This window comes from Pseudorasbora parva, chromosome 25 (genome assembly GCF_024679245.1).
Source record: "Pseudorasbora parva isolate DD20220531a chromosome 25, ASM2467924v1, whole genome shotgun sequence".
In the NCBI taxonomy this organism is placed as follows: Eukaryota; Metazoa; Chordata; class Actinopteri; order Cypriniformes; family Gobionidae; genus Pseudorasbora; species Pseudorasbora parva.
This window is the reverse complement of record NC_090196.1, coordinates 25,137,008-25,209,096: the sequence shown is the minus strand read 5'-3', so window position 1 is coordinate 25,209,096 and position 72,089 is coordinate 25,137,008.

The following is a 72,089-nucleotide window of genomic DNA, read 5'->3' as shown; positions in this document are numbered from 1 at the left end:
CGCACGTCACACACCCATAATCAAATGTTCCAACACCCACACTTCCAATCTGGCTTCCTGTTATGTTTCATGATATGACTAACTACCTACGGATTCTTTATTTGTGCATGTATTTACTTATTTATACATGCATGTATTCATTTATTTGTTTTATAGTTGTTACTCACTTCCTGCTATTTCTTACATCCAGCAAAGCTTTCCTTTTAAAGAGTCAACATCAAATCAAAACTGACCTTATTTACTTTTCTGCTCACACTACTAATTTGATTGTGGATGATTCATGAGTCCATCATCTTTCTTCAAAGTGCAATAATTTGCCCTGCCTCTAAAAAGACTTTTCGCTTTGGGTGATGTCACAAAGTCCTCCTGACGACCTTTTTCTTTGGGTGATGTCACAAAGTCCTCCTGACGACCTTTTTCTTTGGGTGATGTCACAAAGTCCTCCTGACGACCTTTCTCTTTAGGTGATGTCACAAAAGTAACACCCCTCTTGTAGTGCATAGACCACGCCTACTTAGCTATACTGGGGTGCGTTTCCCAAAAGCATTGTTAGCCAATTATGGTCACAAGTTCCTTCGTTTTCAACATAGTTCAACCAGTTGGTGTTTTCCAAAACCACAGTTCCAACGAACGTTCGCAAACAACATCGCAAACTTGTGTGGTTGCAACGATTGTTCTTATCTTGACAAAATAAGCAAGCTGACATTTCGTACAATCTATATCTTTTATTTCAAATGCATACAAATGTCATTAATGTCTTTTAGTTTGTCAAGAGATTTAAACCCACTTTTTTGAAGAGCGCGCATGTGCGGATGTGCTCTAATAGGCTACGTAAGAACGAGCCTATGATTGAATCCGGAAATCAAGCAAAATATAAAATGTAGAATTAGTCCTCAGCTGTCATGTCCGTGATTTATAGCATAAAATCTAGCATGAATTCGATCTAAAACGAATTCATTAAAAGCAGTTATTACTACACCACCTGCGTGACATCATTAACCAGCATGGTTGAACGACAGATTTATAACAATACGGTTTTGGGAAAAGCAGTGAGTAACATTGTTGTCCGGGAATTGCAGAACTGATGGATACCCATCGATTTAAATAATCCAATTGATTCCAGGGGGAAAAAGGTCGCTATACACTCGACACAATGTGACGCCAAGTGCGACGCAAGTGTTTTTTTTAAAGAGTTTCAGTTTGACGCAGTTATCATTTTCACATCCAGCGCCATGTTGTTTAAACAGCAAATGCACTCGTGCCTATCTGTTCGATAGAAAACGAGGTGTGTTCAGGTGCATTGTTGGCGCGTTGCTCTTTTAAGGCAACTAAAATTTCTCCAGTTTTTGAGTATTTGTTGTGGTACTTAATGGGCGCATTAGTAATATGCATGTATAGACAGGTGCACAACAATGTGTACACAAGTATTACACACAAAGGGACGCACAGCAGCACACAACATTTTTAAATATTAAAAATAAAAGGATTCCTCTATGGAGAAGGGTTCAGTATTTCTGCTCGCAAATTCCGTCATGTACATAGTGAATCCATCATGGTGCAAGCTCAGCTGACTTTTAATGGCAATGGGAGATGAGACTGATTGGTTTATTGCATGTTAATATGCCCAAAATATGCCCATTACTCATTAAAGGGGGGGTGAAATGCTGTTTCATGCATACTGATCTTTTTACACTGTTAAAGACTTGGAATCCCATACTAAACATAGACAAAGTTTCAAAAGTTAAGGTGGACGTTTGATGGGAGTATTTCTTTGTCAAAAATACTACTTCCGGTTAGTCATAAGTTTCGGCAAGTTTTTTGAGATCATGCGTCCCCATTGACGTTAGTGGGGGCGGAATTTCCTTGTATGGGCCTTACGGACAATTCTACCGGAAGCGCGTGAGAGAGAGCGAGGGAGAGAGCGAAAGCAACAGCCTACGCCCATCAAAGCGGGGCTTGTAGGATGCTGGACAGGTGACAGTTACACATAGCACATAACAATGTCACCAAAAAAGTGGGTTTTTGGTTGCCAGACCAAGACAGTCCTGCACAGATTCGCCAAAAACCCCGTGTTAAGGCAACAGTGGATGTAATTTGCTTTTCCGGATCAGCAACTGAGTTGCGCGAATGTTTATATCTGTTCGCTGCATTTCGGTGCCGACTGTTTCATAAACAAGGCCCAGCTCGACGCCGAATTTTCCCAATCGCCTAATGCTGAAGGATGGAGCAGTCCCAACGTTAGAAGGGTGAGTGAGACTGCTTTTAGTCCGCTTACTGTCTACACAAACCACGCGTAAACACACAAACACACGTGCACAACTGCACTTCCCACATGTACACCTTCAAAGACAAAAATACGACGACATAATTCAAGTATAAATATGTAAATAACACAAGCCGCTAAGCATATTATATAGTTAGTGTATAACTTGTAACTTACCACATACAGACGTCCTGCTCTAGTCGTTTTTGCTGCTGCTCCTGTTCAACTGCAGCCTCTGGGTCTGATTCCGGATCATAGATGTATGGCTGTATCTGATTAAAAGCCATATTTTTATTTTGAATAAAGTTTTTTTCCGCTGTTAGGGATGACGCTCGACTCAACACACAGCGCGCTGCTGCACACGTCATTATTTAGCTCCGCTCACACGACACGCCCCCACCCGCTCGGCTTTTTTCGGAAAGACTCGGAACAGCGCATCTTTCTTATATAATTATTAAAAAAATAAAAACTTTTCGGAGATATGCAGGATGCAATGCTACTCTATAGGTACTCAAGATTGACATGACACTGACTGAAACTGAGTGTTTCACCCCCCCTTTAAGATACTAGGTACAACCCTTTTAGACCATGCGCCTGGTGCGCCGACCATTTTTTTTCCACCAGCAAAAGTGGATTCGGACACGGGGATTCTATGTGCACCTGCGCCATGCACTTCAGACCATGTGCTCAGATTGTTAAAATAGTGCACAAAGCGTCTTACCTGTTTGTTTCTTTCTTCACTACTGATACTACTTCACTTTATGTCACATAACATAAAGTAATGGGTTGTGCTTTCCATTTTATGTTGGATTTAAAGGCATTGTTTTTGAGAGAACTAGGAATGATACTGTGCAGTTGTGTTGAAGTGGGAATTTGTTACGACATTGAATTTAAGTTTGTATAATAATTTGATTCATCCATTATTGCGGTCTGGTGAGTTTGTGATAGGACAAAGCTGTTGTAAGACATCCAGCATAGCACCAGTGTGGTTGTGACAAAAAGTGTTAGCAGTTAATCTAATCACATTAGGAACAGTTCAATGTGTCGCCCATATCAGCATATTAAAGTCAACATTAAATCAAAATTGACCATAATTGCTTACATAATACATGTTCTTGCTGTTATTGTGCACAATTCAAATTATTCAAAAGGGGGGTGGGGGGATTAAAGGTTTGGCTAGTTAGCTTTGATTTTGCCATCTATAGAGAAAAAAACATCTTTCTCTATTGACAGCCATTCAAAATTAGCTGTGTATTCTAAAGAAAAAGAAAAGGTTTTACACCAGTTTTCTTTAGTGTGCAATTTATCAGTCATTGGCCAATGCAATTTTATTGGAAATGAGCTACACTCTAAAAAATGCTGGATTAAAAACAACCCAAGTTGGGTTGAAAATAGACAAACCCAGAAATTGGGTTGTTTGAACCCAGTGAATGGAGCCATTCAAACAACCCAATTTCTGGGTTTGTCCATTTCTAACCCAACTTGGGTTGTTTTTAACCCAGCAATTTTTAGAGTGTAGTATGAGGCCATCATTTTGATGTCATGCATCCCATGGGTTACATGTCAGATAACACAACTGTGTGTGCCGGCATGATGAGACTTCACCTGCTAGTGTGTCTCTCTCTGAAAGAGAGGATTATACACGCTGCAGGTTAAGCTACACGGTGCTGATCAGAGATCAGTATATTGAGACAGTTCAAGCATTACTTACCTCCTCCTTTCCCTTTCAAGTCTCCAGAATATAAGAAGAACTTGACAGAAGGGAGTTCGTTCATGTCCCAAATTCCCAATTCAATATGAAATGCAATTGCTTTGTTTCGCATAGGTGTCCCAGGTTACCCCTCCTCTCACATCTACAGGAAGAGTTTAGTTGGACCCCCTCCCCTACTGTCAAAGGTAGAGACAGGGGAATAGATATGGGAATGCAGGGGGCAAGGTGGGCCACTCTGGTATGGCGGCAAAGCTGGAATCCAGGTCAGGTGTCTGGAAAACACAATCTGTCTCATAGCAACAGGGTTTCCTCACAGGGACTGGCCATGCACCTCAGATAAAAAACCCTCCCTTTGCAACCTGAATGCTTCTCTCTGCCATTTTACACCCTTTGGAGAGCTTTGAAGGTTTGGGATAGAGGTCAGATTGAAAGTACAGCCATCACTGACAGGTAAACATTAAAGTTTGTTTATGGATAGGTCAAACATAATATGTTGGTAACAGAACTGCCATTCTTGTCTTGACGAATTTAAACTCCAACTGAAGAATTGATTACTGTAGGCCAGTAGTCTGCTGTTCAAAAGGTAATGTATTGAGAACTTCTTAACCAATGCAGCCATCCACTGAAGAGATCTACATACAATGACCTAGTTTTTAGGTCTGTTATGTTCCTTGGACAGTATTAGGGTAATAAAACAAAAGTACTCACCTGTCAGATTTATTCCAATCAAAACTTCTACCACAACTTTTCAGCACTTGCCATGAACAGTTCCCTGAAAACTAAACCAAAGGTCCAGAAACTAAGGCTACGTCTACACTAATCCAGATAAATTTAAAAATGGAGTTTTCGTCTAAAAACGCTCTGCGTCCACACTATCATTTTCAATCGTTTTCCAAAAAATGTTCATCTGCACTGAAAAGTCTGAAAACGCTTACATCCCTCATTACTGCGCATGAGCAAATCCAAGACGCTTCGACTTGCGTCATTTCCGCTACTCGTTTATTTACTCTTTGAAATTTTGCGGCAATGTCGAGAAAAGGCACTACGTTTTTTTAAATGGGTCGACAGTGAGGTGGAGTTGTTGCTGCGAGTAACACGTGAATATAAAGTGCTAAAAGCAAGTGAAAATGTAGACTGGGAGACGTGCCAAAACAAATACGGCGTGAATTGGTCATATGACTGCATCACATGGCTAAAAATGCGTCATCGTATTAAAAAGCATCCGTTTTCACAGTCTACACTACGACGCGAAGATGGTGTTTTCAAATGTATCCACTTTGGAGAAAGGTGAATGGAAAAGGATACGTTTTCATTGACTTAAAACGCTGTCTCAGTGTGGACGGAAGGCCAAAAAGGAGAGAAAAATATACGTTTTCAAATGAAAACGTATTAGTGTGGACATGGCCTAAACCAAAAGTTCCATTAAGAGATGCTTAAAAGTGGAAAACGCTGTTTAAAAACGTGGACCTTAGTGAGCACCACAACACATTTGTAGCCAATCAGCAGAAGTGGGCATGTCCTCTCACAATGGTGGAGGAGAGCGAGTGAGCACGAGGATGATTTGAATAAAGACTGTAGATAGAGAGATGGCTGAGAGACATTACAAAAGAGAAAAGCTCAGGGGAATATCATTGGAAAAAGAATGGCTTCAGGTCCCATGTCACTATTAGAAAAGCACTGGAGGGCCTAAGCAAGAAGGCCTGAAAATGTACGCAGAGGCTGCCTTGTTTCTACTTCATACGTTGATAACATTACTTTTGCTATGTTTCACAAAACCAAGAAATGCTGATTTTTTAATTGTTGAGCAATGTTGTCGGAGCAATGAACGGAGGGGTATGCTTGTTTGGGATCATTTTAAATATCAACAGTGTTTCTCAGAAATCCCTTGCTGCCCCTTAAAATACATATAGTATATTTAGCAATAACCTTAAATAAACAATAAATACATCAACAATATACAATGTTTTATGAAAAAAGAGAACAATAGGCCTAAATTATGGCCAGTAAGCATGAATAACAAGCCATACAAGTAAGATATGTGACTTTTTAAAGCAACCTTCTTCTGGATAAAACAGGCTTTGGCTTATAATTGTAATTTTTAATTACTGAATACATTAGTGATGGGACACTAATGCAAGAAAAGGACAAACTTGGATAGCAAATGTGGAAAGCGGCTTTCTTCCATATTTGACCTTGTTGGCAAAATCTATACATGTATCTCCCTATATGTATAGACCTGAATGAAGAAAACATCATAAGCACCATGTATTTTCAAGATTCACCTCAAACGCCTTCATGGATGGTCAGTATTTGTTGAAATGAATGTTAATTGAAGCTCTATGGAGGATGTGTACAATGACCGAAAAGAAAACTCGTATTTTTGTACGTTTGTTGAATGACCTAGCTGTTGTCTATTTGTATCTGGAAACATACAACAAGACAGGACTCTACAATACATCTATATTTGTACAGTTCAGATGAACAAAAACTGAATATTACACTTACAGTTACATTTGCTAATGGTCTGGTTGTGTCTAGGTCAAGAAACCATCCACTGTCACTTGTGTTTTCCATTCCATTAAAGCCTTTGTCTACAAAAATCTTTCCGTTTGAAAAATTGTAGACCTTGGAATGCGTCTGAAAAGAAAGCTCTCACTTAAATCACTGTAATCGGAGCGACTCCACTAGAACGGGCTTGGTTTAATATCGTTTGAGTATCACAGAGCGAATGTCTCTTGCAATAAGACGACAACATCTCAGAATGCATTAGCAAGCTAGAGAGAATATGAGGTGCTAATAAAATATTTATACGTGCATGCAAACAAACCGAGACGTACAGACAATAACCCCCTCCAGCTTCTTAACTTTTAGCTGTGCTCTCAAAGGGCACATCACTGATAAGACTTTGGAGAGCGCTAATTCCTCCTGACAGAATATGCCATCGAGCTATTTTTTTTTCTTCTTTTTGGCTCCTCTGACCCTGATTATTGTCATTACCGCCCGTGCAGCTGACAAGGAGACCTTAAGGGATATCATTTTATATTAAACCACGTATGGCAGGAGCCTAGATATTTTACACCTAAATCATCAGGAATGTGAATGAAGTTGAGAATTCAAGGGTGGAATTGTCTTAGATGTAAGGGTTAAAATATAAATGTATAAAATAAATGTATAATAAACTAGTAATAATAATATTAAATATATTTTTATTGAAAAAAATTATGTTAACGATATTACCAAAAACATAATTTTAGGGCCATCTGACAACATTGCATGCGAAAATAACGGATACTATTTATGACAACAATAACAACAAAAAAACATTTAGCAGTAATTATATCAATGATCAAATTTTAAAGGGGTCATTATATATAGAAAGTGATCAAATAACGTCTCCTTTACTCACTGGAGCTGACAATCAAAAAGCACGAGTTTATCAGTGACTGAGTTCTGAAATGTCACCAAAACTCCCATCATATTAAACAAGTCTCTTCTTTACATTGTGTTTGCACTGTTGGCTATGATGAAAGCATTCGTGAGTGTGCAGAAATTGAGTTGCAATGATGAGATCACGGCATCATCCGCTTAACATTTCTGCGATCGGCTACAATGCTTATCACTGCAACCTTTTCATGTCACAATTAAATATATAATGTCCTGGAGATATCAACACCTTTCATGATTATTTAACCTTGAGAGCTAGCAAAAATGTGTTAAAAGTTTTCTTTTGCAGTGTGGGTAGTAGCTAGCTACAAGTAGCGATGCTACTAGCTTAACTACATTTTCAGTAGCTTGTCAGTACCTCAGTTACTTTTTAAACAGTGTAGCTTTTCCAGTAGCTAACTACTTTATCCAGCAAGTAGCGGTGTAGCACGACCAAAAGCTACATTTCGTTTTGGTTCTGATGAATCATGAGCCTGTAATGAGTCATGTAATCAGACAATGGGCCCTATTTTAACGATCTGAAACGCATGTGTCAAAGCGCGAAGCGCAAGTAACTTTGTGGGCGGGTCTCGGCGCTGTTGCTATTTTCCCGGCGGGATAAATGGCTCTTGCGCCCGGCTCAAATCTAAAATGGGTTGGTCTGAAGTAGCTTCATTATTCATAAGTGTGGTTTGGGCGTAACATGAATAAACCAATCAGAGCGTCATCCAACATTCCCTTTAAAAGCAGGTGCACAAGTTCCATTATGGATTGCTATTATTATGGCGTATTTACCAGGCGCACGCCAGGAGCGGTTCACAGCCGAGGAGACTGATGTTCTTGTAAGAGCAGTGAAAGACAGAGAAGTTATGTTGTATGGGGATGGGAGAAACCCACCCAAAATAGCGTCGGTTAAACAGTTTTTTCAGTTTTTCAGTCAATTTTTTTTCCTGGTTCTTGGCGGACAAACCAATTTGTCAGATGTCCTTATATACATATATGTCTTGCCACTATTGGGCAAACAGGTCTGATCCTTTATTACAAACATTAGCCTGAATAATTTGTAAGCTAGATTTATGCCTATTTTTTCACATCTTCGTGGCACACCGCAATGATTTCCGTCATCTCATGTGTTAATATTTTTTTAGTGTAACAATTTATGATTTGCAAAAATAACTGTTGCATCTGTGTAGATTACATGAGCAAAGTGTATGCGCGTTGTGCACGCTATACATTATGGTCAAGCATGCGCCCTTAAAATAGCATAATGAACAACGCGCAACGCGCCACTTACTTTAGACTAGGTTTTTTCTGGTCAGTGGCGCAACTGTTTAATGGAACAGCAAAATAGCACCAGGGATTGTTTGCGCCGGAACACGCCTCCTTTTTTGCGCTGAACCGCCCAGGGAGCGCAAGCTCATTCAATAGTTTAGCGACGTGCTTCTGTGGAGGGAAAAGCGCGCTTTGCGCGGGTGCAAAATAGGAATGACACATGCGTCGCTGTACAAAGTCAATTGCGCTGGGTGCAAGATAGGGCCTAATATGTCAAAGACATGTAGTGCGTCAGAAATTATTTTGACCACTTCATTAAGTTTTGTTTTGTAGAAAGCCTTTCTTTAAAGTGAATTTTGTTGTGTATAAATTGTATCTTAATTTTATCATTATTCAATAGCCTCGGCAGGCTACTTATCTCACAGACATGAGAAATAGGTGTACAGAAAGCTTGAAATTTCTACTTTTAAATGAAACAATTAAAAAAAAAAATGAAATAGGCGTGCAAAGCGCACGGTTCACGTGGGCAGTTCATGATTAGTGTATCTGTTCAAAATACTGCACATAAAAAAAGTCGTTTCAATGCAGCTAGCTACCTTTTGATAATAAGTAGTGTATATTGAAAATACTTTTTCAAATTGGTAGCTTGAATTTACATTAACTACTTTAGCTTACAAGTTTGTAGCATGTAGCTATAGTTTAAGAGTAGCTTGCCCAACACTGTCCACTATTTAATTTGCAAAGATGTTAGCCAATCACAGCAGTGGTTGTTTACACTGAAGTCTGACAACAAACACGCTTAAAATAGAGTGGTCAAATCAGAGGGCTGTAAAATTCATACTAACATTTGTGCACCCCAGGAATCATTATAAACAATCAAACAGTGCAGTTGTATTATTCATGACCCCTTTAATATTTTAGGCAATTTATTTCTTCTATGGAGCACGAAAAGTCATTTTTTCTGCCGTATTTGATTTTAAAGTAAGAGCAGAGGAATTTGTTTTATGAAATAACGAGTTTGCCTGTCTAAATATCAAATTTTACAGAACGTTTTTTGTGATTTTTTGGAATTTGACAACCACAGTCCTCAAAAAAAAAAAAAAAATAGAGAGGTAAGGGTTAAAAAAAATGACACGAAGATATGTAAATGATGACAGAATGATTATTTTTGAGTAAGCAACTCCTTTAATGAAATGGTTTATTTATACAACCAATTTCCTCAGTTTGACCAACAGAAATGTAGCTTGATGTACTGAAGAACAGATATAATTGGATTACAATTCCCATTTTTTTGTTGAGTTTTCTAGTTATGTCCAATGATACTGTCTAGCTCCCGAAGGAAAAAGTTGAACTTTTAATGAACAAACTCATTAAAACAGCAATGGCTATTTTCAGAAATATCCCATTTGGACTCGTCTGCACCAGATTGAAGCGCTTTTCAATTACACACAGAAGTCCTCTGACGTGCCTGAGAGTTTTCACGGCCTGCTCTAAAACCACATCATTAAAGAAAGAGCCGCTTCCCACCGCGAGGGAAGGAAACCCCTCTGGACGGTGGCATGGGTCCAGCTCACCAGGGGTGACCGGATTATATCCAGAGCTCCCACATGTCCAGATGTGTCCAGCTGAGAAGGGGCAAGCTCAGATGTGAGCACTTTCGAAATCTGCCGGCGCTGCCAAGAATTTTCGAGTGAAGCACAAGTGTGCTATCTCCTCAGCTGCGAGGCTTATTTGTGGCACGCAGATTGTCATTTCCTCCTTTCAGCTGTCACTTAAAACAAGGAAATGTAATTCGAAAGGGAAAATATATTTGTCCACCCACCACAGTAAAAATTAGATGTAATTAAACACACTTTAATAACATGTAATTATGCCATTATGGCAACAATATACCTGTCATGCTCGGAGCAGGGAAAATTTAGCTTCTTTAGCGCTTCTGATGCATAGTCAGCCTTCTGGATGAAAGTCAGTCTTTCACAATAATTTATGAAAAGCCCCAGTAATTTCTGGAAATATCTTTCAAAATGAATGCAGTGTTTATACTGTGCTGTGAAAAAAATAAGTGCACCATGTGGAAAGTTGGAAGGACTTGTTTCAACATCAATACTAGTACTTTATTCAGACAGCATTCATTTAACAAATAATGAAAATATGACTTATTTTACAAAAATATCTACAGAATCCTCTGTGGAAAAAGTAAGAACAACCCTACATAGTAACTGCCATTGCACCCTTTGGCAGAAATAAAAACATCTTGTAGGTGTTTATTTAAATTTTCTATTAAAGGTGCCCTAGAATAAAAAAATTAATGAACCTTGCCATAGTGAAATAATAAGAGTTCAATACATGGACATCACATACTGTGAGTCTCAAACACCATTGCCTCCTACTTCTTATGTAAATCTCATGCATGAAAAACACCACCGAAAAATAAGTGATTCTCAACATAACGGCAAATGTGACGCAATCGCTGGGGATCATTAATATGTACACCCCCAACATTTGAATATGTCTGAACATGTTCATTGTCTGGAACTGACGGAGCCAAATCATCAGGACTGCAGGTAAACAAGCGACACTGGAGGATAGCAAAAACGGCAACTCTCATGGACACAAATGTCATGTCCCAGGCTGTGCAGGGGATGTGAGGACTTTTCATACCCTTCCCAGAGACAAGAAATGTCAAAATGTCATAGGTTGATGTTTATTATAATCGGATACCACAAAAATTTCATTCAAAATCATTAATTTGCTCTGCCCATTTCAAGCTATCTTCCCTCAGCGTCTTAAACTGAAGAAGAGGCAATTCCAAGTATATTCCTGCAAGCAACAAGTAGTGGTTTATCCACTTATTGACTGTTCAAACAATTTCTGATTAAATTTAAAGTTTTTTTTTATAGAGACAGCATTGTCTAGACCAGGGGTTTTCAAATCATTCCTGGAGCCTCCCCAGCACTGCACATTTTGGATATCTCCCTTATTAGACACACCCAGCTCAGGTCATGGAGTACTAAACTAATCAGCTGATGAGTTAATACAGCTGTGTTAAATAAGACACCCATCCATCATATGCAGCGCCTTTTACTATACAGAAGCCTAACCCTTTAAGAATCTGAAATCGGATTGGAAAAGTAAACATATCTATTGAGATGCATTTCTTAGGGGGCTGCATATGTTGGCCGAGTGTCTTATTTAACACAGCTGTATTAACTCATCAGCTGATTAGTTTAGTACTCCATGACCTGAGCTGGGTGTGTCCAATAAGGGAGATATCCAAAATGTGCAGTGCTGGGGAGGCTCCAGGAATGATTTGAAAACCCCTGGTCTAGACAATGCAAGATAAACTCCAAGTACCATGTATAACCAAAACACTGGATAGTATACTGGTTTTGGCTTTGTCGGGGGGAAAGAAAAGCGTTCGTGCTTGTGGTTGCCAGATTTCAGTAATTCAAATCCCCCAATCTGAGCGTTTCTGTGAATATGATCTGAAAACACCAATAAACAAGTAAGCTGCATTTTAACAATCTCCATTTGAGATGTTCTGCTTAAAGTGTCATTCAGTCAGTCTGTGTTCTGTCAGGACTCACGAGCCGCTTGGCTGAACAACTGGACCGCTGTGAGCTGCTGAAATAAGCCAATCAGAGCAGAGCTCAACATTAATATCCATGACTCTTCCAAATAAGGCAAAAGAGCATAGGGACAATTTATAGGGCTGTAAATGGACCTGAAAAACTGTATCTGGGCAATTTTTGCCCTTAAATAAGTCACATATCCTCTATGTAGATATCAGAGAACAATTTAACATATTGTTTCAACTCATTCTAAGGCCCCTTTAAGATGCGTTTTGGTCGATCGAATCACAAGTAGACGAGGGAGACACATACCCGTTTACACCTGGTGTTTTATGTGTCCACTTTCAACCACTTCTGTCCTGATTTCTTTGAGGGGAGGGTCTATGGGAACGTGAATGTTTTCTTTTAGATCTGTCAATCTAATGGACAAAATATGCTAACGCAATTTACATAAGACAACGGAAAAACACAGAGAGTAGCAGCTTTCGTTTCAGCTCTGACAGCTGCAAGACCACGCCGAACGCTGTGAGTGAGTGTTAGAATCAGGAATGGTGAGAGAACATTGAGCTTGGTTTAAATCACATCTGGCTGGCACGCTTCCCCATAATGTTTACGTGTTAGGTCAGTTGACAGAGAGTAGACTTTTGTGGCTGTTCGAACGCCTTCAACCATATGAGTGTTTACACAAAAGCAATCCAGTGGAATGCGTTTTCGACTACCTATGGAAGTGGCCAATCTCAAAACGTTTTAGACCATGTTTACACCTGTATTTAGCATCGTCCGCTTGTGATCCGATCAACCAAAACACATTTTAATAGCAGATGTATGCAAGGCCGCATATTAAGTAAACGAAAATGTTAGCCTTTAAATGTTAGCAACTAAGAATGTTAGCCTTTAGCACAATTTTGACACTGAATTCTGGAATTTAACTTGGCCATTACAAATCCCTTCATTTCTTTCTTCAGAACTATTCCTTCAAGGATTCACTTGCATGGATTTTGGTTTATTATCATGACAAAGGCCCACTTTGTCTTTTTAGTTTTTTAGCTTCAAAAACTTTTGCAAATAGCCTCACGTCCTCAAGACCTTTTTGGTATAAGCAGCAAAACATCCCTAAACCATAACATTTGCACCACCTCACAGTTGGTGTTGTCAACTTCTAATTGCTGCATTTGATTCTAAATGTAGGGGTGAAGTTTTTTCAAAAACATTTTTGATCATTTAAGCAGTACAGTACGTTCACACTTTAGTTTAGGGTCCAATTAACTATTAACAAAGTATTAACTATGACATTTGCCTAAATAAACTCCTAATTACTACTTATTAATAGTTAATATGGTAGTTGTTAAGTTTAAGTATTGGTAGGTTTAATTGATTTAGAATATAGTCTATAGTATAAGGCATTAAAGAGTTAGTTCACCCAAAAATGAAATTCATGATTCGGGTCACGGGTCACGTGACTGATCATGAATCAATACGCTGATTCATAACCATTTGAATCTTTATTTGAGGATTGAAAACAAACCCGGAAGAGAAGATAATGCTGAATAAAGTTGTAGTTTTTGTTATTTTTGGACCAAAATGTATTTTCGATGCTTCAAGAGATTCTAATTAACTAACTGATGTCACATATGGACTACTTTGATTATGTTTTTATTCCCTTTCTGGACATGGACAGTAAAGTGTGCATACACTTGCATACGCTCCCAGACTAAATATAAAATATCTTAAACTGTGTTCCAAAGATGAACGGAGGTAGCCTGGATGCCAGCCGAACTTAGCCCCGCCCACAACATTTTTAGGTCGGGCAGTTTGGTCTAGCATTGCTCCATAGAGGAGTAATTATTCGGACCAATGAAATCATCAGGGCGGGCTTTAGACGATGACGGACAGATGATCAACAGTAACGTAATCATGCACGTCATCAAAGGAGCTTGGATTATATTTACTCGAATCCTAAACGGAGAGCTTGTTTGTATATGCATTCACCTTCATAATTATTCTCAGAAATGATCATGTTGGGTAAGTACTCTGTGTATCAATAAATTCTTTTATTTTTTTACAACACCGGCAAAGATCGTTTATTCCAGCGCGTGTGCAGACAGGGTTGCCAAGTTTTTACAACAAAATCCGCCAACTACTAGCCCTAAACAATAGCTTCTCGGGGATTCTCCGGGGGAAAAATGGTGTTTGGGGGGTAAAATGTGTGTTATTTTGGCAAGGTTGCCTGCTAAAATTCGCACTCATGGGTCTATATATCACATAATAGTCGCTTCAACCCTTGGCAACCGCAGAAAAAAACGCGGACTTGGCAACACAGTGTAGTTGAGCTCTGTCTGTTGACATTTGACAATGCGTCGATTCGTTGCTCTGATTGGTTGTAGGTCTATCCAATTGAGGTCTTTCCTGGTTCGGTTGAAACACGCCCCATAATCACAGCCCAATGGAGCAGTATCAGATTCATATTCTGACTAGAATTGAGTATGACCACGTCAGGCTAGAACGGAGGTCTTACAGGTGTGGAACGACATTAGGGTGAGTCATTAATGACATCAATTTCATTTTAGGGTGAACTAACCCTTTAATATGTGCTTTATAAGTATTAATAAACAGCCAGCATCCTAGTAATATGCATGCTAATGAGCAAGTAGTTGATGTTGAGAATTGGACCCTAAACTAAAGTGTTAACAATATTCAAGTGTTATTTGTTCAATTATATTGCTCTTTCTGTAATAACATTGGTCAAGTTAAATTAATCTTTTCATGAGTTACTTTTTCACAGCACTAAATATTTACGTTCGAGGTTTGGCTTCCACTAGCTCTGATAAGAACTGAAAGAAATAGACTGAAGAAAAGCAGTTCACCGAGGTGATGAGGACAGACACCAGAGGTCAACGTCTCAGCCACCCAGCTTGACTGCTGGACACTTTCCTCACTTGGAAGGACAACTGGGGTCAGGATTTTGAACATCAAAAGAGCAAGCTGTGCTTGCCATCGTGTCCCATGGATGTCAGATGTGCAATTCCCAATTAGCCGTCAGAGCTGTCAGAAATGATCACAGATGCCCCATTTTGCGGACCATGGAAGCTGTACTCATTGTCTGGCTGGAGAGTCGCTGTGTTTTCACAGTGGTTCAACTAATTCTCTGCTATTCCGGGACCTTGACCTATTGGATATCGAATAGGAGCTGGCTTTTATTTTCTTTTCATCTCTGCTACAATTCACAAAGAGTCTTCCTCCAAGCAGAAATGATTTCTTCTTAATTTCCTGCTGTATCAGATCTAGACATGTGCTGTATGTTGTTCGATTGTGTCTTGTATGTCTAGACAGCATGATATACATCACGGATTCTTGCCCATGCAATCCATCATGTGTTCCCAAACAGGATTCGCGGTCAACATGTGTCCTTGGCCAGGACTGTTATGCTTGTGCAATTATAGATCAACAGATGAGCGGTTCTTCGTCATGCCACCTAAGGCCAAGAACATCCGTTACGCAAACGATGCAACATATTTCAGACTTGAGTCAGCCAAAAATCGGACTGAAAGAGCAAGAGACTTGAGGAAGGGTTGTTCTGACTTGGGCAGTAATCATCACGAATTCCATAACTGCATAGCAATGACTGTGGACCACTCACAACATGCAAGTCTGGCTTTAACTCATGCAACCACCATTCACATCTTCAGAGAATGCAAATGTGATATATGACCAAAAGGAGATATCTTACAATATTTACAATCTTACAACTATTACAATTCTTATAAATTGAGTCTTTAGTGACCCCGGATGTCATTCACTACCCTTCTCCTCATTCATTTTTTTAAGTTAGACATCAACCTTGTTAGTATTCATCAATTTATTCATTATAAACAAGAAAAAAATATACAATTTAAATAGAATGCCTGTTTTTTCCAATCATTTTTTGTAAAAAAAAAAAAAAAAAATGTATAGGGTCACTAACGACCCAAGGTGTGTAACAGTGTACATTTATTTTTTCTGCCCAACAATAATTGAATATTAAATGACTGAATAATTGCAATTCACCTTTGTCCCACAAACTGGATGTTAAGTTAAACTTAAAATTGAAAAATCCTCATTGTTAGATACATCAGATACAATGAGTTTAGATATGAGATCCAAATGAATTGATGCTATTGGTTAGTAGCACAGTGCAACCTGGGAGGAACTGAGGTGGCGCATGTCACATGAACTCAGGTGTGTCTGTAATTACCAGCATGGGATCTTTATTTGCAAGGGGGATGTGCTTCTCCTACCAAAGTTGGTGAGGAAGTTTGCAGCCATTCAGTTTGGTGTAAACCACATGTTGAGTTTAAGGACTGCTGGGAAAAGTTGCAATGTGTTCATCAACTTTGAGATACTACTGGTAGGATATGAGCTCCTTTTATAGTGACTTTTTAAAAAGAAGACTGTGTATGTCTCACAATTAGTTTTTTTAATGCCAGCAGATTTAGCATTTAATGTGCTCACTGCTCATGTGCAGTAAGTGCATGTGATTTAGTGTGACTGTTGAACATTATGTAAAAAAATACTTTGTGAGTGGTCTAGTGACACTTTTTGTACTTTAAATGAGTTAAATATCTTTAAGTTGTCTTATTGCTGTATGTATTAACTCATATTTGTATATCTGTAAAAAAATTCCTGTAGAAATTACAGTAACTTACTGGCAGCTGGTTGCCAGTAACTTTACTGTATTACTATTTACAGTATGGTTTATCTTACTGTAATTTGTTTTACAGTACCATATATTGTTACTGTGAAACTTACAGTAATTTTATTAATTTACTGTAAATCATTCCCACTTTTTCTTTACTGTAAAACTGTACAAATTGCCAATTACTATATTTCAACAGGTCCTCATAAATAAAAATAAAAAGAAGCAAAGACAACTGCTTAATTTTTTTTTATTTTTTTTTTTAATCATTCAGTTGTAAAACTTTCTGAAAGCCTGCAGCAACTTTTAAACATAACATTTTTAAAACTATTCATGAACAGATTCAGTCATAAAAACGTACAAATTCAAAAGAAGGGCTGTACAGTAAAAAAAAAAAGAAAGTAAAAAAAAGTCTACAAGTAATAATAAACCCGAACAAGAAGACAAAGAAGAAAGAAAAAAAAACAGGAAACAAAATATAGCTTGTTTCTCTGTATAGGTTATTAAGCTAAAAATCCGAAATAAGCGCTGAAAATAAGAAACAGAAGATCAAGTTGTTGCTGAAAGATTTTCCGTAAATTACTTCAGTGATGAAGATTCAGATGTTCTGAGTTATTCGGTGCACACTCAAAGGTTAACTGAGGCAACTTTTTCAAGTTTGGCCAGAAATTGAGGCTGAGTGTCCCTGATAACTTGACAGTTATTATGGGGAGAAGGAGGTGGGAACCAGCAAATGTTTAAGCAACTTAACAAAGTCCTAGTCATGGATGACTGCCACCCACACACATAATAAAACATAGAAAAATCTCGTTGTTCCTCCTTTTATGCTTCCGAGCTCCTGCGTGAGAGTATTCGAGAGCAGTATGACGCTCATATGCAATCTGCTTGTCACAGTGGCAGTGTCTGATACACACTGATGAAGTGACGTTTCACTCATAGTTACCACAAGCAAAAGAATAGGAAGAATCATCAGCAAAACTTGAAGTGGTCAAGTGATTTACTGAAGAACGCAATCAAATATTAGTGTTACTGATGGTGGATCTGGTGAAAAAGCTGTTAAAATGTTAAAATAAAATATTGATTTGGAAGAACATGTTTGAGATTGCGAATATGAGCCAGATGCTGAATCTGAAATGAGATCTGATGAGGACAGTGATGACGGTATAAAACATCTGCTCAAACTGAACCCTTCCAAGCTCCAAACGGTGACAATATAAGCTTTATTTTATTCTTCTGCAATTGTTACTCTAACATCAGGAAAGTTTTATATTATCGCAAAAGTTAGAGATCCATCCGTCTTAGATATAGATCCGGGTCATTGAAGACCTAAATATGTAATAATGATAGGCAAAACATTCATGCATTTAAGGGATAATTAATTTTAAGAGAGCATTAGATGATGGCAAAGGTATTCTAAATGTAAAAAATAGGAGAAATGAGCAAGCAATAATTATATATATATGATATATATTTGATAAATTAAAAAAGAAAAAAAGCTTTAATATTGGCATATGCCACTCAAAAAATGATTGCATGATGCTGTTTACATTATTTAAGTAACTCATCTTGATTTAACACCATTATATCAGGTTTCTGGTTCAAATGTAACTGCTTCATGTTATATTGACATAAAACCGTTACTCTTTGACATAACTTGGATGTTTGTATTTTAAAATAACATGATTCAATTAAGTAACCCAAACAAACTGGACATTCCCTTCCCATCATGCTTTGCAAAGGGGCTGAATTCGGAGAGTTAATGTTTAAATACAGTGCTATTTTATGCAATTTTAACAAGATGAAAAAATGGAGAGACTTTTTAATGTTTAATGTTGTAATATTTAATAGTTTGTGTTACGTACGTGTTTTTGGAGGTTACCACTGTGGTGATGTGTAGAGCATGTGCTCAGGGTCAGGACCTGCTAATGACAATTAAAGCTGTTTTAATAATAGAAAACAACTACTTTGGGCATTCCATTGATGTAACAAAACCATCTTCTGGCTAGCCAATAAGATTTTGTGAAAGGTTTTCTTGTTAGATAACATTTGTAAAGTTGTAATTACACTGGATTATTTGTTATGGTTTTTGTTTGATATTCATTTTAGAATAATTAAACGTAATAGTTTTGAACAAAATGAAGAATGCTAACCTGATTCAACTAAATGTCATTGAAATAACCTTACGTAAAAAAACGTAAGTTTACTGGAAAAAAAACCTATTAATTAAATGCAACATAACCCAGCTACTTGGAACCAGTTGACATCAAAACGTTAAAGGACAACTCTGGTGAGAAATGAACCTAGGTGTAATTAACAGATGGTTACAGAGTAGATCGTTCTCTGGGATGTGTTTTCATGGAAATCGAATGTAAAGAGTTTTATCTCTAAAAACAGATTAGCTTATAACACTAGTCTATGGGGCACAGGGTAGTAAAATTAAATCGCTAGTTAATACCACTAACAAGGCTCAAAATAGCCTCACACTAACCCAGTAGCATAATGAGGGTCCCTACATGCAAACCGAAGCATTGAGAACTCTGAAGTGTACAAACAGTTTAATAAGAAGATACTTTATAAACACAGCGCATAACGCGTTCACGGACAGGCGCCATCTTGGAAAACAGTCTCGACTCGTCAAGCCACGAGCGCTCTTCTAAGTGATGAACTGTGACTTGGAATCTCATTTGGTCTGTTGTTTCCGGAAGAAAACACTGAACGCAACAGAAAAAATAAATAAAAATGTCCATGTTATTACATTTCACAAACTTAATTCCTATCGACCAGCTCACTTAGAACAGCACTCATAGATCAATTCGTCGAGACTGTTTTCCAAGATGGCGCCTGTCCGTGAACGCGTAATGTACTGTCTTTATAAAGTATCTTCTTATTAAACTGTTTGTACATTTACAAAGTTCTCAATGCTTCGGTTTGCATGTAGGGACCCTCATTATGCTCCCGTGTTAGTGTGAGGCTATTTTGAGCCTTGTTAGTGGTATTAACTAGCGATTTAATTTTACCACCCTATAAGCGAATCTGTTTTTAGAGATAAAACTCTTTACATTCGTGAAAATTTTCATGAAAACGCATCCCAGAGAATGATCTACTCTGTAACTATCTGTTAATTACCGCTAGGTTCGTTTCTCACCGGAGTTGTCCTTTAAGTAAATCCAACGTATCATTTTTTGAGTGCATACCAGTAGTTCAATGTCACATCAAAACTTCCTCTTTTGTTAAAAAGAAATGAGGGAAATGAAAGAGATAAACAAGCATTGATTCCAAATATGATTTTAGTCATTCATCTGCAAAATGAGGTCTCACACCATCTTCTTCAATGTAGCCGTGTATAGTGATGCACAGAGGACACAAAAAGAGAGTTCACGGGTCCCATCAAAAAATGCCACCAGCATCCCATCAGCGGCCGAACGCTCCTGCAATGTCAGCACATTCATGCTTGATGTCTCTTTCTCCTCCTCTATCTCTCATATGTGTGTCTTTCACCCAGTCACTCCATGCAATTATGTGCATCCGTGCAATGAGGTAGAAAAATATGGAAACCGACACACACAGAGCAGCAGACCCGGATACGAATGCAGTCGCGGTGCCGAGTTTCAGTCGATATTGTCCTTCGAGACTGAGCTGTTGAAGTCACCTGCTTCTCAAAGAGTTCATGAAGGAGATGTTCTCCTTTCTTGTCATAACTATCCTCAACGTCTATTTTCCAGCATGCTCCAACTTTAAAGAGTGTCGTTTAATTCCAGCTGCCCTACCTGGGAAACTAATGAGGCGTCTTTAAATGTGATTATTGCAACAGATGCAATATGTTTTCTGTGCCTATATAATGAGTTTGTTTTGTGCCTGACTGCTTGTGGTATTGTTCAGCGCCCGGGACGCGTCAAAGGTTGCTTCCAGGAGTGGAAGGCTACAATTACAGTCGAGATCTGTATAACCTGTGCATGCTTTATTATGCAACCCCAAATCAGAAAAAGTTGGGACAGTATGGAATGTGCAAATAAAATAAAAAAGAAGTGATTTCTAAAATTACTTTGACTTGTATTTCATTGCAGACAATATGAACACAAAATATTTCATGTTTTGTCTGGTCAACTTCATGTCATTTGTAAATATGCATCCTTTCCTGTCATTCAGACCGACCTGCAACACATTTAAAAAAAAGTTGGGACAGTAAAGCATTTACCACTTTGTAATGTTGCCATTCCTTTTCACAACACTTAAAAGACGTTTAGGGACTGAAGACACCAAGTGATGAAGTGTTTCAGGTGTAATTTTGTCCCATTCTTCCTGCAATCAAGTCTTATGGTGGGCAACAGTACGGGGTCTTCGTTGTCGCATTTTGCGCTTCAAAATGCGCCACACATTCTCTATTGGAGACAGGTCGGGACTGCAGGCAGGCCAGTCAAGTACCCGTACCCTCTTCCTCCGCAGCCAGGACTTTGTAATGTGTGCAGAATGTGGTTTTGCATTGTCTTGTTGAAATGTGCATGGACGTCCCTGGAAAAGATATCTTCTTGAAGGCAGCATATCATGCTCCAAAATCTCGATGTACTTTTCAGCATTAATGGTGCCTTCACTGAAGTGCAAGTTACCTTTGCCACTGACACAACCCCATACCATGATAGACCCTGGCTTTTGGACTTGTTGCTGGTAACAGTCTGGATGATCCTTTTCTTCTTTGGTCCGGAGCACACGGCGTCCATTCCTCCCAAAAAATACTGATTCATCTGACCACAGTACTCATTTCCACTGTGTGATGGTCCATCCCAGATGCCTCCGTGCCCAGAGAAGTCGACGGCGCTTCTGGACACTGTTAACATAAGGCTTCCTCTGGGCACAGTACAGTTTTAACTGGCATTTGTGGATGTAACTACGTATTGTGGTACTTGACAAAGGTTTGCCAAAGTAGTTCTGAGCCCATGTGGTGATATCGCTTATAGATGAATGACGATTCTTGATGCAGTGCCACCTGAGGGATCGGAGATCACGGTTGTTCAGCTTAGGCTTGCGGCCTTGTCCTTTACGCACTGGAATTCCTCCAGATTCCTTGAATCTTGTAATTATGTTATGCACTGTTGAATGTGAAATATCCAAATCTCTTCCTATCTTTCTTTGAGGAACATTGTTTTTAAACATTTCAATAATTTTCTCACGTATTTGTTGGCAAACTGGCGATCCTCGGCCCATCTTTGCTCCTAAAGGATTAGATCTTTTTTGGATGCTGCTTTTGTACCAAATCATAATTTCAATCACCTGTTGACATCACCTGTTTCAAATCACATCATTATTTAACCCTTTTACCTCATTACTAGCCCTAAATTGCTCCTGTCCCAACTTTTTTTGAAATGTGTTGCAGGTCTGAATGACAGGAAAGGATGCATATCTACAAATGACATGAAGTTGACCAGACAAAACATGAAATATTTTGTGTTCATATTGTCTGCAATGAAATACAAGTCAAAGTAAATTTCGAAATCACTACTTTTTCTTTTTTTTATTTGCGTTTTCCAAACTGTCCCAACTTTTTCTGATTTGGGTTGTAGAAAATGTCCTTGGGCGTTAAACTCCTCCCAGACGTTTGGAAAAGAGGGCATTTTTAAAGAATAGATTATTCAAATTTAAATTCTGTCATTAATTACTCATCTTCTTGTTGTTTCAAACCTGCCTAATATCAGACGTCAGGCAGAATGTTCACCCTGTTCTTTCCAGTACAATGCAAGTCATTTTCTCATTTCATGCCTCTCAAATCTCATTTGTGGTCATGTATAATCAAATAATGCATTAAAATGCATTGCACCAGCTTGATTCCAAATGTCAATGGTTCTTACAAGGGAATATACCAATATTAAAATTCTGGCCAATAACAATACGATTAATTATTTTCATGTTATAGACGAATAAGTTGAATATTTCTCCTGTTAAATATGAATAGTGTGAGTAAATAAATAAAACATTTTGCCAACACATCATTAAAATGTACAGTATAAAAGCTAGACACTTTGAGATTTGCCAAGGATTCTTCTCTTTATAACTTCTCCTTTTGTGTTGCACCAAAGAAAGAAAACCACACATTTTGGAATGACTGGAGGATGAGAAAATGATGAAAGAGGTTTTTTTGTGTGAATTATTCAGCGGAACATCTGATAGATACGCATACATTCTGTTTCATAAACATCTCAAAAAACATCTACTGAATATCACATATGTTTGAGTAATACATAGCAGAACAAATGCTCTCAGAATCACATATTCAAGATAAAAAGTTGTTCTTTTAGAAGGGAAATGCACAACTCTGGGAACAGTTTCCACGGGAATCTCCTGTCAGATCACTTACAATTGTCTATGTCACTTCTTTATGAATATCATTCAAAACTATTCCAATGAATCTGACTTTAATTAGGGATTTGGGAGCTATTCATGGAGCCGAATTAGACTGTATCAAAAGACATGATTCTTTTTGAAGGAAGAGGCTGAACCTTCTCGTCCACTGTCATCTCCGCGGTGAAACGAGTGTAAAAATGCGTCTCCAGAACAAGCAGCTGCCTTGTATGCCTCAAAAGAGGGTAAACATAATCATTTACAGTAATGACACTCATTTGAAAAACTCTCCCTGCGTATTACAGCCACAGGAACTAGATTAGAGCCACTGAGCCAAAAACACTTAGAACAGCCGCATATTCAGTAATGATAAATGTGTGTTTAACGGGTAATTATTCACAAGTGAGCTGCTACACCTCAGTAGGGCTTGTTTGGGAAACAAAGCCAGGTCTTGCGGTGTGATCCGATATTTTCTCCATCTATCTCTCTTCATCCTTGGCTTTCTTTCTTTGACTATCTCTCCATCTCTTTCGTTTTCCCCTATATTTCAGTGTTCAGAATAGTATAATAGCATACTGTATACTGCATACTGACTGCCATAATTAAAATAGTATGCAATGTAACATTGTTTCTACTACTGGGAAGAAAATAAGATGTAGGCCTGCGTACAGAAAATTATTATTTATTACATACTGTTTCATGAGTTTATAATTTTCACTGCTCTCAAATCTCACATATATATTAATATATGCTCCATTAAGATGCATTGCACCAGTCTTGATGCCAAATATCACTGGTTCTAAGGCATACACCTAAATAACAATAAGATAAGCTGGCAATTGTTTCATGTTATAGCTGTATTAAATGGTAAATGCTACTATTTTATGTAAATAATTTAAAAATAAAACAATACAAAATAAAATTTTGTTTTAACTGATATGAGTAAATTTAGGAATCACAACATTAAAATGTACAAGATGAACAATATGAGTGGATGGATGGATGGATGGATGGATGGATGGATGGATGGATGGATGGATGGATGGATGGATGGATGGATGGATGGATGGATGGATGGATGTGTAACGGTGACGGCTCTATAAATAAATTCACACACAAAAAAAAATTCAACTAATTAGTTAATTTAGATTTAGGTCAGTTAGTTCGGGCGCCAGACAGGCAATCATGTCAATAGTTTGTAATGCAAATAAACTAGATAGTATAAGTTCCACACGTTACATAAATCAACTCAAGATAAAGATAAAGTTCAGTATAAACATCACAAAGGACATATGGTGTGGTTTAGAAGAAATGTGTTTCACAAAAGGAAAATTAAAGAAAAAAAATGAAAAACTGATAAACACATCAAACATAGTACCAAACTGAATTCAAATTCATTTCCATTTCAAAAGTCCCAGATTCCTGATTTCTCACAAACACCATAAGAAACACAGTAAAAATTGGAGCAAAGAAAAGTAATGGTGAAACAAAGAAAAAAGCAGATTACAAATAAAATGAAAATATAGAAACTACTCACGTATTACTTTGAAAGTAACTAAAGGGAAGTGTGGAAAGTGCTGAGGTGAATTATGTGGGTGGATGCGGGGAAAGACCAGCTGGTGAGTATATCGAGAAGCCACGACTTTCAGCAATTGGAGACTTTTAGTCGGACGATCGTCAATCAAGCTGTTTGAAAACGCTCAGCGCGGGAGACTCTTGAGGTTGGGAGTGTGTTGTATCCTCCCGCGTCCACTCCAGCAATGGCCTAGCGTCCGCTGAGAAGGATAACGTCACCTGCATTTCTTTAATGTTTTCGTGAAGTGAGCACCACCGAAACAGTTCTCCCATTTAACGCGGAGTTCTTGGCTGCTTGTCAGCGCAGATGAATTGAGGCTACAAGGTTCTCACCTGTCTCGCACTCCAGCACAATCTCAACCACCACTCTAAAACAAAACTCCCCCCCTTTTCCATTTTCCCTTTTATGTGATTACCTCATTTCCTTTTACCATTTGGTAAACGGAAATGGGTGGAGATTATATTTGTTTTTGTTTAGATTTTTCTTCATTTCAGCTTTATGGATGGATGGGTGGGTGGTTGAGTGGATGGATGGGTGGGTGTTTGGATAGATGGGTGGATAGATGGATGGTTGGGTGGGTGGATAGATGGCTGGGTGGGTGGGTGGATGGATGGATGGATGGATGGATGGATGATGGATGGGTGGATATATGATGGATGGGTGGGTGGTTGAGTGGATGGATGGGTGGGTGGGTGGGTGGATAGATGGGTGGGTGTGTGGATGGATGGATGGATGGATGGAGTGATGGATGGATGGATGGATGATGGATGGGTGGGTGGTTGAGTGGGTGGATGGGTGGGTGTTTGGATGGATGGGTGGGTGGGTGGCTGGATTGATATACATACACACACTTTTTTATTCTATAGATGGAAGGTTTTCTGTGACTTCAGTTTGATTTATTTCTTACTTTAAACTTATTTTACCATTTTAAACCTCTCACGAGTTTTACTCTGATGCAGAAACAGAAATCCGTACTTTTGCGTTCTCTTCAGAACTGGCGTCAAGCAATGATCTGAACCGCCACCCCTGGTAACTAGGGTCCTAGAAACACTGTTCTATATAGCAGGTGAATTTGAGTGAATTGCATTGTGGGATACAGTTTTCCATGCAGTGTGTTCTGGTTGTATTCTGTTTGGCAGATATTCAAGTAGAATAACACTGCATACTGCAAAAATATGAAGTGGCATTTCTTTCCAAACATACCCGTATCTCTCCAAGTTGCCGTCCCACGCCATCTTACTGATTCTTCTCTTCTGTCCTCCATCTCTCAGCCAGTGTCTATTGATCTCTGGCCCAGGGATTCTCTGCAGGATGGATAGCACTCAGCCTCAATAATGGCAGCTGTTTCTTGTCCCATTCTGCCCGTGCTAAGCGCCACGTTGAAAAGCGAGAGAACAGGGGAGCTGAGAGACACAGATAGACAAAAAGAGCCAAAGATGAAAGAGTCACCAAAATGAAAGCTTACTCCATTATCAGGTTACACCAACATTCGCTCGGGCAGCTTAATCTCTCCCGAACGGGGGATGTGTTTTACTGTCTACACACCCTGGAAAAGGGAGGAAAGGTTTATCTGCAGGTTGAGCTCAGGTGGGGTTCACATAGAGGTCAGGATCAACTTCAGCCAGGCGGACGGTCATAAGAAACATTTCACCAATGAAAGGAATACATATTCGGTTACAACAGCAGCAGCTATACGCACTGTGAGCGTTTGCTTATTGTCGTTATCATTATTAGGCTATATAATTCTAGGAGTTCAATTGATTCCTAATTTGCACTCACTACAAGAAAAACCAGAGAGAACAGCATGTTTATCATTCCTATAATAATCAGAAGAGCTGAACTTCCATTGATGGCCACCTCATTTTTATTGTTGAAAGATTGAAGAGCTACTCAAGCCATTTGCTTGTATTTTTTTTATTATTTTTTTCAAAAACTGCTGATCTACTGGGATTTTCACGCACAACCAGAGAACATGCCTTGTTGAGAGGTCAGAGGAGAATGACCAAACTGGTTTGAGCTTATAGAAAGGCAAGAGTTACTCAAATAACCACATCTCCTAACACACAACACGTTATATCTTGAAGTAGATGGGCTACAGCAGCAGAAGAACACAACGGGTGCCACTCTTGTCAGCTAAAAACAGGAAACTGAAGCGAGCACACGGAAAGCCGCGTCTCAGACAGCTCATTAATATTGAGTTCCCGTTCGGTCAGTCACGTTCGACGCTACACCGGACTGACATCTTGGGGTCTCGTCTGGGAGACATTAGTAACGAAATTTTTTCCATTCAGTCAGTCACGTTCGGAGGGGTTTTATTACTAACCTAGACATTTTCTTTCACGTCTTGTGCTTCACAAATTCACAGAAAAATTATGTCAACATGCCCGTCTTGGTGAGTATCAACAGATATAGTCAGATATGTCTTAAAGGGTTAGTTCCCCCAAAAATTCGGTCATTAATTACTCACCCTCAAGTTCAACACCCGTAAGACCTCCGTTCATCTTCAGAACACAAATGAAGATATTTTTGTTGAAATCCGATGGCTCAGAAAGGCCTTCATTGACACCAATGTCATTTCCTCTCTCAAAACCCATAAAAGGCACTAAAGATGTCATTACAGAGCCCATCTAACTACATTGGCTGTACAATAATTTTATGAAGCGACGAGAATAGTTTTTGTGTGCAAAAAAACCTTAATAACTTATATAGTGATGGGCCGATTTTAAAACAAAGCTTCGATTCCGTTCCGTTATGAATCAGTGTTTCGATTTCGGATGAATCGACCGATTCATGACCAAATTTTAATTTTTGGGTGAACTAACCCTTTAAGTTAATGTAAACAGTCGAGAAAGACAGCATGTGAACAGTATCAATGTTCTGGATCAGTGCCTTACATTTACATTTATGCATTTGGCAGACGCTTTTATCCAAAGACTTACATTGCATTCAAGGTACACATTTAACATTTTTGTCAATTATTGCTTTCCCTGGGAATCGAACCCATGACCTTGGCGTTGCTAGCGCCATGCTCTACTCATTGAGCTACAGGAAAGACAAAAAGGCTGCTGTCTTAAAGTGACAGCAGCCTATATTCAAACTCACTGTGTTTTTATTGTTAATAAAACAACAAAAGACAAGGAAATCTTTGGATTGATTAGCCCTCTTGTCCTTGGTGTGAAAATATGGATCTCAAAATCAAAATACAGTCACTGCTGGAAAGGGTTTAAATATGCAAAAGATGCTGGAAAACAAAACAAAAAAAGTTAAAATTAAAATAAATAAAAAATCTGAAGAACATTGGGGAGTTTAAATGCTAAGGATAAACAAGACCATCACAAAACTAAACAAAAAATATATTTTAAAAAATGGGAAAAAAGCAGGGGGTTGGTCTTGCCGACTATATGTAGAATATCATAGCCAGGACAATACCAAATACAATTTTCACAGATTCTGCAAGGGGTGTGTAAACTTTTGAGTATATATATATATATATATATATATATATATATATATATATATATATATATATATATATATATATATAATCCCCAAAATGTATGATTAATGTGAGCAGATGTAAGTACATCTGCTTAATCTATCATGTCCTTCCATGACACTGAGCTGTAAATGTCTAGCTAAATCAAAACGATCAGTTTTAAGTGCATGATTTGGGAGTGTGCACCTGCCACTAGCGCCCATGAGGCATCGGAGTAATGTGATGTCAGCAGGGTTATTCGGAGGTTACCCTGGCAAAGTCAAAGTCAGCTGCACTTTTCTCCATAAGTGACCTTGCTAAACTGCACACCATACATTTCCACCACATGATCACATAACATTGCAAGGAATGGGAATGTGGCTTGATGTTTACGGCTTTCTTTTTTCTTTTTTCATATGACACACTATAAAATTATAGGTGGCAGGACAATTCAGCTGCATTTCTCCTGAATTTCTGTAAATGTATTATGCATGAATGTGTCATGGCAATAACAGATGAGAGAGAATAATTAAATGTCAGCAGACAAATGTTTTGTTCTTTAAGAAAAAGTGTTAAGGTGGCATAAATACTGCTTTAAGTGAAAGATCATACTCTTGAAAGCTCAAGGACTCTTCTGGCAGGCAAAATTATTTCTGTCCAAGTGCATTGTGGGATAGGAAATGGTTGACATTTCTTGAAATATGGCATTGCTGGGATTGTGTTCTCTCAACTCAGGTATATTGCCTGAGCTTAAAAAATAAAACAAGATATCTACTTCTACTTTTTCTCCATAGTCAACATAAAATGAAAATGTATCCCATTTACTTTTTTTAATATATACTCTTGGGTCTACTTTGCACAATTCCTCAGTAACCTTATTCAAAAGAAAATAATCAAAAATGTATAATTTGCTTAATAAAATGTTTATTTTCAGGATGATGTAACCAAGGCCTTTTGTATAACTATTAGATTTAGATTTTATTTTATTTTATTATGTTTGTGACTAGTCTAACAGTCAGAGCTACAATTGGGACTGTTGCTGATTGCTGGCAGCCACTGAGAGGACGTTGTTCGTCGTTTCACCGTTTTCCACCGCTTCTCTGATGTTTATGTTTGAATTTCTGCGGTTGGTTCTGGTTTGAAGGACATTTGATGTTGCTCGCCGCGGCTGCTCACTGGTGTTCTCCCTCAGGCTTGAGCTGTATGGTGGCTGAAGTTTGCACCGGGCTAGCGTCATCCGGGCCAGCGTCATCGGCGTCCGGCATGATGTTGGGCTGCGCCGCTGTTCCATCTTGCATTACGGTCGTGGAGCGGCTTGGACTTCTGCGCGGACCCCGGTGTGTCCACAGAAGTGCCCGGAAAAATGTTCTGCCTCCTGCATGGCGATGCCCATCGTCTGAATCGTCATGAAGACCCATCATCTGGTCTTCAGCTGTCATGCCTCGACAACGTCATCAGGACACTGCCGCTAGGAGAAATTTAAAACATGGAGTGGACCACAGTGTGCTGCGGAGCTAACGGAGACTTCCACATTTCAGCTCTGTTTCCTGTTCACCATCAACTCTGTTTCTGTTCACCATCAGCTCTGTTTTCTGTTCACCATCAACTCTGTTTCTGTTCACCATCAGCTCTGTTTTCTGTTCACCATCAACTCTGTTTCTGTTCACCATTAGCTCTGTTTTCTGTTCACCATCAGCTCTGTTTTCTGTTCACCATCAGCTCTGTTTTCTGTTCACCATCAGCTCTGTTTCTGTTCACCATCAGCTCTGTTTTCTGTTCACCATCAGCTCTGTTCTGTTTTTGTGTTGGTTGATTGTTTGTTGTATTCTATATTTTTACTTGTCATTCATTTTTTTTTTCCTTTGTTGCACTTTGAGATTCTTCGGAATGAAAAGTGCATTATAAATAAAATGTATTATTATTATTATAAATGCCCTCTCTAACTTCTAGAGACTTATGGTTGCATGAGAAGGTAAAATAATTGACATGGAAACAAAACAGCACAACCTAAACCTAACCATAAAGAAACACTAAAAGACGATTTTGCCATTTTTTTTTATTTTCAACATGTCACATATTAGCCTGCATAGCCACAAACCAGTCAGGGTGCCCATATGCTGACCCCTGTCCACCGCCGAAAGCACCAACAATGGGCATGCAAGCATGAGAACTGGACTACGGATCAATGGAAAAAGACTGCCTGCTCTGAATAATCATGTTTTCTTTTACATCACGTGGATGGCCGTGTGCGTCCGTGTCACTTATCTAGAGAACACATGGCACCAGGATGCACTTGTGGCAAGCCAATGGACACAGTGGGATGCTTTGGGCAATGATCTGCTGGGAAACCTTGGGTCCTGTCATCCATGTGGATATAACTTTGACACGTACCACCTACCTAAGCAATTTTGCAGACCATGTACACACTTTCATGGAAACGGTATTCCCTGGTGACTGTAGCCTCTTTCAGCAGGATAATGCGCCCTGCCACAAAGCAAAAATGGTTCAGGAATGATTTGAGGAGCACAATGATGAGTTTGAGGTGTTGACTTGGCCTCCAAATCCCCCAGATCTAAATCCATAAATTTGGCTTTTATCTCTTTTGAGGTATGATTTGTTGCATCTTCTCCTTAAGAACATTTCTAACGTACAGACATTTTTTACTCGAAAGAAGGATGTATCATATACCATCTATCCTTCATTAAAAGATAATTCCTTTTCACCAATGATCTTGGAGAGACCAGCCCTTTATAACAAGTGTATGGTCTGTATTCTTATTCCATAGTCAGCATTAAAATCTGCTGGCTAGGCACAGGTAAACAGAGCTCTTAATTTTGAGTGTGTCTATGATTGATGATTGTAGAGTCTGCTGGGTCGGAAAGCCATCCTGTGTGTCATGCATTAGCACTCGTCACCAGCCCGCTCTCGCGTAAATGTAAATGAATCACTACATTTCTGAAATGAATCGCTACATTTATTCAAAATCAACCGATACCCTTCTTAAAAATGAATCACTTCATTTATTCAAAACAAATCACTACATTTGCTAGAAATGAATCGCCACATTCGTACAAATTAATTGCTACATTTATTCAAAATTATTCCATATAGTTCTTAAATGAATCACTGTATTTATTGAAAATTATTTAAAACACATTAAAAACACATTGATATATTTATTCAAAATTAATTGCTACATTTAATAATCTTTCCCCTGATATGGCCTGTTGCAGAGCTTCAGTGAACATTTTAGTGGATTTAAGATTTTATTATGTGCAGCAAAAATTCAATACAAGCATAAAATCATTTCAATTTCCACCACAGGGAGCAGCAGTAAGGATGTATTTGTGAACTTTTTGTGTTCTGGGTCATATCAGTCTCATACTTTGGTCTGAACTTTAGTTTCTTAGTTGAAGCAGAAGGCCCTTTGAGTTTCCCGAGGAAAACAATGAGTCAGCAGAGATGAGTTGCTGTGGTAACACCGCTTGGCCAACTCCAACCTTTGAACCATTGAGGCGGTTTCATTACTAGCGGTTACTCCAGTTATTTTGATGTTTTAAGTAAATCCGACCATGTGGTTTTGTTATGTAGCTCTTTGGTACACAGAGGGACAGTGTCCTGAAGAAAGAAAAGCTTGTATCATTAAAAGACACTCACAAAGTGTGGTTCTGTCAGGACCACTATCATCAAATATGATTGATTGACTATTTGCATATATTTTGGATTGGTGGTATGGTTCTGTTCTGGGCAAGAACATCCTTCTAGCCTAACATGGATTAGAGCAGCAATAACCCCTCATAGGGTAAACAGAACAGAACCAAAATGATGTATTATGGATATCATTAATGTTTATATTAAATTTACAGAAAAAATCAGAATTTTGCTCTGATTCAAGGGGAAATAGAATACCAAATCCTGACTGGAGGAGCTGGGGATGGAGGAGGGTAAATGAGCTCTGGAGAAACGTGATAGCTGCTGATAGTAGTGAAGGAACTTGTATACGTATGTATGCTATGATAGGCATTGTATTCCTATAGGCAGATGTTATCAGCTGACAGCCAGCTGTTGCAAGTTGGACTAACATGACCTGCCAAAACTGATGCTAGACTTGATTTCCTAATGAAAAGGACTGCGCCTTTGACCAAAAAAAACCTGGTTGCAGTAACTTTTGTGGTATTTAAAGGGTGTGTTAAAAATATGCACCTATAGGCAGGTGCACAATGTGCATACACTTTGCTTATTACACACACAGGGATGCGCAGCAGTAGCCTGGATGCCAGCCGAACTTAGCCCCGCCTACAACATTTTTAGGTCGGGCAGTTCGGTCTGGCCTCGCTCCATAGAGGAGTAATTATCTCCGAACATAAACTGTACGGTCCAATGAAATCATCAGGGCAGAATTTAGACGATGACGGACAGATGATCAACAGTAACGTAATCACGTTAATGGAAAAAAACGCGGACTTGGCAACAGTGCAGTTGAGCTCTGTTGACGTCGCTTGACTAGAATTGAGTAGGACCACGTCGGGCTAACTGAACACTTTTCCAGGGAGAAATCCTTTTATTTTTATTATTTAAAAAATTGTGTGCTGCTGTGTTAGCCTGACGGGGTCATACTCAATTCTAGTCAGAATATAGCTGTGTCCCAAAGTGAAGGGTGCGCACTTCGAAGGCCATGCACTTCGAAGGCCAGACCAGGCCACGCCTTCAAAGTGCACGAAGTGCACGAAGGGCGAACCGAGGGACAGGGTTGCCAGGTCTGAATAATAAAACCCCTCCAATTGTTATTCAAAAGTATCGGAATCACAGCCAGAATGGGCCAAAATATCCCAAAATGCGGGGCGCGGGCAGTAGAAATATTGCTTAAGTAAAGACAACTTAACCTGTGGACTATAGGCCACAAACACCCCAAAGCAACAGTAGCCTAAATGCAGCCCCATTCCAGACTTGGAAACAATGAACCAAGCGTCGTTAATGGACTAGCAGGTTCTGACAACTGACAGCGGACGTTCGTGAGGAGATTTTAAAAAGAGAAATGGAGCATATATATATATATATATATATATATATATATATATATATATATATATATATATATATATATATTTTTTTTTTTTTTTTTTTTTTTTTTGAGCTTTTATTGGGTTTTGACATGCTTCAAAGCCTGCGACGATGGGCTGGACCATAAGCATGTAAATATGTAGTCGGTTAAATATGGTCAAATTGCAAATATTAGTTAACAGTTTATTTCTTATGTTAAATGTAACTGTTACAATATATTTTAAACATTTAGCCTATATACGTCCAAGTTTTTTTTTTTTTTTTAAGTAGGCCTACTTATTTTTATTCAACTCATCATCTCAGATGCATTTTTTATGGCATGCCATGCAGCCGTCGACCGATTCGGCCCCGCAAAGCTGCGGACAGTGGAAATATGCCCTGCTCATCCCAGAAGATGATGTCCCGCTCAGGCCTTACCAGAGTCTCTATTGTGCATTATTCCCCATCCCGGTCCAGCTCCACTCAGCCTTTGGAGGATCGATGTTTCGTTGACCGTCGTCAGTGAACATTCATTCATATATATATATATATATATATATATATATATATATATATATATATATATATATATATATAAACTTTATTTTAGTAGATAAGTCAGCAGTTTTCGTTTGTTTGTATTTTTTCTTATAATTCTGAGTGACAGATGTCACATTTGATTTAGCCTATTTTTCTGTGATATTTGTTTTAGTTACGGTGTTGACATAGGCTACAGCCTAGGCTGTAAGAAAAATAAATGATTGCACGGACAATTCCTATCCAGTGTCTCTCTTTCTGTAAGGGAAATTTAAAAGATAGATTCTGGAAACAAAATCTAAATTTAGCTGGGTCGGGAATAAAATAATTTATAGCGGGTGAGCACGGAGTGAATTTTGCGCGAGCGGAATGGTGCGGTGCGGAATAGCGGGAGCAGGACGAAAATACAGCGCCGCACAGATTATATTTTGAAGGCTATTTAAAGAAATTTTGTATGGGAAAAAAAGAAACAGCGAAAAGGGTGATAATGGACTGATTCCTCTTCTTGAGATAATGGTTGAGAAATAAATAGCATTTAAAAATTGGGAAATTAAAGTTTATCTTGCTCAGGGCAGGGAACTGGGAACTGTGTGAATGCACTAACGTTGGACGTTTTATTTACTTCTAGCGCTTGCGCTGTTGTGTTCAATAGTACCCAGGCTACACTTGAGTTACCGACCGCTACCGTCTTTAACTGGAATCTGATCGAGTGCCGCGGGAATGCGGACCAGTCAAATCCTGTAGTCACCACTGTGCTATGAATTCTGGGATAGGGAAGGCTGCGAAGCTATGTGAAGGTCCCATCTGCTGTACCCTTCCTTTGCCTGAGAACCGAAGGGCGCATTTTGAAGTCGCTCATGAATTGCGGCAGCCTTCGTCGCACCGCTGTAACGCAATCGCACTTCAAATGCGGCCTTCAGAGGTGCAACTCTCCCTTTGGGACAGCCTACGTAGTGCCGCTGTGACGTAATCGCACTTCAAATGCGGCCTTCAGAGGGTGCAGCCTTCACATTGGGACAGTCTTCGTAGTGCAGGTATGACGTAATCGCACTTCAAATGCGGCCTTCGAATTGCGCGCACTTCACTTTGGGACACAGCTTATGAGTCTGAAAGTGCTCCATTAGGCTGTGATTATGGGGCACGCTTTAACCAAACCAGGAAAGACATCAATTGGATAGACCTACAACCAATCAGAGCAACGAAGCGACGCATGATGTTAGCTGTCAAATGTCAACAGAACTCAACTTTGGCTGGCATCAAGGCTAGCGTTCAGTCTTTCCACTCGCAAATTCCGGCATGCAAATACCGAGTCCATCATGGTGTAAGCGCAACTGACTTTTAAAGGGAATGGGAGCTGAGACTCTGATTGGTTTATTGCACGTTACGCCTAAAACACACCCATCACTCATTAAAAGACGAGGCACAATCCTTTTGGACCATGAGCCTGACCCGCTGACCTATTGTTTTTTCATAATCAAACTAGAAAAAGTGAATTCGGACACGCCCTAAGTGCAATTGCAGCATGTGCTTCAGACCATGCACTTATATTGTTAAAATAGGGCCTTAAGTGTCCATAAGGTGGGGGGACAAAATTAACCATTGCAAATGACGCCAATGGTTACTGGTGTCTCTAAAGTGGCCCACTCAATGCTGATATGGTGAAGCTGAAAAGATGAGGAAGGACGGAGACTTAAGCTCATCTCAGAATGAGTAAAAACCAATTACTGAGTCATTTGTTTCACATTTGCTAAGCTCGAGTCAGCCCACCTACACATTGTGCGTGTGTGTCTCCAGGAGACAGCCCAACATGAGAACACGTTTGTCTTGATGTTATCTTAAGATTAATGGGACATTAAATGAAGTCTACTTTAATAAAACCGCAATACCAAATTAAAAAACTGCTGTGCTCTATAACACCATAAAAATGTACAAGGACCTCGAGGCTAATTGCGCTTTACACTAAATGACAAAAATTACATCCACCGATCAAGCAAATGGGCGAAATGGCATTGTGGAGCATTTTATGGACAAGCAGTAAATAAATCAAGACTTGTTTTTACGAAATTCAAGCTGTGTGGTTCATATCAAGCTCTTTTTGCCCCTGGAGACAAATTGGCCTTTCTGTGTCTGTGTCCCCCCCTTCCCATCAGTTTCATATTAGTATCAGCTGGCTAAGAGAATTGCATTTGAACTTCCAGTTCACCCTGTTACTTCTGCTTATCCCAGCCTTCCTCGTTTTCTCTGCTTCCACATTGCTTCCTCTGAACTTCAATCTGATCAAATAAGGGAGGAAATAAGAGAGACCGTCTCCAGCGGCAGAGGTATAGCATCTGCACCGAAATGCTTTTTGAAGAGCAACTGCATGAGAGATGCTCTGTGGCATTTCCTCGGCTGACCCCGCCGTGACCTTTATTCAGAGGAAGACTCTATTTTGATTACTTTTTTGGGGTTATCTTGCGCTCTGTCATCTGGGTTGCCTGTACCCTTTATAACTGGGCTGATTGTGTTTGCCAATTTGTTGCCAGAAGGTTAGCTGCGATAAAAGAATAGAATTATTCCTGTAAGTTATTTTCTTAACAAAACTCATTTGTTGTGTTGTAAAACCTCCTGTCAGACTTACTGTGTGCAGGTTGCTAGTCAGTTTAGTAGCTTTTTTTATTTTTTGCCAGTGAGAAATTCGTCTTTATTGTTGCGATAGTCTTTACTTCCATATTGTGACGTATATCAGAATGAAAGGGCTTATTGAACAGGAAAAAATGCAGGACAGGACTTGATTTTGTCTATTGGTAATTGTAAAATCCAACAGTGAATCAAACTAACACTTTTTAGTTAACTTTACTTAATGTTTTAGCTTAATTGTAAAACTCTAGTATTCTGTACTATTCACGCACTACACAGCTACCCTGACATCATCATACTCAGATTCTAGTCAGAATATGAGTCTGATACTGCTCCATTGGGCTGTGATTATGGGGCATGACCACTGATCTATATAATTCTCTATATCGATCAGTGGGCGTGACCTATACTTGAATGCCTCTACACTCAATTGGATAGACCTACAACCAATCAGAGCAACGGAGTAAGTGACGTACTGTATGTTGAGCGACGCATATTTGTCAACAGATCTCAACTGCACGCACGCTGGAAGAAGTAGAAAAAGAAGTTGAGTGTAAACGGTCTTTGCCGGTGTCGGAATAATATTTTAAGGATACATGAAGTACTTACCAACACGATCATCATTTTTGAGAGAAATTGTAAAGGTGAATGCATGGGGCTTAGAACTCGGCTTAGTTGGCTAAGCTAAGTGCTATCAGATCGTCACCGCGCGTCAAAGCGATTAAGTGCACGCACTGAGACGAGAGAGCTATGTATCAAATCGTCTTAGTTAAGGGAATAACATAGTTTAATATGAAAAAGCGGTGGAGTATCCCTTTAAAGGAACACTCCACTTTTTTTGAAAATTGACATTTTCCAAGTCCCTTAGAGTTAAACAGTTGAGTTTTACCGATTTTGAATCCATTCAGCCGATCTCTGTATCTGACGGTAGCACTTTTCGCGTAGCTTAGCATACATCATTGAATCAGATTAGACCATTAGAATCACTCTCAAAAATGACTAAAGACTTTATTTTTTCAAAGATAATATTTTTCCCATTTAAAACATTACTATTCTGTAGTTACATCGTGTACTAAGACCAACGGAAAATTTAAAGTCTTGATTTTTAGACCGATTATAGACTATTCTCTCATTCCTGTGTAATAATCAGGGAACTTTGCTGCCATGCTATGGCTGCAGCAACGCACTGATATTACGCAGAAAATCTAGCTATATCAGCCTAAAAAATAGTGTTTTTCATTTTCCGTTGGTCTTAGTAGACGATGTAACTACAGAAGAGTCAAGTTTTAAATAGGAAAATATGGTAAAAGTCTTTTGAGTGCGATGCTAATGGTCTAATCCGATTTAATAATGTATGCTAAGCTATGCTAAAAGTGCTGCCGCCAGATACAGAGATCGGCTGAATGGATTCAAAAATGGTAAAACACAACTATTTAACGCTAAGGGACTTGGAAAATTAGCCTTGTCGTATTGCTGCATCTACCACAGCCACCAGGGGTTGGTATGACTTCCCCACCAGGGGTGAAGGGCTGGGTGTTTGCAGTTTACCTTGTAGAGTTTTCTTTGTTTGCCGGCAAGCCCGGGGAACTGATGAAATGATGGGAGTACAACGCTGGCCAACTTACTGTCCAAGTGATGTTTATTTAGACAGCTGTCGCTACACACGTGCTCAAAGTAAATTCCCAACAAAAATAAAGAAATAAACAAAATACTCAAATTAAACAACACAAAACATTAATACTTGTGCTAAGAACAGCAAACTAGGCATTAGGCCTCACCTCACAGCATAGCCATACAAGCTACAGCCCTTGTGCTGTCTCTGGCCCCACTACCTGAACCTACCAACACTCAGGCTTGTGTAAGCAAATTTCCCGCCAAACACTCATCGATCATACCATCTACGGGGGTCGACTCAGCTAACACCCCTAACACAAGAATAATGGTTTAGACCAACAGTGCTATCACATTCACATTTAAACATAATTCAAATCATGAATATCATTGATCACACTATAAACAATGCTAAATAAAAAAATATAACAGTCCACAAAGTCTGGGTTCAATAGCTGCCCTCAGCTAAGCAACTCGGAATGAACCCAAGACTTTAAGACAAATTATAATCATGAAACTAATAAACAAAAATCATGAAAATAATAAATCAAAACAACAATAATAATGTGAACGGATGTTCACGTGATGATGAGCCCTGTGTTCATCATCACAAGCCTATTTTCAAAAAAAGTGGAGTGTTCCTTTAAGTCCAGACCGAACTTCTCGACCTCAAATGTTGTGGGCGGGGCTAAGTTCTGACAGAAGTACTGGCATCCAGGCTACATTAGAGCTGCATGATTCTGGATAAATTGAGAATCATGATTTGTGTGTGTGTGTGTGTGTGTGTGTGTGTGTGTGTGTGTGTGTGTGTGTGTGTGTGTGTGTGTGTGTGTGTGTGTGTGTGTGTGTGTGTGTGTGTGTGTGTGTGTGTGTGTGTGTGTGTGTGTGTGTGTGTGTGTGTGTGTAAAATGGAGAATGTGATTCTCCCACGATTCTGAAGGGGGAAAAAAACATGCAAACTACAACTAGAGGTTCTGACAAAATGGTAATTCCTTGAGTATATTTAAAATGTATGTTAATTTGAAAAAAATAAATGATAATATTTGAATGGAGTCAATGTCTCATTCATCATGATTTATTTTGTTGTTGAATGAATCAGCGTTTGTGAATAAATTCAATGATTCAATGACAAACACTCACTTGTCACCACCTTCTGGTGTAACGATGAGCAATACAATACAAGTGTCAAAATACTGATCAATACCGTGCTTATGTCCAAACTATAAACTTTTATACATTATAAACATGTTTGCAACATATAAATAATGATAATGGGTTGTAGAAGCTGCTTCATACTTACTCCTGAACAGCAGCAGCGCGAACGCAGGTTTGAATGTTGGAGTGTGATGATCGAACCTTCAAAGGTTAACCAAAGTCTTCGTTTTAAACAGTTTCACATCACAAGCGTCAGCGGAGCGCAAGCAGCACGTGTTCTGTCACTGCCCATCATGAATGCGAGCGTTCACATTAGAAGAGCTGGGGCAGATCCTCTCACGGAGCATGTCCGCCAGCGTGGAACAGAGAAGGGTTTTCAACTCATTTCTAATGGAAGTTTATTGGAATGAATTGGAAATGCTCACTCTGCTCCGCTTGCTTCACACCAGTGGACACCTGTCATTCATTAACATGGGCAGCGGCAAAACACACTGATCTCTCTCCACTACTTGCAATGTGAGACGTGCATAAAAGACATACAATCGTGGTCATTTAGGAATAAGATGATGTGTGTGTGTTTAAATCGAGACTGCAATCTTTAACGATTAATCGTGCAGCTCTACTATACATTATTTAGTCAGAAAACCCAAGTTAAGATTAATTGATTGGTTTGAGTGCCATTTGTCAAGCAAAAAAATAAATAAATCTCCATTATGTTGATCAGTGTTCCCTTTTGTTGGGCACTTGGAACTCATTCATATTATTGTAATTCCCTTATTATTGATGCAGCGATGCAACAAGAAATCACTGTTCTTTGGATTCAAAGGAAGATAAGTAACAAATTACTTTTAAAAGTTGACCTGGCTTCTGACTGAAGTCATTATTTTTGTTTGCTTTTGCGCACAAAAAGTATTCTCGTCACTTCATAAAATTAAGGTTGGACCACTGGAGTCACATGGACGATATTACTGACATCTTCATTTCTGGATCTTGAAAGTGTTGCTCTCTATGGAGGGGTCCGAGCGCTATCGGATTTCATCAGACATATCTTCATTTGTGTTCTGAAGATGAACGAAAAAGTCTTACTGGTTTGTAACGACATGAGCAATTCATTTTTGGGTGAACTATCCCTTTAATGTGTGTTTAAAGAGTTAGTTCACCCAAAAATGAAAATTATTTCATTAATTACTCACCCTCATGTCGTTGGACACCTGTAACACCTTCGTTCATCTTCGGAACACAAATGAAGATATTTTTGGTGAAAGCTGATGGCTGAGAAAGGCTTCAGAAAGGCCTCCATTGGCATTCAGGACATTTTCACTGATCCACTCACAAGACCCAAAAAGGCACTAAAGACGACATTACAAAGTCCATCTCACTACAGTGGCTGTACAATAATTTTACAATGCGACGAAAATAGTTATTGTGCACAAAAATCTAATTATTCTAACCCTTTAATGAAGAAGTGGACAGCCATTTCTATTTCAGGTGTGCTTTCTATAACCTATTAACTAAAATCCAACATTCTTGGTTTATCCAGTGTATTGGAACAAAGATCTGCTTGTGACAACAAAGGAAAACACACATTATTTCTGCCAGTCCATTTCCCTCATCCACATTGTTTAAATTTGCGCAGCTCAGTGTGAAGCTGACGTTGAAATCCATGTATGCTGACAAACTTAGGGAGCGGAGAGATGGTCTCTGTGCATATATGCTCTTGCTGATAGGCAGATGTATAATTGTATGTACAGTCACCATCTGGCTGTGGCGATCAGTCTGAGGCAGTGCAAAGGTTCGAGAGCCTGCTGTTCTACCAGATCTTAATTCCTTCATATTTAATGCATCTTGCTGTTTTTCTCTCTGGTCCTATATCTTTCTCATTTCATGCTACATTATGTATTGTTCACCTCAAGTATTCCTGTATGATTTAGACATTTAGAATTTATGCCATTTAATTGCTATAATTCACTGCCAAAATATCTCTCACACCTTCTCAACTAAAGAAGCTTACACGTACATAGTGTTTCTTCCATTACAGACACTTGGATCCCAGGGGTTGATTTTTATCCAAACTTACAGAATTCGATATTTCTCTTTTTTATATGAAGTTCGCATTAAAAATTGTCTTGACTTGGACACATTTTAACCATGACATTTTTGCCCTGACGAAGGCAGTGCATCTGCCAATATGAATTGGCTTTTGGTACTTTCATAATAAAACAAAGCATTTTACAACAGGATATTGAGTGCCTTGGGCATTTTTAATATTTTACCTTCACTTAGTTTTGCAAGTTAAAATTCCTTAAATAGATGCTGTTTTACCCTTTTCCCAGGCTTTCAGTCTTAAAATCTGATAATTCATCATAGAAATATGAATATGATTTTTTTAAATCTTTAATAATCCAGATGAAAAATTTAACAATAATAAATCACTGCAAGAATCTGTAAATGATTTATCATGGTTAGCATGGTTCTGCTGTATTTCCATCATTTTGTCTCAATCATCTCAATATTCGCGTCCCTGTGTGTGTGATAAGCAGAGTGTACATGCGTTGTACAGAGCCGGATCTCATGAAAATGCGTATAAATAGTACGAGTTTGCAATCTCATGGAATGTATACGTGCGTATGGTACGCGGTTTTTCACGTGCATATGATACGCACTTTATGGCGCATTATACATACGAACATACGAAAATATAACTGCGTCAAACTTAAACACTTGCGCGTTGAACTATGATAGGGCACAAGTGTGCCACACAAGTCCTGAAAAGTGAAGCAAAAATGCTTTGATAGCCCCCAGGTTGCTAGATGCAGTATAAGTCATAAACCCACCCTTTCCATGTTATCAAATGAGATGTGAGACAAACGAAACAATCAAATTACACTTCGAGTAAATGTTTTCCCAAAGATGGTTTCTGTCATTTTAGGTAGTATTTTTCACACTGTAGTAATACGGTAGTAAGTTGAAGTGTCCTTTCAAAAGTGTCCTTAAAAACAAAATCAGGTTTTAGTTAGTTATTTGATGCTATAAAAACTGCAGTGTGACGTACTGTACTAATGGTCATTCTGCGGGAGTGTGGAGAAGATGCCACGGCGAAATCAGCACGATGTCAGACCCATATCGGGACATTGGCGGCTTTTCTACAATGGAAGAGAGTGAAGGTCATCTTTTTTACAGTCTATGTTATGTATACACACATAACATAGATGTTAGTCATTGTTAGCATCTCTTAAATGGACTAAGAGTGTGTTAAAAATGTCAAAAGTACCCATATTTAAAGAAACACCCATCTATGTACACCTTCCATATCGATAGATCTGAAATCTCAGCACTTTATTTGTTTTCAAATGGAGTAGTTGGAAGTAAAGGAAGTGGATTGGGTCTCAGACTCTCCATTCTCTTTCCTGAAAACCAGTCAAGATGTGGCAGCCTTTAAGACGGGGGTCTTATCAATACACCCTACTCCCAAATCCCCCTCTGCGCTCACAAAGCTTCTCTCCCCAGACTCCAGCTGTAATAAACCACCTCTTTTTGAACTGGAGTCTGGGTGAATATCTTTGCGAGGGGAAAAAATGAAATTCAATCCACATCATTAATGTGTGGATGGTGTTTGTATGGAGGTGGGGAGGCGGGAGGGGGGCTACACTGAAGCTGTGAGAAATTTGTGTCTGGAAGTGTGTGCATTTATGTGTGTTGGATTGTTAGGTTAAGCAAAGGGCTTTTATGACTATATATTTCTTGTGTTGCTTGCATTATGGTATTTTTGGAGATTTTTGAGTTTTCATACATTCTTCAAATCAGTTTGTAGATTCTTTAAAGTAAGGCTCTGAGTTCACTATAAGTTAAGCTTTATCAGCCCAATTTGAGGCAAAATGTCGCTTACTACACAAAATAATTCTTCCCTCAATAAAAAATCAGTTACAGTAGGGCATGTACAATGGGTAATATGTTAAAATAAGTGCTGTTTTAAATGTATAGCAGCAAGACTTAAATGTGTGCTATTATTAGCCTAGTGTGATACAGTGTTCAATTTGTGAACCTTGTCTATGCAAAGTTTTATTAATTATTTCCAACCCCTGCCATGTAATAAGAAAAAAAATGAAAAAATATGATTTTAAACCAGGAACATTCCTTATAAGCACCAGTACATAGTACATTTCTAATATAAAAAAAACTGAAAACGACTGTGGTATTGACCAACTGAAACCTATAGTCTAAAGTCAACAGCATAGTATTTTTGGTGTTATTTATAGGGTGTGTTAGTAATATGCATATTGGCGCCAATACTCTTACCATACACACTGATGCACAGAAGCACACAAACATTTTCATATATTACAAATAAAAGGATCCCTATCTGAAGAAGCATTCAGTTTTTCCGTTTGCAAACTCCGCCATGTAAATAGTGAATCCGCTATGGCGCTTTTAAAAGGAATGGGAAATTAAACTGATTAATGCATGTTACACCCAAAACACACCCATTACTCATTGAAACTAGAACTAGGGACAACTCTTTTAGAAAATGCACCAGGCGCTATTTTCCCAGTCAATAAACTAGCAAAAGTGGATAACGGACCTGTGTCATGCACTTTAGGCCAATGCGCTTAGATCTTTAAAATAGGGCACATATACTTTTCTGTCAGTACATTTAGAGATGGTTCACCCAAAAATAAAAATTACACCATGATTTACTCCCCCTCAAGCTATCTTAGGTGTATACAATTGGGGTTGTAATACAAAATGTCCTTGCTAATCTATAAGCTCTATAATGGCAGCCCAAAAAGTTCATCCATCCATTATAAAAGTAACCCACACGTCTCCGAGAGGTTAATAAAGGCCTTCTGAAATGGAGCGATGCGTTTGTGTAAGAACAGTGTCCATATTTAAAACTTTATAAAGTAAAATATCTACAGACCTGATTCCAAAAAGTTGGGACACTGTACAAACTTTGAATAAAAAAGAATGCAATAATTTACCAAACTCATAAACTTTTACATAAATATTTTATTCACAGTAGAATATAGATCTCATATCAAATGTTGAAATTGAGACATTTTGAAATGTCATGGCAAATACTGGCTCATTTTGGGTTTCATGAGAGCTACACATTCCAAAAAAGTTAGGACAGGTAGCGATAAGAGGCTGGAAAAGTTAAATGTACATATAAGGAACAGCTGGAGGACCAATTTGCAACTTATTAGGTACATGGGCAAAATGACTGGGAATAAAAAGAGCCTATCAGAGTGGCAATGTCTCTCAGAAGTCAAGATGGGCAGAGGATCACCAATTCCCCCAATGCTGCGGCGAAAAATAGTGGAGCAATGTCAGAAAGGAGTTTCTCAGAGAAAAAAAATGTTGAACAAAAAGTTTGAAGTTATCATCATCTACAGTGTATAATTTCATCCAAAGATTCAGAGAATCTGGAACAATCTCTGTGCGTAAGGGTCAAGGCTGGAAAACCATACTGGATGCCCGTGATCTTCTGGCCCTTAGATGGCACTGCATCACATACAGGAAGGATACTGTAATGGAAATCACAACATGAGATCAGGAATACTTCCAGAAAACATTGTCGGTGAACACAATCCACCATGCCATTCGCCATTGCCGGCTAAAACTCTATAGGTCAAAAAAGAAGCCATATCTAAACATGATCCAGAAGCGCAGGCATTTTCTCTGGGTCAAGGCTCATTTAAAATGGAATGTGGCAAAGTGGAAAACTGTTCTGTGGTTAGACAAATCAAAATTTGAAGTTCTTTTTGTAAAACTGGGATTCCATTTCCTCTGGACCAAAGAGGACAGGGACAACCTAAGTTTTTATCAGCGCTCAGTTCAGAAGCCTGCATCTCTGATGGTATGGGGTTGCATGAGTGCGTGTGGCATGGGCAGCTTACACATCTGGAAAGGCACCATCAATGCTGAAAGGTATATCCAAGTTCTAGAACAACATATACTCCCATCCAGACATTATCTCTTCCAGGGAAGACATTGCATTTTCCAACATGACAATGCCAGACCACATACTGCATCAATTACAAAAATCATGGCTGCGTAGAAGAAGGATTCGGGGACTGAAATGGCCAGCCTGCAGTCCAGATCTTTCACCCATAGAAAACATTTAGCGCATCATAAAGAGGAAGATGCGACAAAGACCTAAGACAGTTGAGCAAATAGGACAACAATTGGACAACATTCCTATTCCTAAACTTGAGCAACTTGTCTCCTCAATCCCCAGACATTTGCAGATGGTTATAAAAAGAAGAGGGAATGCCACACATTGGTAAACATAGCCTTGTCCCAACTGTTTTGAGATGTGTTAATGCCATGAAATTTTAAATCAACTTATTTTTACCTTAAAATTATACATTTTCTCAGTTTAATCATTTGATGTGTCATCTGTTTTATTCTGAATAAAATATTGAAATTTGAACCTTCCACATCGTTGCATTCTGTTTTTATTCACAATTTGTACTGTCTAAACTTTTTTTGGAATCAGGTTTGTAGCTTCCATCAGTCCGCCTTCCGTATTCAACGCTCAGAAAAAGCTTAACTTGCGATGCATGACATTGGATGTAGCGTAAGCTCTTTGAACTGCGAGAGGTGTTTTTTTTTTTTTTTTTTTTTCAATTCAAAAATTTAAAATGTAATGAAATTGAAACTGACGGGTCAGTCTAGGGGTAGGGTTAGTGTTTGGAGATAGAACATTTTACAGTATATAAAACAATACAGCAACAACAACAACAAAAAAACTGTTCAAATAAGAGTGTGTGTGTGTGTTACTGAAGGTTTTGTTTGTTGCACCAGGCCCTTTGATTTTCACAATGTGGCTTTGCTGTAGAAGTCAGGAAATCAGTTTAAGAGCATCTTTCAACATCTCGGTTCATCATCAATTTTTCAATAATATATCAAGATGTCAATAAAAGAACACATATGCTTTAAATGTGAGAAATATCAAAGCTTTGGCATGCCAAATAAAAATTGGATGTATGACTAAAACTGTCATCTTGTTGCATCCAGAAAAACTGACTGGTCACACCTAATCTTGATGAAATGAATCTACATTTGAACTTGACATTTTTGCAAAGCATGATCAAAGACAAACAGTGGCTTATCGCTGGGAGGATGTAATTATTGAAATCCTGAAGTTTTGTTTTAATAATGTCCTTCTTCAAAGTCATCAGCTTATAAAAGATACATCACAGAAAACGCTGCAAAGGTCAGTGAGAAATTAAAAGGGAAAAAAGTACATTTGACCAAGGCAGGGTTGTAGGGGCACAGCCTCCCGATAAATCTTACCCCACATTAATGGAAATAGACCACGATCTGAGTTAAGACTATGATCCATATGTGATAATAAAGCCAACAGCTGCTACATTCCCTCCACCTCTGATTCCCGAGTCCATTTACTCAGCTGAGCTATTAATAAATGTATATGTAATTTGTGCAAAATCCTCTACCTTTCTCTTGATCTTTTTTCCCGCGAGATGTCTGAAACCTGAGAATGTGTCTCCAGATACGAAACCCAGGACAAGGCTTACCGCTCAGTCTGCAAGGGTCCAGCAGTCCCCTTATCCTGCAGTTCAAGGAAAATACTAAATTTAATATAATTGTATTTCTCTTTCCTTTTTAATTCACTCTCCTTCTGGACGTCCACCATCTGGGTCAAGGGCATCAACGGGAAGGAAGTTACCAAGACAGAAATAACATAAATCTAACATTAACATGTAAATATCCTAAATATGTATCATGTTTATGTTCGCTTTATTATATTTCCCCCCTAAACAAATTATTTTTAATTAACTATAATATGAATCATATTTTTAATTTAATATTGATAATATTAATACTTTAACATGCCTACAAATTTTGTCTCGCCCTCTTGAGTTTCATGTGAAACAGGATGTTTAACATAATGTCCAAACTGCTCTTTATAGTACAATGAAATTCAAGCCAAAATGAAACAATGGCGGTGGTGGTGTAAGGGTGTGGGGGATGTTTTCTTGGCACAAATTAGGCCCCTTTGTGTCAATTGGGCATAATTTAAATACCACGGCCTACCTGAGAATTGTTTCTGACCATGTCCATCCCTTTCACTTCCTGCTTCGCTACTGTTCGGACGCTCTTGCTTTCTGCTCCGCGCTTTGCTCTATCGCTTCTATATTTTATCTCATAACTTCAACTTCAGCAAATCAACACAGCGCTCAAACAACAAAGCTTAACTTTTTTGATAAAACTTGAAAATCTGGAGACTGGATTACTACAAAAAAGCGAACACTTCATCTGACCAGCCTCTCCCTTCCATCAGCTTACATTCCGGAAGGGAAAACACAGCTGCCTACTATCGAAAGGATAAGAAAATGCCTCTTTTAGTTCAAGAATCTACTTGCTGCACAAACTGCCACAGACTTTCACAACGGATTGCAGTTCTTGAAACAAAGTTATTTGCGCAACTACCAAACCGGACGAATCACACAGCAGAGCTTCATCACGAACGTCCTCTGCAAACAGCTGGTGAGTCCCGTAAATTTAGTGCTACTCAACAGATAGAGAAACAAGTAACTGATCAACACATTAATCGATGGCACAAACAGGGGGCAAGACCCAAACACACTCGAGACGTCAGATTGTCACGAGCTTCATATATTGCTGCAGTAGCATGCTCTACCCCAGACACAAGGATTGCAAACAGTAGTTTCCGACCACCATCGATACATCTCGAAAACAGATTTGAAGTATTAATGAATGAGGGTGATGAATCCCCAAACGTGATGAATGTGATCGAACACGGATTGCATCAGCCCACAGCTAACACTAATGCTAACAGGCGCTCAAGGTCGAGCAGACAGCGGCCCTCAGCTCAGAGCACAGCCGAGCCAAGGATTCTGATAGTGGGTGACTCTACAGTCAGAAACATTAGCAGCAGAGATACAACTACATGCTGCCTTCCACAAGCAACCATTTCTGATGTAAACAGGGAAATTCAGAACATCCTGATAAAACACAAGACAGCAAATCGACTTATCATTCATGTAGGGAAGAACGATATTCAGAGAGAGCAGTCAGAACTCATTAAAAGGGATTTCAATGAACTTTTTGAAACACTTAGCAAACTGAAAGTTCAGCCGTTCATCAGTGGACCACTGCCAGCAAGAGGAACAAATAGATTCTCACGGTTGCTTGGGCTAAATACATGGCTGCAAAAAACCTGCATGATGAAGGGAGTGAATTTCATCGACAACTTTAATCTCTTCTGGAGCCAGAGACAATTGTTTACATCAAATGGCCACCACCCAAACAAACTTGGTGCAAGAGTGTTAAAGGACAATATTTATTTTTCCCTTCATCATCCTTCTGCTGTGTGTTCTAACCAACTCAACCGGATACAGAGTATGGACGACCACAGGACTTCTTTTCAGCAGCTGAATGGACATGTGGCTGACACATCCCACAAGGACAATGATAAGACCACACCCCCACAACAACAATTGCTCACGGACACACTCCCAGCTGAGCCCTGCCCACAGAGCTCACCACAGACTGACTGTGTAGGATTAGATCTGCTCCAAGATTCAGCACCCAAGGATGATTTTCTGGAAAATGGACAGGGAAGCCAGGACAACATATTTCAGCTTCCGATAACACCAGAGCAACAGCCCCTCTCACCGGACATGTCATTCCTCTCTCCAGCATCCCCGCATCTGAGCTTCTCAGAGAAAATGGAGGACTTGGTTCATGCTGGAATCAGACTATCACACTCGATCGCTATGAGCCCCCAAATATCGACCAAAAATCGTGGAGCCCCACAAACACCAAAGCCTGTGGGCCCAGCTCGTCCTCGCCCTCCTCCTGTGAGATTTCTTCGGTCACAACGTCAGGGCCCACACCCGCCTCCATCTGTTGTAGGTGAACCAAAAACAACTGATTCCAGCTCTCAGTGATGTGTTTTGGGTCCCCGCTATGATAACAGTAACTTTATCAAATGTTTACAAAACAAGGGGGAACCCAGTGTGCCTGCCTCTTTCTCTATCTCTGTTCTGTTACGTGAAAGAAAGTCTAAGGCCTTGTCAGGCCGTTTAATAAACCAATATAATTTGCTGCCTGTTACCTGCCAAAATAGGATTAATGTGGAGAAAAAAATTATTACTGTTAAGTTAGCGCTTTTAAACATCCGTTCACTTAAGAACAAATCATTTCTAGTCAATGACTTAATAACCACTAACAACCTAGACTTTCTGCTTCTAAATGAAACGTGGCTAGAAGAAAACTGTAGTGCAACAGTCCTCAATGAAGCAGCCCCTCCTAACTTTACTTTTATGAGTGTTTGCAGATCTGTTAGGAGAGGTGGGGGTGTTGCTGCTCTTTTTAAAGATTTCTATCAATGTAAGCAAGTATCATTTGGTGACTATTTGTCTCTAGAATATCTGGGTATTGTGTTAAAAGGTTCTCCACGCATCCTGCTTATCATTATTTATAGGCCTCCGAAATACTCTGCAGGCTTCACTGAGGACTTTACAGAACTGTTATCAATAATTTCCTCAGAGTTTGACTGTTTTGCTATTGCTGGGGATTTTAACATTCACATAGACAATATTGAATCCAGTAAAACAAAAGAGCTCATGACTGTTCTTAACACTTTTGATTTGACACAGCATGTAAATGGACCCACACACAATCGTGGACACACCCTAGATTTACTTATCAGTAAGGGTCTAAACATTTCATCAATTGTTATTAAGGATGTGGCACTGTCTGATCATTTCTGTATTTTCTTTGATATATCAATCTCTCCTGCCATTGAAGCTAGATCTGTCTCTGTCAAAAAGAGATGCTTAAATGAGAACACTAATGTGCTGTTTATGAAGGCTTTATCTCTAACACCAAGCATATCTGCAGACTCTGTTGATTTTCTCCTTGACTCCTTTAACTCAAAAGTTAAGAGTGTAATTGATGATATTGCTCCTCTAAAAGTCAGGAAAAAGAGTACCAAACAAAAAGCACCTTGGAGAAACTCAACAGCAGTTCAAATAATGAAAAGACAATGCAGAAAATCTGAACGCATGTGGCGGAAGACAAAACTTGTAGTCCATTATAACATCTATAAAGACACCCTTCATGCTTTCAATGTTGAACTAGGCAAAGCTAGACAGACCTTCTTCTCAAATATTATAAACAGAAACATAAACAACACGCGCACTCTTTTTGCTACTGTCGAGAGACTAACAAACCCCCCGAGTCAGACTCCTAGTGAAATGCTCTCAGACAGTAAATGCAGTGAGTTTGCTTCCTACTTCTCAGAGAAAATCAATAATATCAGAAAGGCGATCAGCACATCCTCTAGTTGCTCTGGGGTCAGTCAGATCATACCAAACCCTCGGAAAATTACCATGTCAGATTTCGACGCTATTGACTGCAAAATTTTAGAAGACACAGTACAGCATCTTAAAACATCAACCTGTGCCCTAGACACACTCCCCACTTCTTTCTTCAAAAGTGTGTTTAACTGTTTAGAAGCAGATCTCCTAGAAGTGGTAAACTCCTCACTTCTCTATGGGACTTTTCCAACCGCCCTTAAAACTGCAATAGTTAAGCCTCTTCTGAAAAAGAGAAATCTAGATAACTCCATACTGAGCAACTACAGACCAATCTCAAATCTCCCCTTCATAGGCAAAATCATTGAAAAAGTTGTTTTCAATCAGTTGAACAAATTCTTACACTCAAATGGATACTTTGACAATTTTCAATCTGGTTTCCGTCCACATCACAGTACAGAGACAGCGCTCATAAAGATTATAAATGATATTCGCTTAAACACTGATACAGGCAAAACATCAATTCTGGTACAACTGGATCTCAGTGCCGCATTCGATACTGTTGACCACAACATACTTCTAGACAGGCTGGAAAACTGGGTTGGGCTTTCTGGAATGGTCCTCAAATGGTTCAGATCATACTTAGAAGGGAGAGGTTATTATGTGAGTATAGGAGACCATAAGTCTGAGTGGACGTCCATGACATGCGGAGTCCCACAAGGGTCAATTCTAGCACCTCTCCTGTTTAACCTGTATATGCTGCCACTGAGCCAAATAATGAAAAAGAACAATATTGCTTACCACAGCTATGCTGATGACACCCAGCTCTACTTAGCACTATCACCTAATGACTACAGCCCCATTGACTCCCTGTGCAAATGCATTGATGAAGTTAACAACTGGATGTGCCAAAACTATCTTCAGTTAAACAAAGACAAAACCGAAATCACTACATTTGGAAACAAAGATGAAATTCTCAAGGTGAACGCATATCTTGAGGCTAAAGGCCTGATAACAAAAAATCAAGTCAGGAATCTTGGAGTGATTTTACAGTCCGACCTGAGTTTCAGTAGTCATGTCAAAGCAATAACCAAATCAGCATACTATCATCTGAAAAATATTGCAAGGATTAGATGTTTTGTCTCCAGGCAAGACTTAGAGAAACTCGTTCATGCTTTCATCACCAGTAGGGTGGACTATTGTAATGGCCTTCTCACTGGCCTTCCTAAAAAGACCATTAGACAGCTGCAGCTCATACAGAACGCTGCTGCCAGGATTGTGAGCAGAACCAGAAAATATGACCATATCACACCGGTCCTCAGGTCTTTACACTGGCTTCCAGTTACATTTAGGATCGATTTTAAAGTACTATTACTTGTTTATAAATCACTCAATGAGCTAGGACCCCTATACATCGCAGATATGCTGATTAAATACAAACCCAACAGATCACTCAGATCAGCAGGATCAAGTCAGTTAGAAATACCAAGAGTTCACTCAAAGCAAGGAGAGTCTGCTTTTAGCTATTATGCCAGCCGTAGTTGGAACCAGCTTCCTGAACAGATCAGATTTGCTCCAACAGTAGCCACATTCAAATCCAGACTCAAAACACATCTGTTCAGCTGTGCGTTTACTGAATGAGCTCTGAGCACTGTATGTCCGACTGATCGCACCCTATCTTATCTCTTTATTCTTTTTATAATTATTTTAGTTTACCTTTGTTCTTATCTCTGGTTATTGTTTATTTTATATGTTCATTTGAGTTGAATATGACGAGTGAAAACTGGGTTTGATGGAAATAGTAAGTTTGACAATAAGGTTTGAGTATGTGTAAATCTGTGGAGGGTATGATGAGTGAGTAAGGGTTTTAACAAGAAGGTTCCTGAGTAAAAATCAGGGAATAGTGATTAAAATGGATGTTATGAACGTGTTTGAGAAAGAAATGAATGAGAGGTGTTCTAATTAAGATGGTACATGTATGTAGGCTGTAAACTGAAGAATGTTTATTTTTATATCAGATCATTATTGTGGATCTGACCATTTTATTTTATTTTATCTTATTTTATTTTATTTATTTATTTATTTTTATTTTTTTATTTTTATTATTATTATTATTATTATTATTTTAATTACTATATCTTTACGACTGTTTTAACTATGCTTGTTTTTAATTCTTTATTCGTCCATATGGTATTCTTTTTTTTCTCATGCATTTGTTACCACTATTTTAATTAATTTCTATGTAAAGCACTTTGAATTGCCATTGGGTATGAAATGTGCTATACAAATAAACTTGCCTTGCCTTGCCTTGCCTTTATGACCACCATGTACCCATCCTCTGATGGCTACTTCCAGCAGGATAATGCACCATGTCACAAAGCTCGAATCATTTCAAATTGGTTTCTTGAACATGACAATGAGTTCACTGTACTAAAATGGCCCCCACAGTCACCCGATCTCAACCCAATAGAGCCTTTTTGTGATGTGGTGGAACGGGATCTTCATGCCCTGGATGTGCATCCCACAAATCTCCATCAACTGCAAGATACTATCCTATCAATATGGGCCAACATTCCTAAAGAATGCTTTCAGCACCTTGTTGAATCAATGCCACGTAGAATTAAGGCAGTTCTGAAGGCGAAAGGGGGTCAAACACAGTATTGGTATGGTGTTCTTAATAATCCTTTAGGTGAGTGTATGCTATTGCTTGTTTCTGCTTCTTTTTTCCTATGTTTTGATATGCAGAGACTGTAATCGTTCAAGAGATACATAAGAGCGCTCCCTAGTGCTTTACAGTGAAAACACAGTAAACTGTGAAAACTCGTCAAAGGCAGGGAAATGTTTTCTCAGGGAAAGAGTAACTCAGCTTTTCACTTCTGCAAAGAGGCTAATTGGTATTCATCCCTGCATCAGGCCTGTGTTTTTTTTTAGATAGAATGTGTTTGTCATGTAAACTTAAACAGTACTTCACAGTGCGAGGCACTATTCTGGTACTCATGTTTGTGCTTCAGGCTTCGAGCGTCACTAGAGGCAAAAATGAAGTACAAAAGTACCCAAGGCTGCCAATAAAAGGCCATCCGAACTTATTTTTAGAGTGTGTACATGTTTGTGCATGACTGTGTATGCTTGAATAACATTTTAATTGAAGGTGCCAAAAATATAGTTTGGCTTAGAGGCTGCACCTTTTTGCTCAGATGCCGTAATTTTGACACAAACCGATTCAGATATGAACTTAATAACATTCATAGTGGCTCTGGGTTCTTTTGTGTCATATTATTATGATCATTTTTATTCATGATATCTCTCCAAATTGTCCTTGGGAGAAAAAAGAGATTACAGTCGACCGCTGACCCGTGGCTTGTGAACAAAAAAAAAAAACATGGCAAAACAATCACAGCTCCATTTAAAAAAATGCACAACACTTCAACTCATTGGGCCCCAGGGGCCCCGGAGTAAGTAATGGACTTGTTAAAAATGAATTGGAATAGAAATAAATTACATTGTCCCCTACCGTTTTATCTTAGTGCATATCACCCTTCTCCAGTCGGCTTCTTAGGACAATGCTAAGGTGACCAAATGTCCTGTTTTCCCAGGACATAGACATTTCGGTTATAGATAGTATTTTGTAATAAAACAATTTTATATCGATACAGAGGGAGCATACTTTTAATGTATTGAAATTAATAAGGCATCTATGAGTAAACTTTGAGTATCATTTGAGTATTTCGTTGCCGGGCCTGGTTTTCGGTAATCAAGGCTCATTTTGCACAATGAATCTTAGCATTGTGGGTTTTAGTTTTTTTTTTTTTTTTAATAGTTGTAGCTCTTTTACATTCAATCATAGACTGTTTTGTGTATTTGAAAGCTAAATGTGACATTCAGTCCTGTGTTTTTTGCAGTAAACAGGCAGGACTCTAAATATGAAACCTTGTTTGAACAAAACACCTTTGAAGAAACAAGGAGAGTGGAGCATTGATCTTGAAAATGTGTTGAGACCAACAGAACAGGCTTTGACCTTTTCAGGAAAGCTTTGGTGATTTGCAGAAAAGGTTTTTGTTCTGTTTTCTTTTAGCTTATTTTAATGGGTCCGTTTTTTTCCAGCAGACACCATAAGAGTTAACTTTGTAAAATGGAAGAATACTGATAAAAAGAGATAAACAAATCTCTTTCCATCAGGCTCTTTCCTTTCCAAATAAATATAGGTGATTTTATGTTTTTGGTGGAATGGCAGTGTAAAACACAGCATGTTGTGGCTTGAGTATCTCTTTTAATGCAGAAAAGTTAGCATGTTTTATCGTCCGTCGTGTTGAAAAATATCTCTCAGTAAGTTGCACGACTTCCTACTGCTGCCATTTTGAGTGATTTCTCGTTCATTCATCTGTTAGTGTCTCCTCCTCCTCCTCATGTTGTATCTGTTTGCAATAATGACAGTGCATCCTTCATTGACACCTGTTCCCTAGGCCATGTATATGTTAGCTCAGATTAGACATTAGGGTCAATTTCGTCACATTAATTTGACATTACACTGACATGGGCGACCCCTGATAGATGATACTTTGATCTTGGACAGTGCTACAGACCTTGAAGCGAGAGAAGAGAGAAAATCAATCGTTCTTTCTGGCAATCAGCTGTAGCTGAGGCAGCTAATGCAAAACATAATGACCCTGTTCAGAGATAAGCACAGGAAAGAGAGAGACAGAGCGCGAGAGAGAGAGACAGGACGAGATGAAAGCAGACAGTTACTGACGGTGGTGGCTGCCAAGAGTCGCTCCGATACAACAGGAGTTCAAACTGATTAGGGCCTTCTCTAAAGGTCACCCTCCAATTGATTGGAAGTTGAATTTCTTTCGCTGGGCATGCCAACTAACCTTTTACCGCTTTGCTGAGGATGAAGGGGGGGATCTGGGGGTTTTAAACTTTTTTTTAAGCACTAGAAGAGTGAAGAAAACAGATAACACATAAAAATCCACTTTAAGGTATATGATTGGACATTTTGGACCTCAAACGTTTCCATAACTTTTAATAACCCCCAGAATCACTTGTGAATGTCATATCATATGCATAGACGTAGCTTGACATTTGACATTTCAATCCAGACTTTCCTGTGGAAAATTAATAGAAATGACCATTCTTTCTAAAGAAATATAAAGTAAACATGTGGGAAGACATACTAAATATTTCTCCAAGTGTCACATATAAACCACAGGAGGCGTTATTGAAAATGTATGTCGTTATTTGATTCGCAATAAAATAAACCCATCTGATTCAGTGTTGTTATGGTTTTAGCTAAAAGTTGACAGTATGAACTTTTTTGCTCTTTTTAACCACTTCAGCTCTGCACCCCCTCTTGGACCCACCGGTGGGTCCAAAATTACATCATCATAATCTTTTTTTAAAATCTATAACTCGCTCACCACAAAACTAGACATATATGGTATCATTTGAAAGATTAGAACCTCAGCTTTCTTAATAACCCAGTAACTTCTGCATTTATATTACATAGAAGAAAATAATACGGTCTGAATTCGACCCCCCCGCAACGACCACCCCTTGAGAAAATCATGCAAATAATATAAAATTTCATATTTTTATCACACAAACACACCTAAAATACACAAGTCATATATCAAATGAATGCTATCGGCCTCAGGAATATCGCTGAGCAGTTAATTTCACCGATTCAATAATTTACAGTAAATTTATTATCAAAAGAATCACAAAGATGGAAATGACTCCTTTGAACACGCAAACACATGAGTCATATTCCCGTTCGGATCACAAACTCGTTGTAAAGCTACTAGCCTCAACCCTATATCAGCTTGTTACTTAGGTTGTTTGCTTCAAAATGAGACTATTTTTACATGTCTGTGAGCAATTATGGCCAAATGACACTGTAAAATGTCACCGATGTCCAGATCAAAACATGTGATGCAGACAAATACTCTTATTATTGCTAGTTTTGATTGTCGGTGTTAGCCACGATTTTTGATGATGTCATCACATATTGCATCATGCTACAGAAAAGCTGAGAATCTCAGCTCTTTATAGACATGTGGATCATGATTCTAGACCAATCAGAGCCCAAGATCTCCCTTTACAAAATTGAAGAGGCGGAGCCTTCTTTTCGATTTCCTAGTGGCCAGTTGATGTCAATGGAGATGAGTAGGAGTTGTTAGACACTTTGGTCAGATCAATCTCAATAACTTTTATTTGCAAGGAGATATCAAGAAAATTATTGTTTCCCCTGTTTAGTGCTAAATTATAGAATCAACAGAAACTTCCAAAAAGCTTGGATCCCAAAATGATTTAAAAAAAATAAAGATTTTTAAATAACAAATTAATTAAAAATAAATCAAAATATTTATTTTTTATCTATGTTTATCATAAGATTGTGAATAGATACAATATAATATATGCAATATTCCACCATTGTGTTAAAATGTTTTTTTTCTGTAAAATGAGACCATTTTTATCAATTTACTACAATGTATGTGGGTAGGGCGCTCTTTTAAATTCAGATATTCCTAATTCTCAAAAAAATGCAGAGCTAAATTGGTTAACATTCAGATGTATATGGACACTTGTTTCCGCCACAAAAATAAAAGGTTAATTGCGACTTTTTTTCTCGCAATCGTAAGGTTACATCTCACGAGGTGTTTGAGACTCACTGTATGTGATGTCCATATACTGAACTCTTGTTATTTAACTATGGCGAGGTTAATTCAATTTTTCATTCTAGGTCACCTTTAAAAAAGAAGTCAGAACCATGTCATTTCAAAACACATTATCATTTCCATCGATTGAGCAGATTGATCTGTACCCATTCACCCAAATCTGAGGCTGAAGACGTACCATCATGCCACCACCACTATCAGACTCCTCCTCCTCTCCCATTGCCTCATGGGACAGCAGACTGCAATAAGTCTGAGTTTAACCTGAAAGCACTAAAAAAGATATATTATCCCTATAGTTTGATTATGTAAGAGTATGAATCACTCAGTGACGCAATGTTGGCCGTGGCTGCAGGTTGCCGCTACCCATCGGCGTGCCTTGAGCCTTCTACGGGGCAGAACACGGAGACTAATGGCGACCTTTAGGTGGCCTAACGAAGCGAGGGGAAGAGAATTGCTTCTGTCAGCTTCTCTTTTCCCACCCACATATACCCACATTAAAACAGAAGGGGACATCTAGACACAGTCCTTGAGAGGAAGGGTGAAGAGGGGTTGAGACCTGAATTGAATTTTACTTCTACTCTGAGAGCAGAAGCCATCTTAATTCACATAGCTGCCATTAGACTGACAGTTAAATGGTGGCATTTGTTCTGGTGATGATATAGATGGCATTTCCTGAGTGTTAGCAAATGAACAGTTTGGAAACCAACTTATTCCACTTTCTACATTGTTATTATAGTTTATTCTGAAATTACTGGTCTGGGATTTCTTAATGGGTTGAAAATGACTAACCAGTCAGAAATACTTTGGATTTTATGCCATCGTAAACACATAAGTGTTTATAATTTAGTTTTAGCTGTCATGTTGTAAAATTAGCTGTATAATTTTTATATTTTATCTTTTTTTAACATTTGTTATGTAGGGAAAATGTAACAAATACGGAGTAAATATTTTTCTTAGCATTTAGTTACAATTGCAAAAATGCTTTTTCAAAGTTGTAAATAAAACTATTTTTGGAGTTTTACAAGAAAATACTATTTCAGTGTTTGAACATCAAAATATCATGTTTAAGTTAATGTGTTGCTTGCCATTTCTTTGCAACTGTGGCCAGTATCTATCAAAAAAAATGGTCATAGGAAGAAACAGTGGTGAAATGGCGACAGGGTCATGGGTGGCCAAGGCTCATTGATGCTTATGGGGAGCAAAGGTTGGCCCTTGAGTTTCAATCAAACAGACGAGCTATTCTAGCTCAAATTGCTCAAGAAATGCTCGGAAGTTAGCCTGACAAGCCAGACCCACATTAAGATGTTTGGTCTTGAAACTCACCATAGACAGGGCTCAATCCAAAGGGGCGGGATAAACGGTTGTCTTTCAAACTCCCTCTGCACGCAATAGGATAGCGCTACAACCAACCAGAGCAACGAAGGTGAAACAGAGCTTGTTGACAGATTAAACATTCGCCGTATCCGGTCGGCAAAACTCAAAACACATCTTCCCTTCTTAAGAATGTCTTCAGTGCCGTTCTTTGTTCTTTTATCAGAGAAAAGCTTAACTCCAAGTCTTCCAGAGTCGCGGTCAAAGCTGATTCGAATGACCGCCGTTCGCCAGCTTCTGTGTTGACTAGAAGCATGCAAGCGCAACATGGTGTCATTATGTTAAGCCCCGCCCACCGACTCTATGAACGATGTGATTGACCCGTCAAGAGCTTGTCTCAGATGTGTATTGAGAGTTGCTAGACGACACTCGCGGCAGATTAGATTTGCTGCCGCTAGGGTGCGTCTAGATTTCTGGCTACTCGGAAGTATCTTAAACTGCAATTTCCTGACTGGCCACTAGGGACAGGTTCCAAAAGGGAGCAGAATCTCATTGAGCCCCATGTTAAAATTTTATTAGAAAAAAAAAAGCCTTGTACAAATTGTGGTTTTGGTCTATACGGCTTATTTGACAACTTCATGACAACTGTGAGGGGGGTAAAATTTTTTATAATTCATTCGTTTACATATATATTATATAAATATATATATATATATATAAAGCCCTAAAGTTTTGCATAATTAAGGGCGTGGCCACTTTGAGTAACATGTGGAGTGTCGTTTATCCGCTGTCTGTTATTCATCATGTCACCTAAGCTCCAACCAAGTCCCGCCTCTTTGCCCATTTTCTGTTATCCAGGAGCTGCCAAGATGGCAACGGCCAGCTCGTCTCTACTTTACACGGCAAAACTGCTCTTCAGAATCCTATGGGTGACGTCATGGACACTGTCCATATTTTTTTTACACTCTATGGGAAATACACATGAAATACAGAAAGTTTGAAATACACAAACTTTTATCGTGGACCATGTCATTGCATCATTTTGCCTGGTTTGAATGTGAACTCTGATTTTCATTATCCAAACGAATTTCATTTAAATATTTCTTTATTATATAAAGTATAAAATCAAGTCATGTCCTCTTGAAGAGTCCATTCTACTCTGAAATACATCAGATAATGGAAGTAAAATGGACTGCAAAAATTGCTTTATGTTAATTTAGCATAATATGCCAGGGAAGTCAAATGTAGCTTTTGTTTTGAGACCTTTATATGAAAGTTCATTTATAACCATTACTTGTAGAGTATCTCAGAAGGTCCTCACACACACACACACACACACACACACACACACACACAAAATCAATGATAAACAATGGAATTGTTTTTGTTCGTGCACAGAAGTATGTATTCATTAAACCTGCAGCACCACATGCACTTTACTTTGCATGGTTAGCAATGGGATCATCCAGTGTGTGTATCCATGCATGTAGCCTAATTCACCCCTCATTCTTTCCTCACTTCTTCTTTCATACCCGCTGGTAATGTGAGAAAAACGACAGCTTGGGGTCTGATAAAATTGACCTTGATGTTAATGAGGTTCCTTCGGATAGAGTGCGGTCTCTAGCACACACACACACACACACACATATGCACGCGCGCTGCTGACATCATTGCCCTGTCAGCGCCACCCCACTTACCTCTGTCAGTCTCGAGAACACGTCGCAGCCCACACTTGTCACACTCATTAGTCCAAGCGAAGAGATTTACAACCCCCTTGATGTATCCCACAATCCCCAGCTCACATCTGCTCCATTTGATCTGTCAGTATAAGCCTCCCTCCGACATACTTTTTCCATGGCTGTTCAAGACACACTTGAGAAAACATCATCTGAAAACAAATTCACTGTCATCTATAGACCACGGGTCAAATATCATCAGACGCTCTTGGCCGCTTTAATTCAAGATGGTTTCCAATAGAACTGTCATCCAGCATTGGCGTTCAAAAGAGACCATTCTTGTGTTTGAGGTTATAGAAAATCATGTCATCATTTGAAGCTTGTTGCAAGCAGCATCATCTGGTTTTTGTCTGTTATGATCAGTGTTAGGCAAGCTAGTAAAAAACATTTAGCTAGCTAAGATACCAAGCTAAGTTACACTTCTAAAAAATAAAGATCCCGGAACTAAGTTTTCGCAGCGATGCCATAGAAGAACAGTTTTTGATTCCTCACATGCATGAATGTTTTAGTAATCATTATTACATATTCGGATCTTTAACAACCCGGATCTATATCTAACACGGATGGATCTCTGCCTTTTGCGATAATATAAAACTCTCCTGATATTAGAGTAACAATTACAGAAGAATAAAATAAAGCATATTTTGTTACCTTTTGGAGCTTGGAAGGGTTCAGTTTGAGCAGATGTTTTATATCGTCATCACTGTCCTTGTCAAAGCTCATTTCCCAGTCCATTCAGCATCTGGCTCATATTCGCCATCTCAAACATATTCTTCAAAATCAATATTTTATTGATTTTTAACAGCTTCTTTCCCAGATCCACCATCAGGGACACTAATATTTGATTGCGTTCAGTTCTTGCTCTTCAGTAAATCAGACATTTCAAGTTTTGCTGATGATTCTTCCCATTCTTTTGTTTACTGCCTGCAGTAACTAAGAGTGAAACGTTGTGCAGAATTTTTTTTTTTACTATACTTACACTATAGACCCTTTACAATTTGTACAGTATGGATGGGAAAACAGGAATTCTTTTATATATTTTTCTTGTTATATTGTTTATAATGAATTGATTAAGGAATACTAAATAGGTTGATGTCTAACTTTACAAAATGAAAGAGAAGGAGGGTAGTGAATGACGTCCCGGGTCAATAAAGACCTGATGTATGCATTTAAGGTTTAAAAGAAGCATTTAAAAAAAACATTTTTAAAATCTAAAGGCTTGTACACAGTAGCCAGAGTTTCTCTAGACGTTTTTCAAGTGAGTTTGAGTGTTCAAACACAAGCGATTTTCACTGGCGATGTGTCGAGCATCAGTAGATGGCGCTCCCGGTACTCAAAGTGGTATTGTGGCACTTAACACTTCTGACACTCGCTTGTCACACAGAATAAGAAGACAGACTGTATTTACGTGCTTGCCAAAACCATTCACACACTTTGCTAACTAGCAAGCAGTGGTGTCACAGTGACAGGGATTAGTAGCTCATCTTCTTTGTCTACTTACTACTTCTTCGTCGTATCAATGTGTGCTCGGCAAGGCCGTTTTGTGCTTGAGCGCCACCAAGTCGTGTTTTCCTTTAACTTCAGGATCAGCAGCCATATCACCCTGTAGCCCAAGACTGGTTTCCCACTGCAGATAAGCAGGGCTGAGCCTGGTCAGTGCCTGGATGGGAGACCAACTGGGAAAACTAGGTTGCTGCTGGTAGAGGTGTTAGTGAGGCCAGCAGGGGGTGCTCACCCTGTGGTCTGTGTGGGTCCTAACACCCCAGTATAGTGACGGGGACACTGTACTGACAAAGAGCACCGTCTTTTAGATGAGATGTTAAACTGAGGTCTCGACTCTCTGTGGTCATTAAAAATCCCAGGATGTCCTTCGATAAAGAGTATGGGTGTAACACCGGCATCCTGGCCAAATTTGCCCACTGGCCCCTGTCCATCATGGCCTCCTAATAATCTCTATATCCTGATTGGCTTCATCACTCGGTCTCCTCTCCACCAATCAGCTGGTGTGTGGTAAGCGTTCTGGCTCAATATGGCTGCCGTCGCATCATCCAGGTGGATGCTGCACATTGGTGGTGGTTGAGGAGATTCCCTCCTTCAATGTAAAGCGCTTTGAGTGCCTAGAAAAGCGCTATATAAATGTAATGAATTATTATTATTATTATTATTATTATTATTATTATTATTATTATTATTATTATTATTATTATTATTATTTTAACATCAGCAGCTCCAGCCGATCTCATTGGTCGGTCAGTTTTTAACGTGGCACATACAAAAAACAACAAAAAAAAGGCATTTTTTTAAAACATGAAGCTTTTTTTAAACAGGCCTTAAAGAACCCTTGTTCACTATAAAGACCTTGGAATGGAGATGTTGATGTTAAAAAGGCTCTTCATGGAACCACAGATGCCAATAAAGAATTGTTTGTACATGTTTTTAAGAGTGTTTGCTGAAAGTTCAAAGTTCAAGTACTGAAAGTACTTCCGTTACAAGCTACATAACAGAAATTGGAAAATGCCTTCACTTGGTACAGTATTGTTCTTCACAAACGGACGCACATTTTTTTCGCTTGTAAATTATAGGATGCATTTGAAGGCTTGATTCAGTTTATTGTAGATGAATATCCGTTTTATCCTGTCTTCTTTTTTTTTTATCTGTGTTATCCTGTTCAGTTTTACAGTGTTAAAAAATGCTGCAAATGATTCAGTGTGTGAACGAATGCTGCATATGATTCAGTGTGTGAACGAACTGTCTAAATGATTCTGTGAACCATTTTAGACCATTTTGCCAACCTGTTGTACTGCTTCATTGAAAAGAACAGGCTCAAAATGTGATTAATTTTCACAACTTGATTGGTAAAATAACTGAGCTATACTCGTAGCGATTCTACTGGCAATGCCTGTGATGATTGATGTAGGGCAAGTTCTGGGACAAGTATTTTAAGATGTTTCTGTTAAACCTTAGAGTGTCACTTAAAACCCTGAGGTAAAGAACATTGTGATGTCAAAGGACATTCATTGAAAGCCTTAAAGATGGAATCATCCATTTGATAAAGGTGACTGTTCATGTGCTGTCTGTCTACATTAGATTCTCTCAGTTGTAAACGCAAGCTCAGTGATATATATCTATGGGTTTATTTGTAATATTGTCTCTTTCTGGTTTCTGGTTTAGACTATTAGTTTGCTATTCAAAATAATTCCAACCTGTCAGGACTAATTCTGCTTATATTGAGGAGAAATGTGCTTAGCTCTCATTAAAAAGGCTGAAAATCTAATGGTCTTAAAATGGGCTTGACTATATCCTCAAAAAACCTCAAGCATATGTTGTGGATCACTACACCTTCATGCTCAAACCATTACAGATCAAATATGTCACGATCTAGACAGACTATAGAACAACATACATAACTGAACTTCCACATCTGACATTTTGTCTCCTGACCGTAACATCCAAGGTGGCTTCAGAAGGAGCCTAGAGCGTCAGTGCACCCACAGAGCATTACCTGCAATTTTCAGGACAGAACAAGTCAAGTGTGTAAAGTTCAACAGAAACATCAGAGAAAATGAACCCGGCCGATGACATTTTAATCAGAACGGTCCTGCCATGTAAAAATAGCATTGTTGACAGAGCTGTGTAATTTATTTCTTGTGCTGTTTGTATTGGTCTACAACATTCACAGAGCTACTCATTGTTACACAGTTGACAAATGAACATTTTCTTGTTCAGCTGAAGGTCAAGGGAAGCAGATTTGGTGAAAGTTACTATGAGCCAAACTAGTTTACGTCTCGTCATCCGCTCAAATACCCCTTTATGGACTACATTAAGCTCAAAATGCAAATCAAAATGTTTATTATATTAATAAAAAGTATTAATAATATATTGTTATTTCTCATAATGCTTCTAATTCATTTGATTAATAGACTGAAAAGTAAATTGTTGGAAAATAAATGTTTTTATTTTATTTAATTTTTAAAACAAATGTGCACCACAGCTCTTTCCAATATAAAATGATGGGGCAAATTCACTGAAATGTCTTATTTGCTATGCAAACTACCTGCAGTTTAGTTTAACCAGGTGTAAATATGCTAAAATGGTGCTGCACTGCATATTCAGAGTAAATCGTTTCTTTTCAGCACAATAGCACAGCTTTTCAGCACACCTCCTTTCAATGTAAATTAGGCTTATTATAAAGTTAAGTGTGCCTTGTTCACAAACCCAAAGCTTTGTGCCTGCTGCATATGGAAAATAGTATTTAAAAGATGTTTTTGTACATTTTTTGTGGTCGTAGCAGCATTAATTCATCAAATTATGAACCATTGACTCGGGTCAAATTAGGACCCCAAGGTGTAGCCGTTAATAATGCCTTATTAAATAAGCATGTATAATATGAATAAAATGTATTTGAACATTTTGATAGGGGCTACATTAAAGGGTTAGTTCACCCAAAAATGAAATTTATGTTAATAATGACTCTAATGAATAGCATCTCTTGAAGCATCGAAAATACATTTTGGCCCCAAAATAACAAAAACTACGACTTTATTCAGCATTGTCTTCTCTTCCCTGTTTGTTTTCAATCCTCAAAGATTCGAACGGTTACGAATCAGCATATCGATTCATGATTCGGATACGGTGATTCGTTCAAATCTTTATTTGAGGATTGAAAACAAACCCCGGAAGAGATGACAGTGCTGAATAAAGTCGTAGTTTTTGTTATTTTTGGACCATTAGTAGTCCATGTTATTTTTCGATGCTTCAAGAGATTCTAATTAACTAACTGATGTCACATATGGGCTACTTTGATGATGTTTTTATTACCTTTCTGGACATGGACAGTATAGTGTGCATACACTTACATACGCTCTCAGACTAAATATAAAATATCTTAAACTGTGTTCCAAAGATGAACGGAGGTCTTACGGGTGTGGAACGACATTAGGGTGAGTCATTAATGACATCAATTTCATTTTTGGGTGAACTAACCCTTTAATAGGACAGCAGTAAGCTATAGTAGTCTCGCGTAGCCAGACCGTAAGAATAATGGCGGAAGTTCTGGACTGTTTCGCAACTTTCATTGGTCAAGGACCGCCCCAAGAGGACGTTTGACTGACATGTAACCCAACCAATCACAGTTTATTTTGTTCTGCGTCTTGTTTAAGGGCCGTGAAAATGTAAATTCGACGTCCCTGCAATAACAGACTGGCGTGCATCTATGAATTATTCATTCGAGAACGCTGTGCAAGTTTTCAATTGAGCCGCGGACTTCACATACTTTGTAAAATCCAGCATTTAGATGATCCTGATGAGTGCTCATTGTCACAGTTGTAAACACGACGGCGTTCATCTTCCATGAAGGAGTTTGGCGCCACAGCATTTGTTTCTAGGCAGACTGTTAAAGAACACATCACACACGGCTTCCAGACATGCTGTAGAATTCAGCCAATCAGATGACGACTTTGAAACTCCTGAAGTAATTCCAAGTGTGCCATATGCATCAGACGTTCAGCCAACGGTCTGTGGGAGGGATGTCTGAGACTATGTAGATAGTTAGTGCAGATAGATAGATAGACAGACAGACAGACAGACAGACAGACAGACAGACAGACAGACAGACAGACAGACAGACAGACAGACAGACAGACAGACAGACAGACAGACAGATAGATAGATAGATAGATAGATAGATAGATAGATAGATAGATAGATAGATAGATAGATAGATAGATAGATAGATAGATAGATCATACTCTGTCTCTTGTCTTTTTCAGTTGGACAGTCAGTACAGATGACACTGTAGACATCAGGCCTCTTGCCCATTTTTTGGCCTGTGCATCGAACATCAATCATGAGCTCTCAAAGGGAGTCGTACGCGTGCACTTTCCATCCGTCACTCTCTCCCTTATGCCCGTACCGCTCAGGAACAGGACGTTTTAATGCACTCTCAAAGTCAGACATTTCAAAAGCTGGCAAAGGGAGCATGACAGAAGGAGAACAGAAAGGGAAGAGGGTATATCGGACGATAGATTATGCGAAAAATTGTCATATTTCCATTCGCAAATGCAATCTCGGCGGGCTGCAGATGACATTTTGACGCGGGATTTGCTTAGCGGCGTCTGTCCGTATATATGCGTGCAAAATACACAAGGAGGGAAATGTAAAATACCAAAGGGGTGAGAAATAGAGTTTGAAATAGGAACGGAGAGAGAGTGCATGTGTAGAGTGACCATTTTTTAATGGTAGATCTACTGTCCTTGTCACAGAGGCACTTGTAGATGCTGAGATAAAGCTTTCAAAGTGACAGCTCAGATGCACTCTGCAGTGGTAAAGGGCAGAATGCTGAAAAGCACAATACATCTGAAAAGATGTTTTCCATCTGGCGGTGTAAGACAGCCCTTCGACTTTAATTTAACTGCCTGAGGGAATTCTAGCATGGATGATGATAAGGCATCTGTATGCTTGTGGTGGGCTAACGTTAAAATCTCTAGAATTGAGGATTTTAGTGCTGCAAAGCATACGAATGTCCTCAAGGGTGATTGGTATCTTACTAACTATGCTGTTGATGGTCTGATACAAAGATAATGACACATGATTGCAATATAAAACCCCATCAGCTAGAATGGGGCCTTGCGTTAAGAGCGCCGTGTTTGAATGAACTTTAAGATTAAAAATGTGTAACGTGGGCCTTTTTGACATTTTTATTGATATGGAGATATAAAAAGAAATGACAAAGGATTGGGATGAGGAAATCTCAACATTAGCCCACGGGTTTAATGTGTCACAATGTGTTTCCTCTTTTAGCTTTTTCACCACTTGGTAAAGAATAGTCAGATTTTTACTCAAAATTTAAATAAATAAATAATATAGATATGAGGTAACACTTTAGTTTAGGGTCCAATTTTCACTATCAACCAGTTGCTTATTGGCATGCATATTACTAGGATAGTGACTATTTATTAGTACTTATAAAGCACATATTATTGCCTTATTCTATGTGATCGTATTCTAAATCCCTTAATCCTACCAATACATAAACTTACAAACTATTAATAAGCAATTATTAGGAGTTTACTGAGGCAAATGTGATAGTAAATAGTTAGTTAATAGTGACAATTGGACACTAAACTAAAGTGTGACCAGATTTAGCCTATGCACATACATACATGTATAAAATATGTAGAAGTCTATGTGCGTGTGTGTGTATGTACATATATTAATGACATCTATAACAGCTTCAACTTTCCACAAGGTTTAGGACTGTGTTTATGGGAATTCTTGACCATTCTTCTAGAAGCGCATTTGTGAGGTTGATGTTGGACGAAAAGGCCTGGCTTGCAGTCTCCGCTCTGATTCATCCCAAGGTGTTCTATTGGGTTGAGGTCAGGACTCTGCAGGCCAGTCAAGTTCCTTTGGGAGCATAATGCTGAAGCATTAAGAGTTCCTTTCACTGGAACTAAGGGGCCAAGCCCAACCCCTGAAAAACAACCCCCCCCCCCCCCCCCCCACCAAACTTTACACATGGCAATGCAGTCAGGTAAGTACCGTTCTCCTGGCAACCACCAAAACCCAGACTCTTCCATCGGATTGCCAGACAGAGAAGCGTGATTCATCACTCCAGAGAACACGTCTCCACTGCTCTAGAGCCCATGGCGTTTGCTTTACACCACTGCATCGGATGCTTTGGATTGCACTTAGTGAGGTAAGGCTTGGATGCAGCTGGTTGGCCATGGAAACCCATTCCATGAACCTCTCTACACACCGTTCTTGAGCTAATCTGTAGCTATTGACACCGGAGAAAGTTGGTGACTTCTGCGCACTGTGCGCCTCAGCATGTGCTGACCCCACTATGTGATTTTAAGTGTAGTTGCTGCCAATTGCTTCCACTTTGTTATAATACCACCAACAGTTGTCTGTAGAATATTTAGTAGTGAGTAAACTTCCCAAATGGACTTATTGCACAGGTGGCAACCTATCAAGGTACCACACTTGAATTCACCGAGCAGTCTGCAAGCCTAGGTGCTTGATTTTATACACCTGTGGCCATGGAAGTTATTGGAACGCCTGAAATGCAATGATTTGGAGGGGTGTCTCAATAATTTTGGCAATATAGTGTATATTTGACAGAATGTTATTGTTATTTTTCTTTAATATTATTAATATTCTGGTGACTGGTCCATTAAGACCAGTCCCACTAAGCTGTTTTAGTCCGGTTAGCATCATGAAGTTAGTCCCGGCTGTCCTATTAGCTCCTGCTGATCCTTCTTTTTTGTAATCAGTGGATACTTCCAGATACGGATCTGACAGTAAATATCGCTTGCTCCTCACTTCTCGGCTGATGGGAATACATTTTTGTATTCAATTACAGCAAATGACTAGAGGGGATCGATGCCTGCTCCCTGTTGAAAAGAGCATTCTTTACTGACTACATGTTCATACAACACACCAGGCATCTGAATGACTCCAGCCGCAGCACACTATTTGTGTGGTCTCCTCTCTCGGGGGGAAGATTACAGCTTGTATCATTTTTACGTGAAACATTTTGATGAGAGGGCAAGGGATCAATAGGCTTTGGGTTGCCTAAACAGATCGAAATGGACTAAATGTTCCCATTTGTATCCCGCAGACAATGGCTCTGCATCCACCTTGGAAGAGCAAAGCATTGATCCAATAAAGAAAAGCCAAAACGGGCTCCCTAATTCTATTTCATTCACATGAGAAATCTGTCATTTTGAGGCACGATCGGTTGTAGGTTCTGAAGAGGTGGAGCCAGATGGTGGAGGTCAACTTAAGTCATGCAGACAAATTGCACTATTATCAGCTGAAGAGGACAAAGGTTGAGAATTCAATCAAGACCATTTGAAAGTAATGGTGTTATTTATAGTCAAAATTACTCATTCCATATGAGATCAAAGTGTGTATTAGAACTGGTAGATGTGATGTACACAGGATAACGTAGAAATGGCTCAAACAGTAGAGACTGCTACGCTGTTTTTACTGATAGATTTGTACAGCTATTAGTGAGACGCTTTACTTTTACTCATGAGAGTGGTGAAGAAACATGTTATATGAAATTAGTGTTTCCGTATTCATTTTTTTTTTTACTGCTTTCGTTGTTTGTTTTTATAAAGATGTATTTATTAATTTGGCTATTGGTTAGCATCATGCTAAGTGCAATCAGTGGAAAAGGAAGTTGTACAAATGTGGATGATCCAAATTAGTATTTACAGTTGTATTTGTTTTATGTATTTAAAGGGGGGGTGGAATGCTGTTTCATGCATACTGAGCTTTTTACACTCTTAAAGACTTGGATTCCCATTCTAAACATAGACAAAGTTTTAAAAACTAATGTTGGACGTTTGATTGAGTATTTCTCTGTGTCAAAAATACTCCTTCCGGTTTCTCACGTTTCAGAGAGTTTTTTTCGAGTATGGCTCGGCTTGACGTTAATAGAGCGGAAGGTCCTTGTATGGGCCGTACGGGCTCTTCTCCCGGTAGGGTGCGCGTGACTAGAGCGAGAGAGGAAATGCACGCCCATAAACACTCGCTCAGCTGCAGATCCAGTCGTCCGTGAACACTTATGACTTGCTGCGCTCCACTTTATTCCTATGGGTGACATCAATCGATTTCAACGCTTCAGCACAGCATTCCGGGAAGGCAGCGCTGCATTTGAAACGATTTCAGGGTTGCCAACTTTTATGTTCAGGTTGGAGTGAGATTTTTTTGGGGTGTGGGGGGTGGTCCTATTTCAAACTTAATTTAGTATCAATTCATATGTAGTATATACATAATAAGGAAAATTAGTTTGTTTTCTTTTTGAAACGTTTCTATTTCAAATGGTCAAATTATATGTTCTCGCATTCATTAATATTCACTTGTGCTTATATAAGTATCATTATTCACTAAAAATATAAAAGTATATTAACGTTTTAAAATTTAAAGAAATCTAGTGTTTTATCATATCTTAATATTTATTCAAATGCAAGACTGTTTTTGAGCAACTAGATTAGATATATGTATAGGCTATTTATTAAAGAGCCATAAGGCACGGTAATGGCATTACAAATTAACATTATTATTTGACTCTAATTTACCTCTTTGAATTAGAATTCTCTATTTTAACCTTAATTACTACACAAATTGAAATATAAGTAATAAAAATATTAGAAGAAATATATTTTAAGTGGTCATTAATTAACTATAATTATTGCACAGGTAGTATTTAGTAGCCTACCAAAAGATCTCTTCAAAATATTCAATAAACATTATTGAGCTAAAATATAGAACACTTATTTGATTGAAAAATAGTTACGGTGTATGGTCACATTTGACCATCAATGAGTATTAGTTTGACCAATTAGTAAGAAATACCTGAGGGCTAAATACAAGAATAAAATTAATGTCAACAATGTTGCATCTCTATCACTCTCCATAATAAAACGATCCAGTGAATATGGCTGACTTAATAATCAATGCACACTAAGCTGTACTGTTTAACAAAATTAGCTGCAAACATCTGTAGAGTGAAACTGTTGTGTACCTTGTTGTGTGTTAAGCCGTTCAAATGCATTGACACCGCGCTAGAAGTATTGAGCGCTCCATGCACCACGTGACTGCGCGCGCGGCCGGTAGATGAGAGCATGTTGCCACTCCGCTTTTCAACGCCTCCCGTTGTATTATTATTATAAAACTTAATAATATTCATAATAATTATAATGATAAAATCTATTGGCCTACCTTTGTTTAATATAAAAAGCAGGTTTGTGATTTGGCGTGAGATTAAGCTGGGCAGCGTGAGAGCGTGACACAGAGCCCGAAAGCGTGTGTGTCACGCCAAATGCGTGAGAGTTGGCAACCCTGCGATTTGAACGCAGAAATAACGGGAAACTTCACAACATCGCGGATTTCCACGGTCACTGCTGTCACAGGACTTCACCAAATCATACCAAACAAGTGTGTTTTTGACGGAGCGGTCCCAGCGATAAAGGTTTGGTCCTGCTTTGGAAGCAGCCGGTGAGTAAAACTGCTTCAAATGTCTGTGCTATTGGCTATCGTCGCGTGAGTAAACATCAGTAAACGACACGATCGCGTGCTTCGTCATTCAAATAAGCTAACGGACTCCATTGTTGTTCTATGTATAACGTTACACTAGTCTGACGTGCAAAACCGTTTTGCTTGCTACTGCTAAGGTTTAGTCGCATACAATAGTCCATAAACCGAATCATGTCCTCATAAACTGCGAGTAAACACACACAAATGTTGACAGGCCACTAAATACAGTACATACCACAGAGACGGACGTCCTGCTGTTGCTGTTTCTCCTGTTCAATTTATTTCAGCCTCCGAATGATTCTGGATCACGTATTAGCTGAATCCGATCGATAGCGATGGGTTTCTCAACGCTTGAGGACATCATCGCTTTGCGCGCTCGTCATTCTTTAGCTCCGCCCACACGATATGCCTCCAGGCGCTCGTTTTTTTCCGGAAAGACTCGGTACAGCCTATATTTATTTTATAAATATAATAAAACTAAAGACTTTTCGGAGATATGAAGGATGCAATACTACTCTATAGGTACTCAAGATTGACATGAGATTGACTGAAACTGAGTGTTCTCTCTCCCCCCCCCCCCCTTTAACAATTTGCTTTATTTTTTTGGCTATTTTAATTATTATAAGTTATTTTAAGGGGTTAATAAAGGCCTTTCTGAAGCGAAGCGATGCATTTATGTTTAAAACTTTATAAAGTAAAATATCTAGCTTCTGGCGGAACAACTTTCGTATTTAATTTAGGAAGAAAGTGTATC